General features: G+C 38.1%; 3 pseudogenes; all 3 read right to left on the reverse strand.

Moving 5' to 3' along the window:
- Positions 1-21924: 21924 nt before the first annotated feature.
- Positions 21925-22458, reverse strand: LOC146881683 (secreted RxLR effector protein 161 pseudogene; annotated as a pseudogene).
- A 2331-nt stretch (positions 22459-24789) lies between these two features.
- On the reverse strand, positions 24790-27000 carry LOC146881684 (uncharacterized; annotated as a pseudogene).
- Positions 27001-31660: 4660 nt separating this feature from the next.
- Positions 31661-40472, reverse strand: LOC146881685 (uncharacterized; annotated as a pseudogene).
- Between the last annotated feature and the right edge of the window lie 31617 nt (positions 40473-72089).

A 72089-nucleotide genomic window follows, 5' to 3' on the forward strand; every position in this document is an offset into this window, starting at 1 on the left:
TGAATGATTCTTTTTTTTATGTTTCGTCTGGATGTTATCTAAATGAGGAAAAATTCAGATTAAAATTTAGACCAGGCAGTGAGTCATGAAAAATCTCAAACAGTAGGTGTGCGTGCAGTGAAAACTGGAAAAACACACTGGAGCAGAATTGCTCACGGAAATTGTAAGATGTTCTATGAAAATTCAAGACGAATGAACTTGATTATGATCTAAAATCAAGTATGAATCATAGAAGAACATCTTAAACACTCAAAAGCACAATCCAATCGGTGAAATGGACGAAAAACAGTGAGACCATTGCCTTACACATCCACAAGCATCACTTGAAGTTCATAGCTCATTTTGTGTGATGTAGGACTTGGTTCTCATCAAGCAAGTGCATATTTCATCCATATGAACGAAAATTAAGATGAATTAAAGTGCTAAAACATGACTTAGGACAAAACACAACATAAGGAACTGAAAATTGAAAGATGCACTGATTAAAATGAAGAAAAACAGGAAGGAAGAAAAGAACAAGTGCTGGAAAACGAAAATGGAACCTAAAACAGATTTGCACCAATGAAGCAAGGAGTACTACAAGATGAATCAATGGAGATTCATGTAGCCTCAATGTCAAACGGTGGAGAGCACAAGAACATGAAAAAAACAGCAACAAAAGTGAACAAAACAGTGGAGAAGAGAGACAAAACGGAAATTGAAAACAAGAGACAAGTATGGACCAAGAACCTTACCCAAACCAAGAGGATGGATGCACCAAAGGCTTGGATGGCTCTAGATACCAATTGATGGACGTCCTTGGTGTAGGAGAGGAAGGGGATCCATGGAAGACACAAAAAAGAAGATGAAATGCAGCGGAAATGAAGATAAGAGCAAGAAGAGCTCTAGGCAATGGAGGTTTTTGGTGAAGATGAAAAGTAGAAGTGGAGCTATGGTATGGAAGGTGGCTAGAGGAGATGAAGGAGAAGGTTAGCCATGTGTGCTCTCAAAATAATAGAAGAGTGGAGTGATCTCAACACAAACATTCTATTAGAAATTTCAAGAGTTAAAATGTACAAATAGTCTACTTTTGGCTTTTATATGTGAGCCTAAAAGCTAGACTAATTCTTGGCCCTTAGATCAAGCTTGGAGGAGAAGCTTTAATCATCACCCTCGGATGGTGGCTTGGAGAAGGAGGCATCTTCCTAGTCTTTGGATGAAGACTTGGAAAAGAAGACACTCTCTTAGCCCTTGGATGAAGGAGGCACATGGGTGGAGTGTGGACTTGGCTCCATGGGATGCATGATAATATCAAGAATATCAAGAATTTCTCTGAATATGAATAATAGGTATACCAATAACTGCAAATAAAAAACTTCTCACTTTCTCAAGAATTAGTTTACTTATTCTAAGAATTTATTTATTTTTAATTCAATCTCTTTATAAACGATTCAAAACCTCTCAATTTGCTATACTTACTTCTTATCTTCCACGGTCACCTAATGTGCATTTAATTATTGAATTAGCAATCTATATTTTCTATGACTGGAATTTGAATTTTAGATAACTGAATTCGAATTTGAAGCTTACTATTTTTACATTTTTTTTATGTACAATAGATTAGTAAATGGAAACGTTTATACATATCATAATTTGGTCTTTAGATATGCAATATTTTTATTGAATTTCTAATTTAAATTGAAATTTCTGAATTTAAATTATTTAAAAAAACATTTAAGTTCTTATATTTAGAATTATTAAAAAAAATCATATATTTGATTTTAAATAAAATATTCATATATTTCACGCTATCTGTCTTAATTATTATTAACATAATTCCTATTACTATTATCATAACTATAATTCTATCAAATAATTATATTTCATTTTAAATTTTTTTGAAGTATTAATGTTATTATTACTATTGATATTGTTATTATAATTACAACCTACTATTATATTATATTTTAATTTATTTCTTTAATTATTTTTCAATCATTAATTATAATATTGTAATTATTACTATTATTAATTTAATCATTAATTATATTGTATTCAAAAATTTTCTTTAATTATTATTTAATCAATTATAATATATTTTAATTAATTAATTAATTAATATTATTATTATCATTAATGTTAAAAATATTAATTTTGTTTAATATTATTATTTAAATTAATAATTATATTTAAATCAATTATTATTTTTTATTATTATTTTTTACTTATGAATTTTACATTTGGATTTACTCTAAATTAAAATATTTTATTATACGTTATTATTTTATTAACAGAATTTGTTGTAATATTAAATTAATTTTTAATTATGATAATGTGATGTTATTTTAATCACAAAGAAGTTATAAAATACTATTTTCAAATATAATATATAAATATTTATTAATAATTATAAACAATAATTTTTAATGGTGAACATTCATAAATACGTGCTTGTTATTAAATTTTAAATATTTCAAAAATATAATTTTTTTTTCATAAAATATAAAATATCTTAATTTGTTATATATTTATAAAATGGTAATCAATGTTTTTATTTCAATTGTAATCATTAATTTTTATTTAAATTATATTTAAAATATTATTTGCAATGTGTTTTATTTTAAATTATAACTTTTTATTTGATTTTCATTTCAAAATATTATTTGAAAATATTTTTAAATATTATTTTTAATATTAATATTAATATCAAATGACATATAATCCTATATTTTATTAATTTCTTCTTAGAAATTCACTCCTTTTTACTTTTGCTTATGTTAGTGTATTATTTAATTTGTTAATTTGACATGCTATTTTTTTTAATCTGTTTAATTAAATAAAACCAAACGGCTTTTACAAAGTTTTTACTCACTCATACGCAAATTTATCTCTTAGAAGAATTTCCCTTTAGATTTTTCAAAGCATATGTACAATGATAAAGTAAAAATATTGCTTTTCATGGATCATTTAGCTTAATAAAATGTTTGATTGTTAATAAATTGCCAAGAATATAATATATATATATATATATATATAATACAAAATAAATACATATAGTTTATAATATAACATATATTTTTAAGAAAGATTTAGAAATATTAAAGTTTATGAACTTGTCAATAAATATATAATAAAGGACTTGATTACATACTTTTATTAATAAATTTACTCTTCATTAAATGAATGCACGTTGTCCATGCATTGAATTTGATACAAACATTAAATGAATATTGTATCTTCCAACACACATTCTCCAACCTCTGCCAATCATAAATACTTGGGTTAAATATGTTTTTAGTCCCTCAAGTTTCAGTGAATTTTGGAATTAGTTCCTCATCAAAACTTTTGACCAATTTGGTCGTTCATCTGTAGAAATGCGTGAATTTAGTCCTTTTTACCAAATTTTATGAAGTTTATTTGACATTTTAAACGCATGTTGTGATAATATTTGAGTTAACATTGAAGTAAAAATGTTTCAAACGGTGTAAATAATTCAAATACTATCATGAAATGCACTTAAAACATCAGATAAACTTAACAAAATTTGGTTAAAAGAACTAAATTCACGCATTTTTAAAGATGAAGGACTAAATTAGTCAAAAGTTTTGATAAGGGACTAATTCCAAATTTCGCTAAAACTTGAGGGACCAAAAACATATTTAACCTTAAATATTTTGTACGAACATTTTTGCAATGTCTTAGGCACAACTTTACATCTTTCAACAAATGTTTTTGGAGTCCCTCACTATTCTCACACACCTACCTTTTTCATCCTTCCAAAAAATTGTATATGTGTTATGTGTAGATTCTATATAACCATATCAACACTATCGTACCACCAACTCATGTCCTTTTTTCCTCAACCTCTTTGGAAAAACAAATTTAAAAGAGGTATGAATGAAAAAGTAAAAGTCATTTTGAATTACCAAAACATCTTATGACATACAAGACATTAGAAAATCATAATTGATGATGATGAAATGTACACAAAGTTATAACTCGCAACTTTTTAAAAAATAATATTTTTAATTATATAAATCACACACACACTTTAAATAATATATAACTCAGTATATTATTTGAAGTAATTTTATATAACATATTTTATTAAAAAGAATATATAAATAAAAATAAATAAATTTTTATCATAAAAATAATTAAGATATTATTATTGAATTTTATAAAATAAAATATTTATATTAAATTTAATTATAGTTGTATAATTTTTAAAATTATATATGTTATATGGATATAAATAATTATATACAATACAATTTGTTAAAAATATATATAGATAATTTAAATATATTTTGATCATAAAACAAATTAAAAAATTATTATTTATTTTTATAAAATATAATATTTATTTTAAATTTAAATACAATTAAAATTTAAAATTAATTAATTAAATATATTACAATTTTTAAAACCCGTGCGTTTCACGAGTAAAAATACTAGTATGATCAAAATTTCTCAAGTGCAAAAATAATGACAAGAAGTTCTTTCTTCATTGTGGTATAGTTCGCTTGAGCAACATCTAATATCCTGGAGGCATAGTAGATCACTCGAGGTTTCTTATCGATCTCTTGTGCTAGGACAACTCCCATGGCATAATTTGATGCATCACATATCTTAAATGGGTTGTCCAATCTGGCGCCTGAATGATAGGAATGGTGGTTAGGGTCTTCTTGAGGCAATCAAAAGCCTCTTTTGCATCCTTCATCAAAGATGAAATCAACATCCTTTTACAGCAATTTGGACAATAAAAGGGCCTTCTTGCTAAAATCATGGATAAAGTGCTTGTAAAACCCTACATGGCCAAGAAAAGAACGAACCTCTCACACAAAATAGGGGTAAGACAAATGTGAAATAAGAGAAATCTTAGTAGGGTTAACTTCTATGCCCTTACTTGAGATTATGTGCCCAAAAACTATACCATGTTCTACCATGAAATGACATTTCTCAAAATTGAGAACAAGGCTAGATTTGATGCACCTATTTAGAACTCTATCAAGATTGTTTAAACATGCATCATTGGAGGATCCATACACAGTAAAATCAACCATAAACACCTCTCTTCAGTTTTCAAGAAAATCACTGAAAATGCTAAACATGTACTGTTGGATTGTGCCAATGGCATTGTATAGGCCAAAAGACATCCTCCTATAGGCACAAGTGCCAAAGGGGCAAATGAATGTAGTGTTTTCCTGATCCTCAAGAGTAATATGTATTTAGAAATAACCAGAAAAACCATCAAGAAAACAATAATCAGATTTACCTACCAAGCGCTCAAGCATCTAGTCAATAAGTGGCAAAGGGAAATGGTCTTTCCTAGTAGCTTGATTGAGCCTTCTATAATCGATGAAAACTCTCCAGTTGTTTTACAACCTAGTTGGGATCAACTCGTCCCTCTCATTTTTAACAATTGTGAAGTTTGTCTTCTTAGGAACCACATGGATGAGACTGGCCCACTGACTATGTAAAATGGGGTAGATGATCCTAACTTTTAAAAGCTTGGTCAGCTCCTTCTTCACAACCTCCAAAATGATAGGGTTCAATTGCCTCTATGGTTGTCTCACTAGTTTTTCTCCATCCTCCATTAAAATCATGTGCATGCATGTCGATGGGCTAATTCCAGGAATGTCAGCCAATGTTCATCCAATGGCTTTCTTTTGCTTCTTGAGCACTTCCAACAACCTCTGCTCTTTCTCAGTAGTGAGAGAGGTAGATATGATCAAAAGTTATCTTTGCTCATCCTCTAAATAAACATACTTGAGGTTGTCTGGTAGAGGTTTTAACTCTGGAGTGTTTGATGCTTGCTGAATATCAAGAACCAAAGGGGAAGGGCAAATGGGTTCCATTACTTGTACCTTAACATAACAATCAGATTCATATGTACTTTATGCAATATGGTTAGTGCATTCTGACCATTTAATCATTGGTTGTGGTGTGATTGGTTGAGAACCATGTGAAAATCCCTCTTCTATATCAAGAATATAAAAATCAGCAGGGAAATTCAATTCACCAACACGAACCAAAACATCATCAACCAAACCTACGGAGTGGACAACACTTCTATTTGCCAATTGAATCACCACACCCATAGGTTGTAAGGCTCCAAGAGAAAGAGATTTAAAAATAGACAAAGGCATTACATTTATTGAACCACCAAGATCAAGCATTGAATTTTCAAATTTATTGTTACCTATGAAGCAAGGTACATAAAATGTACCTAGGTCCTTGCACTTCTCAAGAATCTAAGGAATAAATTTACCTATTAATGGTGACACATTTCTCCCCATGTTGATCTTCTTATTTCCCTTTAGCCTACTCTTGTGTGTGCACAACTCCTTCAAGAACTTTGCATATCTGGGAATCATTTTAATCGCATCCAATAGAGGTATGTTTGCCTATACCTTCCTGAATGTTTCTAGGATATCCCTGTCAACCTCTTCCATCTTTTTGCTTGGAATGACTTTTGGAGGGAAAGGAAGAGGGATGAAAGGCGCAGTAGTATAAGTGAAATGCGTAGAAGGCACACTAGATGTGGAAGGACTGACTACATGAGCATCACGCTTTCTTTGAAGTGTGGCAGGGTCAACTTCCATTTCAGGTGTAGGCTGAGGAGTGGGAACTTCAATCTTCTCCCTAAATCTCAATGTGATAACACTCACATTTCTTGGATTCTCCACTATCTGTGATGGCAACTTGTCAGAATTCTTAGCTTGACCTTGGTTTAGCTGAGTGGTCGTCTACCCCATTTGATTTGTCAAACTCTAAATTGAAGCTCTATTCTCCTGCTAGAATTGCATATTTTGAAGGGTCATCATCCTCACTAACTCCTCTAATGAAGTAGAAGAGGAAGGTGTAGCAGGAGTTGCAATGGCAATAGGAACAAGTGGAACTGGGATAGCTTGTACAGGTGCAACTCTTTGTTGTTGGTAAGGAGGTGGTTGTACATTTTGAACCTGTTGGTTTTGCTACTATTGGCGGTTGCTTGTAAGTCCAAAGGAAAGTAATACTCTTACCGGGTTTTGGTGAACATAAAGGGTTGTTGCTTGTTTTTCCCACGAGACGTTGGGGTGCAAGAAATGCAATTGGTTGGTTATGAGGGAATGGTATATTATATGGTGAGAATTAGGAGTATTAGATGTGTTTGGAATAGTGAATGATTATTTATTATATTATGTATTGTACTTTTATTCTATTAAGCTAACCCTATCTACTTGTCTTCGGTGATGATCGTGTAATGCGTTACACGGGAGCATATGATGTTATAAGTGTTGCTAGTGAAACATAGTTTCGGAGAAGGGCTAGCTTGGGGAAAAACCTTTATGATGTTTTCTTATTTTATAGATTTTAAACATTTTGTAAACCTTTATCTTACCAGACTCGGAATTTGTAATCGACGATTATAGTTTGTGGATTTTGGTTTATTGCGGTATAATAAATGTTTTAAATTTTCTCGCGTTTTGGGAAAAGGAAATTTCATAAATGCGATTTTATACTTATTTCCGAGATGTTAAATTTTGTTTGTGTTGTTCTTGTTTTGCTTGGTTGTGCCTTTTAGTTTTTTCCAAGAGTGCAAAAGAGAATGTGTGGGTGATTTTGATGAGTCATTATTTTTCCTTATTTCATTGCCCTTCTGTACCCATTTTGATGCTTTTTTAGTGCTTAATTTTCTTCTATTAGTACATTTTCCTTAATTGGGCTTCATTGGATCATTTTTCCAAATTTTAAGTTATTTTACATTAATTGGTCTAATCTTTGTTTCTAATTATTTTTAGGTATTTTGTGGAGCAAATTTTGGAGCTTGGACACTAATTTTAATATGAAGAGAGGGTTGCCACATCATTAACACGTCTGCGCCTTAGCCTGTCCACGTTGTTGGCCACCATTTTTAGCCCATAGTGGCATTTTTGTAATTCTGCTAACTAGAATGACATTTTTGTAAATACTTTGGTCTGTGGTGATGTGACCACATTTTGATTAGGTCTTCTTCTTCATGGGCAGCCACTATCGTCTCCCATACACTCCAGTCTTATGTTTCTAAGCTTTGGTTGGTGACCATGGTAGTGCCTTCTTCATTTTTTACGTTTTAGCACTCATTTTTAGCGTTTTTATGCACCATTGACAAAACCCAATGTGGGTTTTACATTTCAACTCATTTGCTAGCGTGGGTATTTCGTTTTGTGGATTGTATTGACTTGGAACAACATCTATGAATGGGGTTTTCGGTTTTTATATCACAACAACCATTTTTGTTCCATTAAAGGTTTAGAATTCACATTTGCTCTTGAATTTGTGTTTCAATATGACCTAAGTTAGGGTTTGATGTTCTATTTTGGTCATTTTCGTTTTGAAGTGTTTAATTGCTCAATTTCCATGTCTTGTTAAATTCATCTATTGACTCCTTGATGAAAAATACAATGAAGCTTTGAGGTTGTGTTGATTTTGTTAATTCTGCCATCTCTTTATTTTAAATTTCATGGAATGTATGTGGTTCATCTGTTTATGCCTAATTTACAAATTAAATGCATTTGTTTGGTTTGTGTTATGTTCATGCTTAATGTATGTAGCTTGGCTGTCACGAGTTTATGGATGTATGCATTACTTAATTGCATAATGAAAATAGATTATAACTCTCGCTTAGTTCGTTATTGTCTAGTGGATTGAGAGTAGGCAAAGGTGTTAATTTGGTGGCCTATGGTAAGTGGAATTGTGTTTGAATCAAGGAAATCAGTACGTTTTTAATCACTGCTGCATTTCATTTAATCTGTTGATTAGCATTTGAATCTGCCACGCCCCTTTTGTATTGAATTGCATCTAGAAAACAAACTTTGAAAGAAAGGTTTGGTCACTGAGAGACGATTATGGGTTAACACCTGAGTATTACATTTACATATTTTATTTGGTCGTCCAAGTCAATAATCCAAATGTGATTAGGTTGAGGAATCATAAGGTTTGAGGGAATATTGTCAATATTGGATTGAATGGAGGAAGTAGCACCAACTTGATTGGTGTGAGCAACAAGAGCGCTATTGGTAGTGTTCTTGAACAATTCTGCTAGAATTTGATATTGTTGTGGAGTGAGGCGTATACTATCATTGTCATTCAAACCAATGGCAGTAAGGGTATCATCTTGAATTAAGACATTGTTTATGTGATGTTGCCACTACTGGGGAATTTGTAGCCTAGAGGGTAGCCATGTTTCTTGAAACAAATCTCAATAGTGTGGCATGTCTTGTTACAAAAAGTGCATAATTTGCGAGGAGTTGAAGTTTTATGTGATCTATTATCTTAACTAGGAAATCCATGCTTGCGGTAATAGACGACTTTAGTGTGGCCAAATTTATGGTAGAAGGTACAAAATAGTAGGAGAGGATGCAACAAGAACATGAGAAGAACTGGTGATGGAGGAAGGAGGAAGGTTAGTCGAAGATGATGTACGAGTGTCACAATTGGGAAGAGGGGAATGACCCGAGGCAAGGTGTCGTTCCTGCTGGAGAACAGAAGAGAAAATTTTGGTGATAGTAGGCATGGGATCTAATAGGAGAATGTGAGACTTAATGTTGGTAAACTGATCATTGAGGCCACGAAGGAACTGCATGGATTGATCTTCGAGTTATTTTTAGTCAAGATAAGGGAAAGGTTACAAGAACACTTCGTTGGGCATGTGGAAATAGGATCAGGCCTAAAATTTTCTAATTCGTCCCACAAGGTTCTGAGTTTGGTGAAGTAATCAGATACATAAAGATCACCTTGATGAAGAGTGGTGGCTTCCATTTAGAGATTTGATATATGCGAACGGTCACCTTGAGAGTAACGAGCTTTCAAGTCAGACGAGATGGAAGAAGCTTGGTCCATCCATAAGATGCTTTAGTGAATAGAAATAGAAACATAATGGACGAGCCAACATACAACAATGTTATTGTAGCGATGCCAAGATGCAAAAGTGGAATCAGAGGTGGCAGGTTGGACAACAGTTCCAAGAACAAATTCAATCTTGTTCTTCGCGCTTAGAGCGGCGAGCATGGTGCAGCTCCAAGAGTGGTAATTACATGCGTTGAGAATAGGAGAAACCAAGGCAATTGTTGGATTCTCATTGGGGTGCAGGTACAAAAAACTTGGTGGTGATGTTTCTTGCATGTCTTTAGAAGAATCTGCCATGGGAAAAAAAGGGCCAACAAAAGGAAAAGATTGAAGCAACAAATAAGGTGAAAGAACAAGAAAGAAACACAACCATAAATGCTAGGAAGAAAAGGATCTGCTGACTCTAGATACCATAACAAACTTTGTGCCAAAGAGTAAAAGAGGATAGAAAACTGTATATTATTTGAAAGAAAGATGAATACAATGAAATGTATTACCAAATAGAAACTAGAAGAGAAAAACATGTGTCACAAGGAAAGGGGAAGAGAACAATATGAGAGGCGGAAGTTCCAAGAGCTGTAACTGCATAAAAGAAGTGCTCTGTAAAAGAAGAGAAAGTCTCAAAGACAATATATCAAACACGTGGAAGCAGCTTTGAGCAATATGTAGAAGAATACTTTATCATGCTATGTTCCACCTCAAGGACAAGTTTCTAACGCTCATGGAGAACGATGACGAGTTGTTCAGGCTCACTAGGAGCTATTGTAATGACAAGTTGACAAAGAACATGTCGTTGAAATAAGAGAAGAGGATGAAGAGGAAGATAGCTCGAGATACGAAGGAGACGAGGAGCAAATTCCAATGTCATTGTTGGTCACACACAAGTGGTGGTGTAGGAGGAGCTGGAGATCGGCAGTGGCGGCCTTGGCTTCGACAACAATGGTGAAAGGTAATGGGGATCCGTTGATGAAATTGTTGTATGGACCAACAAGAAACCAGAACTAACCTAGTCCATATTTTTCAAAATGCGAACTAATGGCCACAACTTTGTGCTTTATTTTTTGGTTTTTTGGGCCCATAAGATCGGGTGAGCGACTCTAAGATGAAATAAAAGATGGTGGTCATGGAGATTGAGAACGTGGAAGGTAATGGAGCTACAAGAGGAAGGGAATGGTGTTGGAGAATGGTCTGGGTATTTTCTAGAGATGAAAAATGGTAGGGTTGATTATTAGGCAATTTAATAAATTGATCTGGTTAATTATATCTATGACTAAAAGTGTGTAATTATATCATGAAAATATTAATTGTCCCATGATATTCTAATTTGATGACGAGAACAAATTAGGAATATTACCTTTAGAAAAGTAATCGTCAGAGGTTACATAAAGAGGTTATGGTCCTCATCTGAGAGCGGGTTGATTATCATTCCGTTCTTTTCTCTTTCTCCCGATCAGAAGAAAAAATCAAGAGGAAACAAAGGGGTGTTCTATAGGTGGAAGACCAGAAACCTAAATTCATCTAACGTTCCCAAGTACGCTTTCGCTTTCGGTCCTTTGGGATTGTAGGAACTGTATATTTAATTTATGGATTTATTATATTTATGTTTTCATAAACTAACAATTGATATCAGAGCACTGTTTGTTTATGGTTAAGGCCATTAATGGCAGGAATCCTAATTTCATTTAATCCCCAATTATGAGAAATTAAACCCCTATTAAGCATTAAGCTTGAATCTTGTCTACGGTAATCTCTCATTTCGCTTTTAATGGCGAGTTTAGAACCCTAATTTTACATTTGGGAGTAAAACCCCAATTACTTCGTCCCACAATCTGGTGTCTGCGGATGGCTCCTTCAACCTTCGACTCCAGGCACTACTTCTCTTTCGATGGTGGAGGCACGATTCAGTCTGAAGTTCCCAGGTGCGTTTGCTGCTGTAACGACGATAGGGGTGGTTGGTCCTGTTTTTCTTTAGGTGGCTTCATCTTCCAAAGCTTGTGCCACCATGGGTCACCTTCCAAAGCTTAAAAACATAAAAAAATGGAGGTTGGAGAGAATGAAAAAGAAGAAGCAGCGGTTGTGCATGTTGAATGACCTAAAAACTCGTGGTCCCATCACCCCTTGCCACTAGTATTTACAAAAATGCCAGTCTTGGGCCTCTAATGTTGGTCCATTCACTCAAATGATGTGAAAATGATGTGGCGACTCTCTTCAACTAAATATCAATGTCCAAGATCCAAATTGCTTCACCCAGATACCTAAAAATAATTAAAAACGAAAATTAGGCCAAATAATGTGAAATTAGTCCAAATTCGGAATAATGGCCCAATAAAGCCCAACAGATGAAAACACACAAAAGATGAACAATTAAGCATTGAACAACTGTCAAATGGGTACACAAAGGCTAGTGGAATGGAGGAAAATAATGACTCATCAGCTGGTTTCGCATCGCGGTGGCTCGTTGTGGTCAGCCTGGTTTCGGTCGCAGTGGCTCGTAGTGGTTTGTCGTCGTATGTGGGAGTGCCTCGCGATGGCTTCGTCGACGGTTTTCGTCACCAACAGCGTCATTGTTGTGGCGACTTCGCTTTGTGTACTTCAAAGGTCATTGTTTGCGCAGGCATTGGCAGTTTTTCTTCAAGGATGCTCCAAGGTATTGCATTTTGTAGTTTGAACAGGTGAGTTCTATGGCGCAATGGTGGGTCTGCTCGCGTCTGTGATGGTGGAATGTTGTCCTGGTTTTTTTGGCAGTGGCGAAGCCGTTGAGGATGTGCACTACTCACGGTGGGGTTTCGCGTCAACGCCAATGGTGGTGGTTCGTCGATGGCAGCTCAGGTGCGCGATGCATAGCTCGCATCTCAAACAGTTTTTCGCATCGCAGTGGCTGGTGCTTCCTCGTCGTAGGTGGCTATGTGGTGGGTGTTGTCGCAGTGATGAGGATTTCACGTCAGCAAGTGCCCTCGTCGACGATCTAATTCGCAGTAGTTCTGCAACGTGTGGTTTCGCCGCAGTAGAGGTGATTCGTGACGTCGATCTAATCTGTGGTTCTGGTTATGGGTTATCACGGATAGAGGTGCAGTGATGGTTCGCAGAGGTGGATCTGCAAACTGCGACATTAGTCACGATGGGGCGTTCGCAGAGGAGATCCATTCGTGGCAGCGACAACGACCCAATGTGGTTGTGTGCGTGAGGAAGATGGGTTTCTAGTTCTGATCTGTTTCATGGATCATTTCGATATGCTTTTGGAGGAGATAGTTCATGAAAAAAGTTAAATGTTTGTGTTTATCTATATCCATGCGAGTATTGATTGACGGAAGATTAATATTTTACCGGATTACATACACACTTGTGATGGTAAATATGTGATAATTATAAGGTTTTGCTTTGTCGATGATAAATCAATCTGTTCCTGCGGAAACAAATAAGAGATGTTAAGGACACAAATATCACCTTACCTCAATTCTCAAATTCTCGAGTTGGCTCCTCCTCGGCTTGTATATGCCACTGGTCAATGTACCCGGTTTGGACCCTTGAGGGGTTACACGCGAAGGGGGCTCCGACGATCAAGTCAGCGAAAAGATTCTCAATCAAATCTCTTGATTAAGGGATTAATGAAAGCGTACCTTTAATAGCTAGGGTCCACGTGTATTTATAGAGTTATTAATTATGTCTGCCCCTCTTGTGGGTCAGGTTGTTGGTTGGTTCCCAGATGGGCTTGGGCCTGGCCCAGGCCCTCAGTTAATGTTTATTGGTACCAGGGGTCTTGTTGTAATATTCTAAGTCTGGAGTGGTCAATAAATGTCATCTTGTTTTCTGAAGTAGGTGACCTAGGTCGTTGTGTGCTTTTGCTTGTTCGGTTACTCACTTGATAATTTCACTTGCGGGGTTATGTGTAGGTGGGCTTGGCTGTACGGTTTTATCAGTCCACCTAGGTGCAGTACACAATCCAAAAATGGGTTTGTTGTTGGACATGTTTTATTATCAATGTTTGATCATTACAACAAGATACCCCTAGTAGTTAATATTACTATCCAAAGACTTGATATTGGTGGTGCATCAAGTATCTTGAGATAGGTTAGACCATTATTTGAATATATTTATAATTATTTTTTTATGATGTGAGCTTAATATTTTTATTTCTCTTATTCTAAATACAACAATCGCTTCTATATCTTCTATTTTGAATTCGTTTAAGAACTAGAAAAGGAACATGGAAATTGTTCTCAAGTGCATAATTCTAAAGCACAGTCTTGTTATTGTCTACTTAGAGGTTAATTTAGCTTCAGTACCCACAAACACGTGGTGGTTAGATTCTGGTGCAACTTCAAACGTTAGTGTTTCAATGAAAGGTTGCATCAACTATCGAAAGCCAATTGATTCCGAAAGATAGATATATGTTGGAGATGGCAAATCGGTGGAGGTGCAAGTTATAGGGCATTTTAGGTTATTGTTATGCACCGGGTTTCATTTGGATTTGAAAGACACCTTTGTTGTGCCGTCATTTAGATGCAATCTAGTTTTAGTTTCCTATTTGGACAAATTAGGTTATTTGTGTTCATTTGGAAACAATGAATTTAGACTTTCTTTAAATTCAAATATTGTTGGAACCGGCTCACTTTTGGCTAATGATAATCTGTATATGCTTGATATGGTTACTTCCTACAGTGAATCCTTCAATACGGAATCGTGTGGTACTAAGCGCAAAATTGACGATACAGTTTCAGGAGCATTGTGGCACAGGCGTCTAGGTCACATTTCTAAAAATAGAATTAGATAACTTGTATCAAATGGGATCTTGGATTCCATTGACTTCACAAACTCCGATGCTTGTGTTAAATGTGTTAAAGAAAAACAGACCAAGACTTCAAGATTAGGTGCATATAGAGTTGTAGACGTCTTAAATTGATGCATACGGACATTTGTGACCCATTCCCTACACCTTCTTGGAATGGTCAACAATATTTTATATCATTCATAGACGATTTCTCTAAATATTCATATCTATATCTCATACATGAGAAATCTCAATCTCTGGACGTGTTCAAATCTTTTAAGGCTGAAGTTCAGAATCAACTCAACAAAAGGATTAAGAATGTCAGATCTGATCGTGGTGGTGAATACTATGGTAGATATGACGAATCCGGTGAACAACGTCTAGGGCCTTTTGCCAAGTACCTAGAGGAATGTGGAATTGTCCCATAGAACACAATGCTAGGTTCACCTAGCATGAATGGTGTGGCTGAAAGACGAAATCAGACTCTTCAGGATATGGTAAGGAGTATGATTTGTCATTCCACCTTGCTAGAATCACTCTGGGAGAGGCTTTAAAGACTGCAACTTACATTTTAAATAAAGTGTCAACCAAGGCAATTGCCACAACACCTCATGAGCTTTGGATTGGGCGAAAACCTTGTCTAAAACACTTTCGTGTATGGGGATGTCCAGCTGAAGCAAGGCCTTTAATGCCCAATGAAAAGAAATTGGATTCCCAAACAGTGAGCAATTACTTTATTGGTTATTTTGAAAGACCCAAGGGCTATAAATTCTATGATCCCAAATTAAAGACAATTTTTGAGACAAGAACTGCCACGTTCTTTGAGGATATTGAATTTGCGGGGAGAATAAGGTTAGAGACTTCGTCTTTGAGGAAGAATCAGTGACAATTCCATATCTGATTCATACAGTTACTTTTGATGAACCAAATCGGAACTTCAAGAACAAACTCAAGATCCTCAAGAACTTGTGCTTCATGAGGCAACACCTTTACGAAGATCCATGAAAGAAAGGAAAAGTGCTATTTCAAATGATTATATAGTATTTCTTCAAGAAAATGGGGATCCTAATAATTGTGTGATGGAAAATGATCTAGTCACCGTCCGTCAAGCCATGCAAGATCCTAATTCAGAAAAATGGATTCAAGCAATGAATGAGGATTATAAATCCATGCAAAACAATAAGGTTTGGGAACTTGTCCCATTACCAGAAGGTGTGAAACCCATTGGTTGTAAATGGTTATTCAAGACCAAGAGGAATTCCAAAGGTAATGTGGAGAGGTATAATGCTCGTCTTATGGAAAAAGGCTATACTCTTTTAGGACAATCATGGCTCTTGTTGCACATTATGATTTGGAGCTCCATCAAATGGATGTCAAAACGGCGTTTCTCAATGGCAACATTGATGAGACTATTTATATGGTACAACCAGAAAACTTTATGTATGGTGACCCAAAGGCTATGGTTTGTAAATTGACAAAATCCATATATGGGCTAAAACAAGCATCTCATCAATGGTACTACAAATTTCATCTCGTGTGTATCATAAATTCAGTGGGAGCAAGTATATTTTCCTGGTCTTATATGTTGATGACATATTGCTTGCCACCAACAATATAGACATGTTGCATGAAACCAAAAATTTATGTCTAAAAATTTTGAAATGAAAGATCTGGGTGACGCCTCCTTTGTATTAGGAATTCAGATACATCAAGACCGATCTTGAGGTATTCTAAGATTATCATAGAGGAGTTATGTCGAAAAAGTGGTTAAAAGGGTTGTCATGCAGGATTGTAAATCACATGACACTCTAGGTTCTAAGGAGACAAGTTTAGTCTCAATCAATGCCCAAAAAGAAATTTGGAAATTCAGGAAATGCAGAAGATTCCATATGCATCAGCTGTAGGGAGTTTGATGTATGCCCAAGTATGTACACGTCCGGATATTGCATACATAGTTGGAGTATTAGGCAAGTATTTAAGCAATTCAGGAATGAATCATTGGAAAGCAGTAAAAAGAGTAATGAGGTATTTACAAAGAACAAAAGAATATATGCTCACATACAGGAGGTCAGATTAATTGGAGATCATTGGGTATTCTGACTCAGATTTTGCAGGATGTCAAGATAGCTTAAGATCCACTTTAGGTTACATTTTCATGTTAGCTGGTGGTGCAGTTTCTTGGCGCAGTGCCAAGCAAAGTATTACGACTTCATCCACTATGGCTGCAAAATTTGTAGTGTGCTATGAGGCATCAAATCAAGGAATATGGTTGAGGAACTTTGTCATAGGGTTATGCATTGTAAAAGGAATTGAAAGACCACTTAAGTTATACTGTGACAATAAGTCAGTTGTATTATTTTTGAACAACAATAGGAGCTCGAGCAAGTCAAAGCACATTGACATCAAGTTCTTGGTTGTTAAAGAAAGTGTAAAGGAGTAGACAGATTTCCATAGAACACTTAGGGACAATCTGTTGTTTAGTGAGAGTTAGTCACTTTTCCGGTTTATGTTCTATGTTTAATTTTATGTATGCATACATTGTCCTTTGGACACTTTTGGTTTAATAAATTTATGGTTTATTATTCAGAAATTGCACTCTGTATGTTAAGGTTATTATATTGATCTCATTAAGATAAAGTTAGGACAAGTTGAAAAATAGACGTGTGCAGGTCATTTTCACGTAATTTTTCATGCTACACTTTTCATGGTGAGTCCATGTCATTTGGTTCTGTCAGCATTAGTAATCATTGTCAGGTTTAGTTGCGATTAATGTAATTAAAACTGTTTTGGTTCTATATGCGGATGTAATCAATGGATAGGATGTTTTGGATATACTCAAGGTTTATATAACGACAATTTTGAGCACATAAAGTCTGACACATTTATAACGATTTATAAGGATATATATTTGTGACTAGTGGGAGATCGTTAGCAATTTGGGTCATGCATACATACATATATATATATATATATATATATATATATATATATATATATATATATATATATATATATATATATATATATATATATATATATATATATATATATATATATATATATAAAATAAAATGTGTTTGGGTCGTTATATTTTATTAGCCAATTTAAGAAATTGATTTGATTAATTATATCTATGACTAAGAGTGTATAATTATTTCATGAAAATATTAACTGTGTAGATACCCATGATATTCTAATTTGATGACGGGGACAAATTAGGAATATTACCTTTAGAAAAGTAACTGTTAGAGGTTACATAAAGGGGTTATGGTCCCTATCTGAGAGCAAGTTGATTATCATTCCGTTCTTTTCTCTTTCTCCTTATCAGAAGAGAAAATTAAGAGAAAACTAAAGGGTGCTCTACGAGTGGAAGACCAAAAACCTGATTTCATCTACTGTTCCCAGGTAAGCTTCCGCTTTCAGTCCTTTAGGATATTGGGAACTGTATATTTAATTTGTTGGTTCATTGTATTTATGTTTTCATAAAATAACATGAAGGCTGAAAGTTGTAGTGTGTAGTGTGGTGCGGGGATGATGGTGATTCAGTTCTATGAGTGATGAAGAGCCTAGAAATGTGAGTCCCTTGCCATGCCATGTGTGCGCCTCTTCCATATAGCATATGGACATAGTATTGCTATGATAGTGGAAAATAAATGAAGAAGTTGGAGAGTGTATTTATTCTGAACCGTTGACTATTCATTTATGTGGTATGCATGTGAGAAGACATATTCTTATGTGTTGTGATTTTGAAAAAACTCTATTCTCTTTGTTTCTTAGATTACTTTTTTCAAGCTCCTATTTTCGGCATGGAATTTTCTTCTTGTGTATTGGTGTACCTTAGTATTTTCATTAGCATATCTTCTTTGAGGAACTATTGAATCTAGTTATAAAGACTAGAAATTGGTTAAATAATAACTTTAATACATTTTTTTGCTACTGTAATTGATGGGGAAGAATTCAGTTATTATTTTGCTATTGTCATCATTGATATATGTTGGTATGTATCTTTTTCTAATTGTTTCGAACGGAAGGGACAATTGCCAAGGGTGCGACACTATTACATTCTAATCATTTTGCTTTTTAATCTGTCCTTTCTGGTCTAGATGGTTATTCTTCCTTTCCTTTGATGTATGGGGAAAATCACATCTTCTGCAACCTAATCTGTACCCCAAGAAGGTTCCAATTATAATGAGGTTTTAATGCAGTAGAGCTTGCTTTTCGATGATATTTTGACCGTACGTTTATGATTTTGTACTTCTTGTTTAGTTGGGGATATTGGCTTCATTTTTTGTAATAGTTTTTGGATTCAAGAGGACTTGTTTTAAATATTAATACTTAAGATCATTATCTAATGTGTTAGCTTGTGGTAGTTTAGAGGAAAACAAAGAAGTAAAACAATCTATGCAGAATGTATTTCTATTATTGAATGTGTATTGAAAGGCTAATTATACAAAAGAGAGGGAGACTCTATTTATAGAGTCTGTACAAACAGAATTAAAGAAACTAAGGCTAACAACTTGAATTAGTTACAACACTCCCCTCTAATTCAAGTACATGTTTGTTCAACTATACCAGTCTAAATCTTCAGATCCTTAAACTTGTCTCTCTTCAAAGCCTTAGTAAGAATGCCTGCAACTTGTAGATTTGTAGGACAATGCATCAATTTCTGCCTTCCAAGATTTACTTGATCACGTAGGAAATGGAATCTAGCTTTAATATGCTTGCTCTTGCCATGGACACAAGATTATTCACTAGATTTAAAGCTAATTTGTTGTCAATAAACAAATTGATAGGTCTTTCTGTAAGACCCGTGAAAATTAAATAATTAAATAAATAGTTAATTAATAAATGCGGGTAGTAGGAGCCTTTAAGGCATTAATTATTGATTTATATGACGTGGAAAAGTACTAGCTCAAATGGTTAAGAGTACTTGGTTTGTGTGAGAGGACTTGGGTTCAAGTCCTATATATTCCAATTATGTGTTATTTAATTTATTATTATTTTTTTTATAATATGCTTGATCATGTTGAGTGATAATATAATCATAGAATTAAATTAAATATCACGAAACATGAATTTGTTAAATGGTTGTGTATTGAATTGGCATTGACATGGTTACGGGTTTGAACCTTGGTAATTCTAAATTAAACTTCCTTTTTGCTAAAATTAGTTTTGGCATGAAGGTGAAGGGGTGGAGAAAACCCTAGAACAATGAGCAGCCAAGGGAGGTTGGGAAAACAGTCCATAAGTGACTTTGAATGACAATTAAAATCAATCTTAATATCATTTTCGTTTTCTCTTCATTATTGTTAATTAAGACACCATTAAAAGGCAAATTGTGTAAGAATAGAGGGGTTTGGAGGCTGGATTTTTGAGAGCATTGTAAGGTGCACGAAATTAAGAAAAAATAATGATTAGTAAGTGAATTAGAGGAGCTGAATTGAGGTGGTGCTAAAGAGACCATTGGTGATCAAAGGGGGAGCTCTAACATTTGCGTTTTAAGCAAGGAAACCAGGTTAGGGGAGTTTTACGCATTAAGTTTATGTTTAATTTTGATTGGTATGATAATTGGATTACCTTACAAGTTAACCTTATTGTAAATGTGATTGGCATGCTAAATAGGGTAATTTCATGTGTTGACTATTTTAAATCTGATTGGCATGCTTAGTATGGTATGATTACTTGATTACGTATGATTTGTATATTCTATTTTTAGAGTTTGTGATTCTGGGAAATTTCCAAAATTAGTCTGGTTGGTGGTGAACTGCCGCCAGACTATCTTTTCCTTGTTAGGCCATTTAGGGTTCCCGCAGAGGAACCACCTGCCAAATATAACGTAAAATAGACAAATTGACCACGATTGACCAATTCTTGCTAGAGTTGACTGGTTGACTAGTCTTAACTTTCTGACAGTCCATTGAGAGACTGCCACATGTCAGGGAAGTCTCTCTTCATTAGGGTTTGACTGCCATGAGTGGCTGCACGAAGGTTACGATGGTTGACGCAGTGGCAGCGGAAACACTATAGCGGCTGGGTCTGCGACTATTGCGGAAAGATGCGTTTTCCGGTGTGAGTGCGATGAGCATGGCTGTTTGGCGTCGAGCATGGCTGCATGTTGTGCGGTGTTGCGTGACGTGAGACGCGTGTTGCAACAGTGTTGCGTGGCTGTCGCAGGTTCCGCAAGTGGTGCGACAATGGCGGACTTCTGACAGCGTTGGTGTCAAAGATGTCAATCGAGAAGATGGCTGGCGTGGAGGAGACAGGTTGACGGAGGTGCGGTGACGACCAACGTAGGGGCAGTGGCTGCATGGGCTGCGGTTAGCTCCAGAAATGTTTTTTTAAAGTTAAATTACAGAAGGGGGTGTAAACCTGAAAACAGGGGGTGCAGTTAGCTCCAAAAATGGTTTTTTTGAAATAGATATTCCAATTGAAAAAAAGGGTGTAAACATGAGAATTTGGGGTGCATTTAGTACCTGAACTATTTCTCCCCAGAATTCCTATTTTGGGACTTAATATATGAATTAAAATATTCATTATTTACACCTTTGAGGACCTAAATTAAATTACAGTTGCATTATTAAACTCAAGAATATACAATAATAAATTTGGTGCAACTAATATCAAATTTGTAAGCGCAAAAATAATATTAAATTCCCCAAAAGTTAATTATTGAATGTGAGCCAAGGTTCGACTCATCATACCTTCCAGGCGGTTTGGAAGCGGCAGTGCCTGGCGGTATGTGTCGCCCGCCAGACGATTTTACTTCAGCAGTAGTGGTGTGATTGTGTGATATATATATATATATATATATATATATATATATATATATATATATATATATATATATATATATAACTGTGCAATATTTATATATATGTGTAATTTGTTAGCTCACCCTATTTGCTTGTGTTTGGCGATGATCATGTACGCGGTACACAGGAGCAGATGTTATTGCAGGTGGATTTGGTGAGGCCTAGAGACGGAGCGGGGCTAGTTTTGGGAGAAGATTTTATCAGAACTTTTATGAAGTTTTTATGCTTTCAAATAATTTGTACTTTATGAAATTATGGACTTTTGGATAATTACAATCTTATTTATACTTATGAATTTTGGTTTATTGTGAAAGTAATAAAGTTTTTAATTTTCCCACGTTTTGGGAATATCAGTTATAATAAATGATTTTTTATTATTTACTTCATTATTTTATTATTTAAATCCGTAATATCTGGTTGGGATGTTACACTTTCAACTTCAACTGTTAATTCTGAAAAAATCGAACTTAACCATACAGCCTGACATGCTACTTATGCATCAGCAATATACTCAACCTCACAACTGGATAATGCCACAACAGATTGCTTCTTTGAACACCAAGAGATTGGTGCTCCCAAAAATTTGAAAATATACCCGCTGGTGCTCTTCCTATCTTCACTATCTCCACACCAATTTGAATCTGTCCAGCCACACAACTCTTCCTGATTTTGAATCCCTTTGGGAAATAGAATGCCATGACCAACTGTCCTCTTTATATATCTTAACACCCTTTTTACAACTAGTAAATGAACCTTACGTGGTTGATTCATAAACCCGCTGATCCATCCTACAATAAACGAGATATCAGGCTTGCTATTATAGAGATATCTTAATGAGCCCACTATTTGTTTGTATAAAGTGTTGTCTACTTCTTCTAATTCAACATTGCATTCACCATTCATGACGCTCATTTCTGCTAGAGTAGCTGTAGGATTGTTGTGTATCATATTAAATTTCTTCAAGATTTCAATGGAATCTTTGTGTTGGTGCAAAATCATTCCTCTACTGTCTTCAATAAACTCCATTTCCAAAAATTATTTTAATCTTCCAAGATCTATCATCTTGAATTTTGGCATCAAAGTTTGCTTGAAACCTTTTATTTCAACACTATTGTTCCCAATGATCAGCAAGTCATCTACATAGATGCACATTATCACCATGCTCCCACCATTTGTATGTTTTACATACACACCATGTTCCACTAAGCACTTACTGAATTGTTGTTTGTACATGAATGAATTCATCACCTTATTCCAAGCTCTAGGAGCCTGCTTCAAGCCATACAAGGCTCTTTTGAGTTTATATACCTTGCCTAGACTATCTTGCAACTAAAATTGTAATGGTTGTGACAAACACCTCTTCTTCTAGAGGGCCATTTAAAAAGGCAGATTTCACATATAGTTGTAATAAGGGCCAACCTCTTCCATTAGCTAGTGCTAGAACCAATCTGATGGTTTTAGTTCTTGCCACTATAGCAAACACCTCTAAATAATCCATTCCTTGTTTATGCAGAAAACCCTTGCAACCAATCTAGCTTTTCTTTTTGAGATAGATCCATTAGGATTCTGCTTGATGTTGAAGACCCACGTGACGTCAATTGGCTTTTTTCCATGTGGTAATTCAGTCAAGACCTAAGTCTTATTCCCTTCAATTGCTTCCAACTCTTCTATCATTGTTACCCTCCACATCTCCTAATTTAATGCCTCTGCATAATCAATTGGCTCAGCCTCTTCTAGCAATGCGAAGTGAACTAGATCACCTTCATCTGTTACATCACTATCTGGGAATAGTTCAAAATCCAGCAGAGACTGTGGCAAGTTTCTTTGTTGTGGCTGCCCTCTCTATTGTTGGACTAATGCCTCCTGAGTAGGTTGAATAGATGCCTCCTAACATTCCATCACTATTTTGTTCATCAATTTTATCATCTTCTAGTATCATTTGAATCTTTGAATCTATCAAACTACTGTAGTTTGATGTCTAGTCCTAAGATTCAACTTCCTTCAGAATTACATCCCTATTGATACATATCTCTGCTTTAATAGGATCATATAACCTATATGCCCCTGTTGAGTGATATCCCACAAGAATCATACACTCACTCTTATCTTGTAGCTTTCTCTCTACAAGAAAAAATGGTATTATCTACCACATAAATCTGTAGATAATGTTCAAAATCCGTAGGTAAAAGAGATTTACCTACGGATTACCTACAGCTGAAAATCCGTAAGTAATATAGGCGTAGCAAAGGCTTACCTACGGAATCTCAGATCTGTAGGTAATTACCTAGGGATATATCAGCAAGTAATTTCCTGTGTAATTAACTACCGATATATCCGTAGGTAGTTAACTACCGATATATCCGTAGGTAGTTACCCTTTTTTAAAAACATTCGTTTTGGTTTTTCTATACTACAATTTATCCTGGATATGTTTTCTTATACAGTTCAAAATAATATTGTATCAACACATTATGTGTAGAGAAATTATAGTACTTATATTTAGGAGTAACAAATACACACAAGAGTAACAAATAACCCAAAAATAACACGCATACAATATTCCTAATATGGCCTAATGTTTTCCAAATTTCAAAAACACAATGTTTTATCTAAGTTAAAACTATCATAATCCAAACCTTACAGAAACATCCAAGCATACTAATATAAGGGTTCCTAATATAACATAATTTCCCTAAGACTAATAATCAGTATAAGGATGAGGTGGATTAACTTGGCCTTCATCATCTTGTTGCAGTTGTGGATTTTCCTCCTGCTCTTGATTTTGTTGTTGCTGAATGTTTAGTGGTTGAAGAATATTTTGTGCAGCAACCGTTACTAGAGGTGACAGATACTGCATGAGTGTACCAAGTAAATTTTGGAAGGTTTGGAATTGTGTTTGCATTTGGTTTTGAAATTGAGTACTCAATTCACGAATTTTCTCTAACATTCGATCCTCGATAGTTGCTAGTCGTTATCGAAGATCATTAATCTCTTTCAAAGGAACTTGCTGACTAGAACATGCTTGTGTTTGTTTTAAGTAACTCTGAACATAATCATCTCGAGAGTCCACTTGTCCAACTCCATATACTCGTCTCTTGTACCTTCCACCTGCTGCCTCTAACCAACACCTATTCCACAGTCTCTCCTCTTCAACAGGGTCTTGGGGGTGCATTGTGAGACACCGACAAAACCAGTCTCTAATAATGCTGCAGAAAATCTACTTTGAAAATCTTCATGTTAAAACAAGACATGTATTAAAATATTAAAGAAATAATTTAGGTGTATCCTTTTAATAAACTTAGAAAAAACTAACATGTGTCTGTCTAGATCTTTCGTCAACGAAATCGCCATTACTCATTCATATGTGCGTTTGTTGAAGGATTTCATCAACATGAACTTCACGACCAAGCATTTATGTCTACAAATAGAACAAATTATAAAGTAAGCAATTGGTGATATATCATAAATAAATATAGAAGTATATTAAATATTTCGTACCAAACGAATAGCGTGGTCATGCACGCTAATAGACCCCCCTGTGTGTAATGTTCCCCATTTTTCTGATGCACGATTTTTTCTTAGCTGTATCACATTTTTCCCGATATATAGGCATGTTCCACTTTTCTAGTAGACTGTTCCAAACAGAAGTTCCAATCCAATCAGGCTTGTTACCTTCTTTTCTAACTTCTTTAACCATCTTTGGGAGTCTGTGAGATGCTCTAGAGTGAAAATTTTTCATAATTTTGTCCTTATCCTCATCCTTCCATGACACAGTTCTCTATGAAGCATAATGAATACGTTAAACATGAGAATGAGCAGAAAAAATAAAACAAGATGACTATGAGACTATGACATGTTGTCTACATGGAGGAATGATGAGACTATGAGACTATTGTCATGCCTGCAACAGTTTTAATAAGATGTTATTGGAATTGATGAAAACAAATGTTACTTACATACACATAAGAACCACTAGGGAAACAATCCAAACTAAAATTCTCTAAGTATACCTATCTTATTGCAAGTATATTTTAGGTTAAAGGGTTAGAAGAAAAGGATATATATACAAGCAGCTTAAGAATAATTCATATGATTGCTTAGAACAATAACAAAGAAAGTTTCTATTTAACTGATCAAAGTCAAGAGCCTAAAGAGTGTCGCAATGCAGCCACAAACAATCACATAAATAGTTTAGTAATTTGCCAAAATTATAATGAGATATAAAATTGGAAACTAAGATCTTTAATTTTGAGGTAATAAAAAATAGTTGTTACCCATAGCCAAATAGTTGTCAAACATAGTCTTTAAATTTTTGTTTTGAAATTAAAAGAAGTATGACAAGAAGAGATTTAGGGTTATAGGATTATGCCAAAATGTGATGCACACATAACTACCACTTTGAGTCCTTTGTTTGATCACTGACAACAAATAATTATTTACACATTTGATATTATAATAAACTCTGAATGGGTCATGTCTCAATAAATAAATGTATGCCATGAAGTACATTGATCTCATATTCAAACATTGCAGGTGTCCCATCCAAAACCACAAAGACCATCAAATATACAGATTAAAGTGGTACCAAGAACCAATATTTCCACCACATCACTTCAAAAACAACAAGGACAAAAGAAGAAAAGAAAAATCAATGAAAGCCATGTAACTATTGGATATGTTAACCACATCACACGTGAAATCCTGACACAAAAGTATATACTTAGATTGCTTAGCCATATACTTTCACGTGTAATCACAACAAATAACCAAAAAAATGAAATGGGATTCACATATGATCTCATATTCACGCATTAGAAAATGAAAACAAGTCAAAGTAGAGGACTCCTCCTACATGCAAAATGCAACACCAAAAGTTGAAACCCATTACAACATTGCAACATCAAAAGCTGAAACACATGACACCAAAATCTAAAACACACGTTCAGTTGAATATAAAGTTCAGTCACTCAAACACTTTGCATGTTGTAGTTATGAATAATGTTTAATCTTACCAAAACTGGTTCTGAAATTTCTACCTCAAGCTAATCGTAAAACTACTTATAATTGTGGAAATGTGTCAAAAAATCATAAATAAGTTACAATAGGTTGCAAAGTAATAAATGCATAAATTCTGTAAACTAACTTTAATGAACACCTTAAATCGTTGGAAGAAAATAACTCTCTCTCTCTTAGGGATTGCTCCCCATGTTAACCATGGCTCATCAAATTGTTGCTAAATGGTTGTGATGGCCTTTGATGCAACTTTTGATGGATAAAACCTACATACCAAAAGAAATTCAAATAAGTCAAGTGATTAGAATCCAGTAAATTCAGCTACTAAAAATAAATTCTATACACAATAATTATATTCTTACCCTCCTCCCACAAGACGTATCATAGGACGCTTACCAACCTCATCTTGCACATCAATATCATTAACTGCTGAATTTGAATGTGTCCCTGGGTTGTATGTTAAAGGTGTCGGTGCAACATCTGCTATAGGAGTTGATGGATTAGAACCAACAATAGGGGAAGGGGATGATGTGAATTGATCAACTAGTGGTACCATAGATGGGCCAACATGGGCTGCTGGTCCACTCGATCCAACAATAGGGGGAGGTATTGGTGTCGATTGTAAGACCCGAGGAATTTAAATAATTAATTAAATAATTATTTAATAAATGCGGGTAGTAGGATCCTTTAAGGCCTTTAATGCGGATAGCTATGATGTGGAAAAGTACTAGCTCAAATGGTTGAGAGTACTTAAATGTGTGAGAGGACTTAAGTTCAAGTCCTATGTATGTCGTTTGTGTGTTATTTAATTATTATTATTTTAATAATATGCTAGAGCATGTTGAGTGATAATATAATCATAAAATTATATTAATCATCATGAAACATGAATTGGTTAAATGGTGGAACATTGATTTGGCTTTGGCATGGTGATGGGTTCAAACCTTGGTGAACCTAAATTAAACTTTATTTTTTTGCCAAAATGTTCTTTGGCATGAAGGTGAAAGGGCAAGGAAACCCAAGCAGCCAACGGGGGGCTGGAAAACCATCATAAGACAACAAATTGAATGGCATTAACCTTAGTTTAATTGTAATTTCGTTTTGCATCATTAATCCCATATTAAGACACCAATTATTGGCCAATTAAGGGGAAAAGAGAGAGGTTTTGTGGCTGGTTTTGTTGGATGGGTAGAGGAATACGAAAATTAGAGTAATGTGAGTGTATTGAGTAAGACATTGAAGCTAAATTGAGGAGAACTAAGGAAGACTATTGGAAGTAAGGGAGAACCAAGGGCTACTCAAGTTTTAAGCAAAGGAAACCAGGTTAGGAGAGCTGAACTCGTAATTTATGTTGTTTTGTTAATGGTATGATGTATGATGTGCAATTACATGCTTCCTGTTGAATTAATTCGCAAATTCTGCGTTTCTGGAAAATTTCCAGAAACTGCCTAGCGGACGATGATCTGCCGCCAGGCGACTCATCCTATTTTGCTTGTTTTCTGGGTTCCCGAGAGCAACCGCCTGGCGGTGAGCTTTGTGCCGCCAAGCGACGCGTGACAGATTAACCCAGTTTCCTCATTTTGCTTGAACTGCCTGGCGGTGATGAAGACCCACCAGGCGATGCGAACCAATTTTGGTTCGATTTTGATGTTCTGGATGTTTTTAGATGACTCTAATCGGAGGGAAAGCAAATTTTAATGGTTAAGGGGTGATTGGATGTCAAACATCATTGAAATTCATTTAATTAATGGCTAAATTGGATGAAAAAGTAGGAATATTATCTTAGGGTTGATGAATTGGGAATTTCTATAGTGGCAGCAATCTAAGGGGAAAATGTGAATGAATTCGTCAATGGGAAGTGTTGGGGATGAACCATAATCCCAATATCTGGGTTCTTATCCTATGGAGTCAGAAATTGATGGAAATCAGAGTTGTTGTGAAGGGGGTAAGGTTCGCAGGTGCAGGAAAAGCGCTGCTTTTTGTACTTTTCGCGCAACAGGAACCGGCGGACGGTAGTTTAGTCCCGCCAGGCGCCACCTCCTCACTTTTGGGCACTAGGCGCCACCTTGTTTTTCTTGTTTGCGCAGTTTTCGTAAAACTACATTTTCCGGTTCCTTAATCGTCCGATTTAGGTGAAATTTTGACAAGTGGTCCATAACATGTGGTTCTTCATTTTTAACGGTGGGGATTAGATTTGGTGTTCAGTAGCTAGAGATATACATTTCTTAATATTGATGATTTTGGAGTCTGAAAAATACAGGAACAAGCTCCGGATAAGTTCAAGTAACTTTTAAAGAAGCATGATTAGGTTATGTGGTAAGTCTCTATCAATTTGAATGTTCCTTTGGGTTAGTCACATATGGAGAATTGGTTTGGTGAAGACATGGGTGTCAATATTAAAGTGCATCGATGCATAAGATCATGTGCTTAAAATTGTTAGAGTGCTGCTACTTATATTTTGTTTGAGCATGCTTGGGATGGTCTATATGACTAGGGGATGAATGCACATGTGAGGTGCTATAAGGCCTGGAACATTATAGATGGAAATGCCTTTCATTAGGGGTACTCTAGAATGAGAGCAAATGAGAGCAACTTATGTGAAATTTGCTTGAACCTGAACTAAAATTAGTACTGCGTAAGTATTGGTGTAGCGCCTGACGGTGGTGATCGACTCGCCAAGCGACAACGTAGAAACAGGGGGTTCTGGGTCTCGGTGGCGCCTGGCGGTAAGGAGGGGTGCGCCAGGCGGAGTCTATAGTTTAGCAAATACTAAGGCACGTGGCGCATGGTGGCACAGGAAGTTCCGTCAGGCGATAGTTTCAACGATAGTGAACACTAAGGCGCTTAACGCTTGGTGGTACGTGTCCCCCGCCAAGCAATCTGGAAGCGGCAGCACCTAGCGGTACGTGTCCCCCGCCAGGCGATTTTACTGCAGCAGTATTGGTGTTCTTGATTCTATGGGCATGATCTACAAGGCTTATGGTGATGCTTCAAAGGTGGGATTGCTGGTGTTCCTTGAGTTGTGGCTCGGAACATATCCCTTGAGTTGTGGCTCGGGATAGGGGTTAAAGCACATGGTATTCCTTGAGTTGTGACTCAAAATAACATCTCTTGAGTTGTGGCTCGGGTTGGCGAGTGTTGCCGGTGTGAGTGTGCTGGTTGTAACCAGTACGGATGGGTCCAGATAGATTGTCCTCCTCAGTAATTGACTGACGAGTTTGGTAGTCTTGGGACGTTGCAAACTATGTTCGTATTTGGGAACTCCACCTGGCATTACGGTGTATGATCCGTAACATGGTTTCCCGCACGTGCTCTATCGGTTGTGGTCGGTAGGTATGGCAGCAAGTCACCTAGAAGTAATCACCAGAAGATGTAGAACACAAATAACCTGGTTGTGGCCAGGTGGTATGAATTAAAGGAAGGGAAATCCTTTAGAATGTTTGTGTTTTTTATATTGATATATTGTATATGGGTATATATAATTGTATATGTTTTGTCTGTTAAGCTCACCCTATCTGCTTGTGTTTGGCGATGATCATATGCGCGATATACGTGAGCAGATGGTGTTGCAGGTAGATCTGGTGAGGCATAGAGCCGAAGCGGAGCTAGTCTTGGGCAATTTTCTCAGAGTTTTTACATTATCTTTATGATTTCAAATCAGTTGTAATTATTAATATTACTAGACTATTTTTTTATGGTAATAGTAATTGTATTCAAGGATTTTGGCATCTTTATTTATTTAATAAAGTTGAAATTTCCCGCGTTTTTGGAAATAGATTTATAATTAATGAGTTTTATTTTTTTCTTATTTTATTTTATTATTTAAACCTGTAATATCCTGATGGGATGTTACATCAACCCAGCAACATTCATTGCTGGTGGGGTGGATGCACTGATGGGGGCATTAGGAGTTGTAGTAGGTGTAGTAGGTTGAGTGGATGATGAAGGTAGATTGTTTATACGAGATAACAATTTTATCACATACGGTTTTTTCCCTTTCCCTTTTCCTTTATTGGCATGAGGTGATGGGGGACGAGGACGACCAGAACCTCCCGATGACATCTACAAGTACAAATTTAATTTTACCACTTATATGTTAAAGTAAGCAACACAAACAATAAAGTAAACAATTATACATAATAAAAAGTACATTCAAAATTAATCATGTGGGACAAAGTCTTTACAACAAATGAGTCAAAAATACATCTACTTAACATGCCTACATCTATTCAGAGCTAGAGATGTCAAATTCATCTTCATAATCATCTTCACTTTCTCATTCTCCTTCTTCATTGCCTTCTTCCCATTCATTTGTTTCTTCATTCATATGACCTTCAACTGTTGATACATTGATGATGTCCACTTCTTCAGGATCCACTTGTAAATCTTGTAACCCGACAAGTTGTTCAACTTCAATGATGTCATTAACATGTGAAATTTCCTCCACTTGGTATGGCACTTCGACTTCTACATCATCAGAATCTATATGACCTCTAGGCTTCGTTTTTATTGCAACACACTAACCATGTCTGTCTGTGCGTGATGATGGATATGGTACATAATACACTTGTCGTACATTATGTGCAATGATTAAAGGATCAAATAACATATATCTTTTATCCATTCGACTATCCACAACACCATATTTTGAATCCACTCTTGTACCCCTTCTTGATGGATCAAACCAATCACAATAAAATAATACAATTTTCTTTTCAGAGGTTGAAGAATTGTACTCCACCTCATACATGTGTTGAATCACACCATAGAAATCATCTTCACCTCCTTCTGTAAGCCCTTTCACATGAACCCCATTATTTATTGTTCTCTTTCCCTGACTCCATGCATGAGTATGGAATTTGTACCCATTCACAAAGAAGGTGTGCCATTCTTTTACACACCTTAAAGGACCAAGTGATAAATCTCTAAGATGTTGGTTCCTCACACTTAAAGGATCATTATGAACCTACAAATATAAATGGTGTGAATTTATTAAAGGAATGATTAAATAAGGCATTTAGAAGTAATTTGAAGAATTTGATGATGCATACTTGTTCCCTAAACCACAATGGGAAATTTGCATGTATATGAGCTGAAGCATTTGACTCGGTTATTTGATTAGATTGTAAGGAGCTGTCCACAATAATGAAGGTATTGGGTCAATAACAATTTAATAATATCCTTAAAATATTTTGAAAAATAATCTTATGTTGGTCTTACTCAAGGTATGGTTTGACTTCATTGTAGTTGATCAATACATGAACATGAGCCGACTTCAATTCTTCATCAGTAAACCAATGAGTCAATTCCCTCCCCGAGCGACGACCAGGTTGGTCAAAGATGGATAACGTTGACAGATCCCTTTCACTTTCAATGTCAACCTCATTCCTAGTACTTTGTGGACTTAACATATATTTGTTAAAATAGTGGGAAAAAAAATGAGTTATCTCACAGTGCAAATATGAAGCACAAATAGATCCTTCAACTCTAGCTTTATTCTTAACTGGTCATTTGGCATATCCCATGAATTTATAGTTATGAAAGAAAGATGTTAGGATTGAATATTATAAATGAAAAATCTAAAGACTAAGATCTCATGTTGTTACCTTTCGAATGGGTACATCCACCTATATTGAACTGGTCCACCTAGTCTTGCTTCATATGCTAGATGGACAGGCAGATGTTCCATAGAATCAAAGAAAGCTGGGGGAAATATTCTATCCAACTTGCAAAGAATTATAGAAATGTTTTGTTCTATCCTAGTAAGCTCTTCCTCCTCCAATGTCGTACAACACAAGTTTTTAAAAAACCGACTTACCTTAGTAAGAGGATTTATAACATGGTTTGGCAAAGAACTGAATGCTATAGGAAGTAAACATTCCATAAAAATATGACAATCATGGCTTTTCATCCCAATCACTCTACATTTGTTAATATCAACACATCTTGACAAGTTGGAAGAATATCCGTCAAGCATCCTAAGATCTTTTAGCCACTGACACACATGTTTTACTTGGTCTAATGAAAGTATGTAATTTGCTTTTGGCTTGAAAATCTTTCCATTAGGATGTGACTTTAGCTCCAAGTCTATTCGCTTACAATACAAATTTAAGTCCATTCGAGCCTTCTCATTGTCTTTTGTCTTCCTACTCACATTCATCACAGTGTTAAACATGTAACGTCCCATTTAATTTAATACGTGAAATTAAAGGAAACGTCACGTGATGAAAGCATAACAACGTAGTCCTGGGGTCCTTAACATTACCCCTACAAAACTAGGCACACCACGATGCCGGTAACGGAAAGTTGAATACGAATACATCGTAGAAAGAAGCGTAGAAATACGGAAAGAAATACATGGGCCGTGGCCCTAAATAAACACGAGGAAAACTCCAGCCCAGATGGCTAAGCTATTGGATCACCGCTCCTTTGCTGACCACGAGGACCTCGCCCATCTGCTCCCATCAACCAAGTTGATGATCATCGCAAAGAAAAACAGCCACATACAACACAGACATACAACAAAACGGGTAAGCTAGAGCTAACAACATGCATCATGCAGTCAAACATATTTTCATCATCTCATATCCACATAGCAGCCAAACATGTTATGACTCTTCATCCAATACACTACGACTCGACTCGACTCATCCGGATACGTATAACTTGGTCGGATTCAGCGGATGCTTGCACTTGTGTGGGTACCCCTGCTCGAACCTGAGCTGCTCGATCCTGAGCCATGTATTACCAGTGTTACAATGAAACAAATCTCTCCCACCACAAGGTTAGCCCTTAGTGAGTTTCAGGCCTCCTGCTACTCCCACCACAAGAGTCAGTCCGCTCTAAGTGAGACTAACTGACTCCTCGGAGCGTCAGGATGCAACCTTACCTTGAATCCTTACCTAGTTATACAGATGGGGCACCACCATGAACACCCACTAACAGGGGCCATGGAATTACGTCCCGACCACTGAAGCGCAACCCCGGAGGTCTCACCTAGAGACCCCAAGGAATTACACGCTGACACGGACCAACATTCATAAATCATAATTAAGAGAAAATTAAATTACGTTCTTCGATTTCATATCAACCCTTGAATTTAAGTCCTCATATGTGTCACCTCTCAATTCCATACCCCTGATCAATTACCACCCCAATGTGTCTAGGGTCTCATCTCATGACAACACCATATTTCATTTAATTTCAAACCACCATTCATTTCACATGCTAAGTCTCATACCAACTCATTCATCCACAATTCATGATTCATGCCAAACATGTATTTCATACTCCATTATATACGTATCTATCATCACACCATCATTCCCCATCAAAACAGATCACACGGGGACATCCAAAAGTCCAATCCATAACACAGCCTCGCCCAGCATCTCGCCCAGGCTGAGAGGTCTCGCTCAGGCGAGATGTCTCGCTCAGGCGAGCCTCCCCTCGCCTAGGCGAGAGCACCAAAAACAAGGGTGGGGGCATCACGGGATCTCGCTTAAGCGAGATCCCTCTCGCCTGGGCGAGTGGCCTGCTCGCTCAAAAGGTGAGCGAGTCGCCTGGGCGAGATTTCGTGCAGAGATCTCCCTGTTTCATCTCGCCTAGGCGAGATTGACTCGCTTGGGCGAGATTTACAGGTCTCGCCACTGTTCATCACTGAAACAGCCATGTTTGCCGGCCAAAACACACATGCAAAGCACTCTTGTACATCCAAATGACAGATCCAACCGTACAAACAACAAATAACTCATAAACAGTTCAAAAAAGGACTCGAAACTAGAACCCTAGCTTCCCGTACCTGGAATAAGTTAGCAAAGCGCTCCGACACTCCCTCGACACCGAACACACGAGCACAACAGCTCAAGGGACGAACGAAGGACTGGAGTAGGAGAAGACTTCGAACTGGCTCAACAACGGTGGGGGCGGAACCCTAGCAGAAGAGTGTGGCGGCTGCAGCTCTAAGCAAGGGCAGGGTGTCCTTCTCTGAAAGTGTAGGGTACCCTAGGTTTAGGGCAGACCTAAGGCTTATATACACTGGGCCAACCCTTAGGCCCACTTAGGAGCAGCCCACTAACCTTTAGGGCTGGAACAAAAGAAAATGGGGCCTTACATTCTCCCCAACAAGAAAAATTTTCGTCCTCGAAAATTCATCGATGAGATAGGAAGGAGCTATGTTCTCCTTATCTCCTCTGGGAACCACTACCCAAACACGACATATCCAACGACTCCCACACCTATAACCATTGGAAACTTTGCCTCTGTGCTAAGCGATATGTGTCCAACTATGTAGATTAAATTAGTCACTACTCTCGAAGAACTCCAAATCCTCCAACCTTAAAATCCGAATGCTCCTCCATGCATGCCCCACAAACTTGTATCTAACATACTGACTCACTTTCTATGTGTTCTCCGCTAACTCTTGTAGGTTTTTATCAACTTCTCAGATGACATTAAGTCTCCAACCAAGGCACGCTCGTTATCACTTCACATCACCTTGTTCACTCCTTTATGCATCACCCCACTGACTTGATCACTCTCGAGTGTTGGCCTACTGCCACACCCTCAACACTTTTGACCACTTTTTGTATATTGAGACTCCTACATCTTCTTCTCATTTAAACCTTCAACTGCTTTCTTCACCAGATCGCGTCGGCATCCTACCTTCATCTTTAATCCCCCCTAACTTATAGGCAACATTCCACAAAACCTCAGAACCATAACTTCCATTGACTTCAAATTTCTAGTCTGGTTCGTACCACGCAACTCCACGATACACCTCAAACTAAGATATTCCGATTTGGTTTTTTTTTTTTTTTTTTTTTTTTTTTTTTTTTTTTAACCTTGTTGAGAGGTTCACTAGTGCTAATAAGGTGACGAGACTACTGAAATCCCTCACACATTCTCTTCCCAACCCAAACACTTATGGTTCTCAACCAACTCTCACTCTTACTTCATCAAATCAAGGATCTTCAATTCCCTTCTCTGGCTAAACACCTACTCTCACTTCCTCACTTCCAAGTTGGCACCCTAACTTGAAATCATAACTCAAACCATCCCCTACTTCTCTTGCACAACGTTCTTTGAGCAACTTCATAATTCCAACTTTAACTGGTAACTGAACATCCTTAACCGGTACTCATATGAACGACACATTTGTTGTTCATAAGTAAGATAGTTCTTTCCACACACCTTCTACCCCTCATAAGTATCACTTGCCATCATCTCGCTGCGCTACTCTGATCACCACAAAAGCCATTCATTTGTTTACTCGAAATGATACCCCTTTCATGTCTGTCGTGACAAGGAATCAATCATCACCGAGAAACCTTCTTTCAAACTTCTATGCAACTTGTAAAATCCTTTGGACTCACCTTTTTATAGTCTTAGCATCTCATTTTCGCAACATTGCATCCACCCTTCCTAACTATGCGTCCTGTTAGGCACTTCATCCTTTGTCAATACCATTTCTTGCACATTTTAAAGACTTTGTTCGCACTTGGATACTCGCCGTTAAACCTTGTCGACACAGCTAACATGTTTGAGATTGCCTTACCTTCATCATGTTTTCCACTCTATACAACCATAGGTCCGAAAAGCCAATCCTCCCTTATCTAACGTCTTTCCTTGAACAATCTATTCTACCACTACCTTTCCTCTGATGTTCACCAAATTTGTTGTCATCCTTGTGGTCATACTTAGTATAAGCCACTACTTCTCCGACATCTCCTCCACCTCCGTATTTATTTCAGACTCGCTGTAGAAACCATTCCATTTGGGACTATTGTCTCAAGTTTTCCTCTTCAGGCACCAATGCAAAGGGAAACTTTATCACACCACGGTCAAAACTCTGGTACTTGCCCCACAACACGTCTATAACTCCCTTTTCCACTGAGATCCTCTTCGTCCATCATCCACTTTCCCTCGTCAGATGTCTTTGATTCACGTGAAGGCTTGTCCCCACTATTTAGCTTGGTCCATACCTCACACGCCACCATTGAATCATCTCTTTTTAATCCAAGCACCCCACCTCGTGGGTTGTCCAGCTCATCAGGATGAGATTGAGAAAACAACTGATTTACCCTTGAGACTACGTCCCAACATCGCATAATTCAGATCAGATTTAAATTTAAATACTTTGATCATCCCGAAGGCACCATATCCTCGAGCGGGTCTCCACTTGGTCGCAATTTTAGCAAAACCATCGTCTCCACCTAAGTCCTCTCTTAAAGACAACCATGACTCCTTTACCATACCGACGACATCAAAGAGTACACGACCTCAAGAAGATTGGTCCTTAGTCCAAACATCTCTCCGTAAGGTGCATCTCTGTATGAGATTCTTTCGTGCTAACCTCTTTAGCATCAATTATCGTAGACATCGTGTCAACCACTCAAAACTTCTCTTTTCATTTCCCTTGTCATTGTGTTATGACATCAGTTGGGTTGTCCTTCCATACGAGAATAATCCTTTAAAGGCTTGCCCTTTCTTCTAGTACGTGAAACCTTTCACTTTATACCCAAGGTCAGATGTCCTACTCATGGGAACTACTTTCCCCTTGAAGCATCCCACTCACAAATTTGGAAATACCCCTCACTACCTGCTGACTATTAATCCTGGTATGAACCCCTTATGCCACTTCCTCCCTATCCCTCAATTGTTCCTTCCCTTACTTTGGAACGTCATCTTTCCTGGCTGACCAGTAACCCTCATCCATCCCAGCCTCTCATTAGAGGTTTGCCATCTTTTGCACTTCCCAGTCTCCTCCTCTCTTACCCTTCTTGTCGCTAAGCAATTCCTCCACTTTTAGCAACCTCAGATTTGCCAATTGTTCCTCTTACACCACTCCAAGAAGCATTAGATGTGACCATATGACTATATTCAATGATACTCCATCCAACACCGTATGCATTTTCATAACTCGGAACCTCACTATCGTCGGGGTGTAGAATCGGCTTGATTTCCTCAAACGATGTGGCACTTGCATGCACTGATACCCCTTAGTATTATTACCCTTTTGATTCAACTCCCTTTAGAAAGCTTGTAGTATCTATTTTTCGGAGAGTCCCTCCTTAAAGCTCCCTCTGACCAATCGTTATTTTGGGAACTCTAGCATATTCTCCAGTTTATTAGTCCAAGACATTAAATCTCAATTCCCTCATTTCCGTAAACACTAGACACAAAGCACAGAGGCGCGACAAGACAAACTAGATCATACCAAGCAACAATCTATCACTTACAGACAACGAACCCCTTTTTGTCTGTTGCCCCTATTTCCCGAACCATCAGAATTAAGAAAGGAAAACAACCTTTAATCTAGTCATGAGTGTGCACCCTCATTACTCTATCAAGGCGTTTTCTGTTCCTAAACTTTTGGTTTCACTGACAAACTCGACTAGACATGACTACTTACGCCTACAAGGAACGACAAACCCACAACCTCAGGTCATCCTAAGGACGAACTGCTCTGATACCATAAATGTAACGTCCCATTTAATTTAATACGTGAAATTAAAGGAAACGTCACGTGATGAAAGCATAACAACGTAGTCCTGGGGTCCTTAACATTACCCCTACAAAACTAGGCACACCACGATGCCGGTAACGGAAAGTTGAATACGAATACATCGTAGAAAGAAGCGTAGAAATACGGAAAGAAATACATGGGCCGTGGCCCTAAATAAACACGAGGAAAACTCCAGCCCAGATGGCTAAGCTATTGGATCACCGCTCCTTTGCTGACCACGAGGACCTCGCCCATCTGCTCCCATCAACCAAGTTGATGATCATCGCAAAGAAAAACAGCCACATACAACACAGACATACAACAAAACGGGTAAGCTAGAGCTAACAACATGCATCATGCAGTCAAACATATTTTCATCATCTCATATCCACATAGCAGCCAAACATGTTATGACTCTTCATCCAATACACTACGACTCGACTCGACTCATCCGGATACGTATAACTTGGTCGGATTCAGCGGATGCTTGCACTTGTGTGGGTACCCCTGCTCGAACCTGAGCTGCTCGATCCTGAGCCATGTATTACCAGTGTTACAATGAAACAAATCTCTCCCACCACAAGGTTAGCCCTTAGTGAGTTTCAGGCCTCCTGCTACTCCCACCACAAGAGTCAGTCCGCTCTAAGTGAGACTAACTGACTCCTCGGAGCGTCAGGATGCAACCTTACCTTGAATCCTTACCTAGTTATACAGATGGGGCACCACCATGAACACCCACTAACAGGGGCCATGGAATTACGTCCCGACCACTGAAGCGCAACCCCGGAGGTCTCACCTAGAGACCCCAAGGAATTACACGCTGACACGGACCAACATTCATAAATCATAATTAAGAGAAAATTAAATTACGTTCTTCGATTTCATATCAACCCTTGAATTTAAGTCCTCATATGTGTCACCTCTCAATTCCATACCCCTGATCAATTACCACCCCAATGTGTCTAGGGTCTCATCTCATGACAACACCATATTTCATTTAATTTCAAACCACCATTCATTTCACATGCTAAGTCTCATACCAACTCATTCATCCACAATTCATGATTCATGCCAAACATGTATTTCATACTCCATTATATACGTATCTATCATCACACCATCATTCCCCATCAAAACAGATCACACGGGGACATCCAAAAGTCCAATCCATAACACAGCCTCGCCCAGCATCTCGCCCAGGCTGAGAGGTCTCGCTCAGGCGAGATGTCTCGCTCAGGCGAGCCTCCCCTCGCCTAGGCGAGAGCACCAAAAACAAGGGTGGGGGCATCACGGGATCTCGCTTAAGCGAGATCCCTCTCGCCTGGGCGAGTGGCCTGCTCGCTCAAAAGGTGAGCGAGTCGCCTGGGCGAGATTTCGTGCAGAGATCTCCCTGTTTCATCTCGCCTAGGCGAGATTGACTCGCTTGGGCGAGATTTACAGGTCTCGCCACTGTTCATCACTGAAACAGCCATGTTTGCCGGCCAAAACACACATGCAAAGCACTCTTGTACATCCAAATGACAGATCCAACCGTACAAACAACAAATAACTCATAAACAGTTCAAAAAAGGACTCGAAACTAGAACCCTAGCTTCCCGTACCTGGAATAAGTTAGCAAAGCGCTCCGACACTCCCTCGACACCGAACACACGAGCACAACAGCTCAAGGGACGAACGAAGGACTGGAGTAGGAGAAGACTTCGAACTGGCTCAACAACGGTGGGGGCGGAACCCTAGCAGAAGAGTGTGGCGGCTGCAGCTCTAAGCAAGGGCAGGGTGTCCTTCTCTGAAAGTGTAGGGTACCCTAGGTTTAGGGCAGACCTAAGGCTTATATACACTGGGCCAACCCTTAGGCCCACTTAGGAGCAGCCCACTAACCTTTAGGGCTGGAACAAAAGAAAATGGGGCCTTACAAAACATGTTGTCGAAGAAATTTTTTTCAATATGCATAACATCAAGATTATGCCTTAACAAATTATCTTTCCAATTTGGGAGATCCCAAAATATGCTTCTTTTCGTCCAATTATGCCACACCCCATAGCCATGTATTCTTCCAACATCGGTTTCAGTTAATTTAGGATAATTCTTCACTCTATTCCAAACTTCTGTAGGTGTCAAATTAGGTGGTGGAATATCCCTTTCAACTTCCCCCTTCTTGAAGGCATTTTTGTTTCTCCTAAATGCATGATCATTCGGTAAGAACCTACGGTGGGATCCAAACCAAGAATTCTTCCCACCATGATATAATCTAAAAGCCTTTGTATGTTCCATACAATGTGGGCATGCCAATTTACCATGAGTTCCCCAACCAGACTACATACCATAAACAGGAAAATCTTTAATTGTCCACACTAACATGGCTCTCATCATAAAGTTTTGTTTCCTTGAAATATCATATGTTAAGACATCAATCCACAACTTCTTCAAGTCACTATCAAAGGCTCTAAAAAAACATCAATACCAACCTTTGGATTGAATGGCCCTGGTATGAGACAAGTTAAAAACATGTAAGGTTTGGACATGCACATTTCTGGAGGAAGATTGTATGGGGTCACTATTATTGGCCAACATGAATAAAGTATATTTGATGCTTGCACATATCGATTAAAACCATCAGAGAATAAACCTAGTTGCACATTGCATGCCTCAATGGAATAGTCGGGATATAGTCTATCAAAGTGCTTCCATGCCTCACCATCACATGGATGGCGCAAAACACCATTTGTGCTTGTATTCTCATAGTGCCATGTCATTTCTCATGCAGTTTGTGTTGAGGCATACATTCTTTGTAACCTTGAAATAATTGGCAAATAGAACATTGCCTTTATAGGAACTTGCTTTTTGTTACTTTCTCCCGTGTTTTGGTGTTGATATCTTGGCTATGACAAAATTTGCATTCAAGCAATGCACTATCATTCTTGCCATACTCATTATCATATAAGAGCATGCATCCATCCACACAACAATCAATCCTCTTAGCATCTAATCCCAACTTTGATAGTAACCTTTTAGCATCATAGTAACTTTTAGGCAAACCCGTTTTGATAGGTGTTACATCCAAAAGCATTTTAGAAATAAAGTCTTAGTATTGGTCAGGAATATTCCAATTAGACTTGCAAGTGCCTTAAGCTTGGAGCTACTGTGTTGGTTTTGGGAGAAATATTGGGTTTTTAACGTGGTGTCACAACCGAATTGAGTGTTCACAATTGGGGATTTTCAATCCTGGGGAAGCAACCTACAAAAACAAATTGTAATTGGGGGAGCTGAGATTCTATTTAATATAAACACAATCACAGTAATAGACACGAGATAAAGATTCAATTAACATACCTCTACAATACAATGATGAACACAATGTCCTTCATCCTTTTACATCCACTTCTCAACATAATTTCACTTAAATGAAGCAAAGAGAAATGTTTAACACCTGGAACCAACTTTAAAATGCAATAATTGATCACTATTTTCACTAGGTTTCACTCGCGATGAAGAACTCAACTTTGTCTTCGATTGAAATCCAATTTCAACCACGACTTTAGGCTAGGGCATGCGGTTCCTTTCAACAAATCAAAGATAAATGTTCAACATAAGAAATAGACTTTAAAACACAATAATCAATCACCTTTCGCACCAAGTTCAGTCGCGATAGATGAGCTATGGTCCTGTTCTTCGATTGAGTTTGCACTAGTGCAAAATTGCATTTTTACCTCGCCTTATAGGCCTCGGTTGGCAAGGAACGGAAGCATATAATGGCGCGATGGCACTTTTTCAATTCCAGGCAACTTTTATGCCTCGGTTCAAGAAACACCCGAAGCAAAAAGGGGTTATAGGCTTCGGTTAAAAAAAACTGGTGCCAAAAGGTGCTTATATGCTTCGATTGAACAGACCCGAAGCCAAAAATGTGGCTAGAAATTTCAAAAATGCCACTAGCCATTACGTCTTTGGCCTCGAGTGGCACTGAACTGGGGCCAAATAGGGCTATATACCTCAGTTATTAATTGAACCGAGCCCATATAGTTTAATTAGGGCACAAAAACGCGAACCCCTCTACTTCTTCCTCACGCGTCGCTGTATCTTCTCCATCTCTCTCTGCGTCTTGCTAGTCACCGGACCTGATCGAACCTGAGGAACCAAATCGCGAGCCCCAATCGCGAATCCAGATCGTCGCCGCTGAGACGAAGAAATCGTTCTCGCCATTCGTCGCAGTGGATGTGCTGGTTCAGGCCAGTTGCAAGCATGGTAGCTGCGCGAATCTGTGGTGGCCGGAGAGTTTAGTCTGCATACAGGTTGCTTCGTGATGGTGGCGGCTTGCTCGAGCATGGTGTTGCTGCTGCCATGAGTGGTGCGTGAGGAAACAGATAACAGGTGCTGGTTTGTCGAACCTGAAGTACTTCTTAGAGGCGAGCACAGTAGGAGAACGCATAATGGAAGTGATAAGAAGGGTTCCGAAGATCGGTTCAGACAACCTGGGTGGGGAGATTCTAGAGGAGGTTCGTGGCGAAGTTGAGTTTGAGAATGTGAGCTTCGTGAGCCCCAATCGCGGATCCAGATCGTCGCCGTTGAGACGAAGAAATCCTTCTCGTCGTTCATCGTAGTGGATGCGCTGGTTCAGGCGAGTTGCAAGCATGGTGGCTGCGCGAATTTGTGGTGGCCGGAGAGTTTGGTCCGCGTGCAGGTTGCTTCGTGATGGTGGCGGCTTGCTCAAGCATGGTGATGTTGCTGCCATGAGTGGTGCCACAAAAAATTTAATTAAAAAAAATATTTTTTACCATATGGCTTCGGTTCTCGTGGACCCGAAGCAGAAAAGGAACCCTATGGCTCCGGTTCATTTAGAACTGAGCCATAAAAGGGACTCTATGGCTTCGGGTAACAACCGAGGCCCCTCACCCCAATATGTCTCGGTTCCAGACCCGAGGCAAAATGAGGAAAATAACCGGGGCAAAAAGCCCTTACTGCACTGGTGTCGATTGAGTTCCAATTTCAGTAACGATTTCAAGGTAAACGAAAAATCTTTGAAGGCACGTTAGAAATGTTTGACCCCGACCACATTGGTTAGAGTTGCTCGAGCAAGCTGCGGTGTTTAATGGTGAAGACTTCCTATCGAGCTGTGACTTCAACCTACGCGAGAACGGGAACAACAAATCTCCTCCTCAGACCACGTGATTTTCAACTCAAGGGTCACGCAATTTTCAGCTTAACGGGCATGCCATTTTCACCCTAGGGCACATGAAAATATTAGGGGAAACTGATTGCAGAGAGTCTTCATGAGAGTTTACTAAAGAAGTGTTTTTTGTGTACTTAGAAAAAACTTGTTTTAATATTATTTTGTTTTTTAAAATTTTATTTATACTGATCGGTAGATAATATCAATAGGTAAGAGGATGAAATATTTACATGCTGATATGGATATGATTACATACAGATAAAATCCTTCAAAAAAAATTTGCGTCGAAGGACGCTAAATTTACACACGGACAACACCTACGGATATAGGATGCGAAAATAGTAGACTGATACATACGGAAAAATCCGTACAAAAGTAAAAGTTTACCTACTAAAGACTATCGATAAGTAAATCAGTATGTAAATGACAAATTACCTACAAATTATAATCTGTATGTAAATATCAGTAGATAACTAACGACTTTCTTGTAGTGTCTCCTCTTTGCATTTGGCACATGCTTGTAGCATAATGATCCAAAAATTCTTAGATGATTTACTGTAGGTTTTCTACCATACCAGATTTCTTCTGGTACCTTTTCTTTCAACTTCTTTGTGTGGGACTTGTTTAACACATATACAACAGTAGACACTACTTCTCCCCAAAATGAATGGGGCATACATTTTTGTTTTACCATGCTTCGAGGCATATTAAGCACAATTTTGTTTCTTCTTTCTGCCAAGCCATTGTGTTGAGGCGTGTATGGTGTTACAACCTCATATTCTATTCCATTTTCTGCACAGAAACACTTGAATATCTGAGAGTTATACTCTCCTCCCCCATTTGTCCTAAGAATCTTGATGGCCTTCTCACTATATCGTTCAACAATAGCTCTAAATTTGTTAAAAACCTCAAAAACATCAAACTTTGCTTTAATCACGTACACCTACATCATTTTGCTGTATTCATCAACAAAAGACACAAAATATTTGCTTTTACCAAGAAAGGATATTTCAAAAGGACCACAAATGTCAGAATATACTACATTCAACACGGTTTTAGCCCTCATGTGCATATGAGACTTGAATGCATTTCTGGACTATTTTCCAAATAAGCACGCTTCACAAATCTTATTTGGCAAAGTTATTTAAGGTAGACCAATCACAATTTCTTTGTTAGCTAACTGTTTCAAACTCTAGAAGTTTAAGTGACCATACCTCATGTTCTAAACCCAATCTCGTTTATCTGATACAATGGCTGATATACATTGTTTTTCAACCCGCTGCAACCTGGTTTGGAAGGTTCTGTTCTTGGAGAGTGGAGACTTTAACACCAATATTTTTTTGCAGTCATAAACCTTCAACATTTCATTCTCCATAGTGACTGAAAACCCCTTTTCAACTAGTTGTCCTACACTCAAGACGTTGCATTTCATACCAAGAACGTATAGAACATTTTTAATAACAACAACCTTGTCTTCATTTGTTTTCATCACAATATCTCCCATGCCTGCTGTTGAAATGGAGTTATCATTAGCCAACTTCACTTTGCTTTTTTTTTATTGGTATTAAGATTGATTAGCTAGTCCTTGTGGCGAGTCATATGGTTTAAGCAACCAGTATCCAAAAAGTAGTTTTCAGACAACAGATTTTCTTGTCTAGTGACCATAAGCACCACTGGTTCATCAACAGTCTCATCTTGAGCTACATAGGCATCAATTTCTGTTTCTTTCTTTTTCTTCCCTTTTCCATGCCAACAATCAGCCACATAATGCCCCCATTTTTCATAATTATAGCATTGAATCTTCCTCATATCTTGAGTTCGTCTGCCTCCACTTCTACCTCCCCTGCTGTTCTTGCTAGAGAATTATGGTTTTTCATCATTCTTGGATTGTTCTTGGTCAAATGAATCCTTTTCTTTGTCAAATCTTGCAGCTTGCTTTCCTTGTGTCTATCTACCACGTGATGGAACATTCTTTCTTGAAACTGGTGCTTTTAGAGCTTGCTCCTCACCACTCTTGTCAACATTTTTTGTCATCAACTTCAGCTCATGAGCCTCCAGCGACCCCTAGAGCTTTTCTATCGTCACCTTTCCAATATCTTTACACTCCTCTATCGTTGCCATAGTAAAATCATACTTTGGGGATAATGTCCACATAATCTTTTCTACCATATTTTGTTCTGTCACTTCTTCCCCACATGCCTTCATGGGATTTACCAACAAGTACACCTTATTGATGTATTATGTCACAGAATCTTGTTTAGTCATGGATAACAACTGACACTGTCTTCTAAGAGACTGCAACTTCATATATTCAAATAAAAATACAATGCATAACATTCATAAATTTCATACAAAGCGCAAATAACCAATTTAAATAGTGGTGTTGAATGACAATGTTACAAAGAAATGAAGTTTTTTCAAAAACAATTGATAAAAAATAATTCATTCAAAATCAATGTATTAATGTTTTAATCATGTATTTTTATTTTTTTTAATTTAAATTAGAGTATCGCGGGTACGGGTATCCACACGTACGGATATTGTGATACCCGTACTCATATCGTTAACATGTGGGTATAAAAAATATTCGTACCCGTTATCCACAAATATCCATTTACAATATCTATTTCCTATCCGTTGCGGGTTTTATGCACAGATACCCACGGATTTTTTTGACATTACTAAACTAAACGTGACTTATTAGTCACTTCCTTTTAGATGAATTCTTTTATGTTTTAACTAAAATGAAATAATAAAGTAGTATTTTTTTTATCTAAATTAGTAATTTGTAAGTAAAGAAGAAAACTTTGTTAAAATGTCATACTCGGATGCAAAACTGATATTTAATGCATGCATAACTAGAGATGGCAAATAAATCCGTTTCCGTGGGTATTGCTCAAACCCGTCCCTATATTGACTGAGAATCCCCGCATTGACTGGGTATGGGTATGGGTATGGGGAATCCCCGACTTTTTCAATTAGGTATGGGGATGGGTGTGGGGATGTACATATCCCCGCCATAATACTTGTCTCCGTTTAAATTATTAAAACATTCCCAATTAGTTAAGTAACCATATATATATATATATATATATATATATATATATATATATATATATATATATATATATTATTTTTTATTTCTTCTAATTATTTGGTTTGTCATGAAACTCATTCGCATCTTAATTATATTTTTCATCTTATCATAATCTTTATGTAATTATGTTAAAAAGATGGTTGTCAATTAAAAATTTTTATGTCTCACATTTGAATATTTCTTTTATTTTTTAATACTTTTTTTTATTGTATATTTTCCTTTCACATGACAATGTTTAATACTCTCAATTTAAGTATTTAATTGCACAAACCTTTCGTTTACTAGGTAATATAAAAATAAATCCTTTACATATTATTATTATTATTATTAGTTTTTGTTTCATTTGAAGAACTCTTTTATTTCACTAAAACAATTTTTGTTATTTCTCAACTTCTGAGTATATATGTTAATATTTGAAAAGTTTTCTTACATCTCTAAGATAGTTTTTAACTTATCATACCCTTAATTATATATTTGTTTTCCTTTTGTGCGATTTCTTTCAATAGTCTCTCAAATTGTTTGTAAACATTTGTTAATTTTTTAATATTTGTATTTCTTGTTTATTTTCATTATGTAGAATATTATTTCGATGTATTTTATCTAATTATTTTTTATTTTCTAACTCATTATCAATCATACTGTAATTTTTTCACTATAATTGTATAAATAACTTTTATTTACTACAATATAAAAATTTAATGTAATTGTCATGAATATTTTTTTATCACCATCCAACATAATTGAAGTTCAAAAGATACAAGATTTATGTTAAAATTTTATTATTATGATTATTATTTGTTCTTTGTATCATTTTGATCAAGTAATGTATTATAACTTTTATTAGTGTATAAAAAAGAGATTTATTACAATTTAAAAGATTGAAGTAAACAAACATTTAAAATATATTTTAATTTGAATATTTGTTTTTCTTCTATATTTTTTAAAAAATATTTTTAAATTTTTTCAACTATGTTTCATTAATATTTGCAAATTTAACAATTGTTTCGGTTTTCATGAAATTTTATTTAGTATTATAATTTAAAATGTAAACAATTATAATTTATTTTAAAGTATTTGATATCGAAGAACCAACCATCCTTCTAATATTGAATATTTGATATTATTATGATTCCTTTATCATAATTTTTTATTATTATAAAAATTAATGAAAATTAATATCGAAATAGTAAGAAAATGGGTATGGATATGGTACGATATTATACCCGTTACCCGGTGGGAATGGAGATGGGGATAAGACAAAAGTTTGATACCAGTTGAGTTTGGGTATGGAAATGAATTTTTTTTACGAAAATGAATGAGATAACGAAATCCGTGCCCGTCTCGCCCATTGTCATTGTGCATAACTCTTGTTATTTCATCACTGATAACCTCTAGGATATGATGATCTATATTTGAATGATATAATATAAATTCATTCACCACCATTACATACATTTAAGTTAAAATATAATAAAATTTGATGATTAGTTAAAAACTCAAGATAGTTTTAGTGACAGCAGTGGATCGATATAATTTTTTATTTTATAAACTGTTTTAAAACATTGTTAAATAGTGCACATGATTGTTTTTATTAAATAAAATGTTTGGTATTGTAATTATCTCTGTTAGTAAACATTAAGCAATTGAGCAATATAAACCACCTTCTTAAATTGGTGTTTACTAAGTACAGTATATTATATAATATTATAAAAAAAATATTTCCATTTTGATTTATAGAAGTACAAAAGAAATATATTTGACATAATTATGATATTTTATAAAAATAAAAATCATGTTAATTAATTCATTAAATAATGATTATTTTGAACTTAATAAATATGTTTTATAATAGTATAAAAAAACAATTAGTATGTGTTCGTTCATGTTTTTTGGAGTTATAGTTATGATTATTTGTAAAAATAAAAAAATGTGTTAATTAATTCATTATTTGAATATTTCAAAATTAATTAATACATTTTAAATGATAAAATATTACTTTAACATACTATAACAATGTTACATAGAAGAAAAATTATTTTACTGATATATCTAAAACGTTTTTGGTTATTCTGACAAACATACGTTTTTTCGGGATTTATATAACGTCTTTTCGTTACTCATGTACTCATTCTGAGTTAAAACAGTGATATAATACTATAAATACGTGGATAAGTTTGAATTCTAAAATAAAAGAAGTAAGGGAGTTTAAGAAGTATTAATTAAGAGGTAGTGTAACAAAACAAGGCAAATAATGGCTCTAGTGAAGGTTGCTTTGATAGCAGTTGTTTTTGCTTTGATAGCTTGCAATGGTAAGGTGTTTTGGTGTTTTTATTTTTTTATTTTTCATTTGATAAATTATTTTTATAGCATGTGAATAGCACGTGTTTTTGCAGGGTTTGTATTATGTATGGAAGAATGTAATAATAATAATGATTGCAAGGGAAAGATACCTTTGTGTATTTCTCCTGTTTGTGCTGACAAAGTTTGTCATTGTTCGGTGAGCAAACAAGAGAAGCCAGCACAATGTAAAACTACTGCTGATTGTCCATTTTATTGTATTCCACCATGTGAGAAATGATTTTGTGATGTAAGCACCGGTTTATGCAAATGTTTGTGTGACAAACAGTGAGAATTTTATTGGAAGTTCAAAACTATGAGAAATAAATAATAATACGATTGTAGTGTTTGTATCTCAGTTAAATATTTTTTTTTCTTTACAAGTTTAAAATTTAATTATTGGAAAATCAGATCTTTAACTGATCCATGAAGATTGGAATTTAATTGGGGCAAACACCTAATTTTTTACCTTACTCTCCTCCAAAGTTAAATAAAAGAAAAACATTAGTAATTTATAGAAGTTAAACAATAACTAGTATAAATTTATATTATGAGTTCATTTTTAGATTTTTAAATAATGACAAACATTGAAAATAAATCATATACCACCTCGAAAAAGATAAGGATAATACACTCAACAAAGAGCATGAGAAAAACAATAACTTATACAAAACATTTATACATATAAGTTTTGCCCAGGAAATGTTAAGGATATACGTCCTTTCAAAGCTTATGAGTATGCATCATTGTTTACTCATGTATCCAACACATAACACACTATCACATTAGCAACAATTAATATTGTACCACACCTAGCCAAACTCGACCAAATAAGTAAACAATGTGCACATCAAGGTAGCCAAGTATCCAGCCTAGGCCGACTTAGCCTAACTTATACCAGTCTTGACCTAAACTAAACATCTAAAGGGACAACCTACACCAGCATAAGCCATCAAGACAAATAGCCGGCCTAGACCGATTACTCCAGCATATCCGCTAAGTTTAGAACCTAGGCCGACCACTCTAATGAACTCAACATAATGGAAGCGTCCGCGTCCAATAAACCTTAAGGGCCTGGGTTAGGGCCCTGGCCCACTCACAAGCCCTACCTAGAGCCCAAGTCAAGGCCCAGCCCATGGAATGGTCAAACGTCATTAATGCTCTATAAATACACGTGGACCCCATCATTTAAAGGTACGCATTCATTAATCATTGATTTGACTCTCTGAGAACTTTGACTTACTTGAGCTTTGGAGATTCTTCTGTAGGTAACCCCTCTTGGGTTCAAGCTGACATGTGTCGATCAGAGAGAGGCCAACCGAAGAGATAGCGAACTACTTGGTACATGCAGGAACAAACACAAAGGTAAAACTTATCGAGAAAAAAATACCATCATACCATGGTTTTATAATAAATCCTTTGAACAAGTACGAATTAAAGAGATAACCACTGCAATTCGTTATTATGTTATCATGACACGTGCATTGTGTACAAATTATTTAATCTTTCAAGTTCACAATTTTCTTTATAACTTATTGGATAAAGCACTTAATATAACGACCCATACAATACCTTCGCTTAAACACATTTACTTTTGCTCAATGTAGCATCTTAAAAAAAAAAACTCATGAGCATGTGTTTGCTTTTGCTAAATGAGAGTATTAGACAAAAACACTCACTAGAATAATTTGTATTCTATTATGTGATTTTTTTTATTGTTTGTACTAAAGAAAAAATACATAAGAACTCAACATCATTTATGCTAAACTAAAATTTTTTTCCTTTATTTTTTAGTCGTTAATTAATTAAATAAGGTTGTTAAATATAAATGTAAATAGAATATGTAATTGTATATTTAAAAAATTTGTGATTTTAAGTACATGTACGTATTTGAATTCACAAATCTAGCATGAGTTGTAAGCCATTGTTTGATTTGTTGTATTAAATAAAGAACTATGTTTTAAACAAGGTCTCTAGCTTCACTAATAGCTTAAGTCACTAAATGATAAATTAAAGGGGGTTTGTTGTATCATTAGAACACCACATGTTCCTACAGAGAACAAATAAGATGAGTTAGGCACAAGCATCACCTTACCATGTAGTCCGTTATCTCTTCGGTTGGCCTCTTCCCGGTTGGTCCATGACATGCCGCTGGGCCGGGGGTGGCGTCAGGGATGTTATAAAAAAGTGCACTTTTTTTATAACACCCCTCTCACCAAGAGAGCCTGTCAGTTCTGCAGCCCAATACACTCCAACCCCTCACCCCAAGTGTCCCCCAACTTCGCAAGGCAAGTTGTTGTCAGTGGGTATCGAACTCCCAACCTGACCTTTAACACCCTGGTAACGCCAAAGATGCTACCAGTTGTGCTGCAATGTAAGGCCCAATTATTTCTGCCATCTTAATTTTAAAGGTTGCCCAATCTTTTGGGCCTAACTCGGGTTGGCCCAATTCGATTTCTGACCTAAGTTACCCCAAAACCCTAACTTGTAACCACTCTTCGTGAAAACAGATTTTCACTCACCTCTTAGAGCAGCTGCCATCGTCCTCTGCTAGGGTTTGGAGAAGTCACAGTCTAGCAAGCTCAGCCTCATTCTTCCGTTCCGCGTAAGTCTCTCCCAACTCGAGCTCTATGTTCATTTCGTCTCTTCTTTACGTTCTCAGTTAGAGCTTTCTAGTGAGCTTGTATTAAACTTGTCCTACTGGTTTCAGTTCGCGAAGCCGTTCCTTAAGCTACTGTCCTTCACCGCTTGAGTATCGGAACTCTAGCTATCATCTCCTAGGTACGGGAAGCTAGACTATTCATCTGTGGTTGATAAACTGTGTGGTTTGTTCATCTGTTGCGTGCATGTGACAATATTGAATGTATATGGAATTATGTTTGAATGTTTGGTGTCGAAGTGCATTGTTTCTGGGTTTGTAGGTGTCGAACAGTGGAAGGAACCTGTCATTTTCGCCCAGGCGGGCTCATCTCGCCTAAGCAACAATTACAGGTCCTCGCCCAGGAGTTTTCCTCGAATACTCGCCTAGGCGAGTGGATTGTGTTTTGAGCGAAAAACCATCTCGCTTAGGCGAGATGGCTTCGCCTGAGCGAGCCCTCGCGAAAAACTCCCAGGCCCCTTGACGCAGTCTCGCCTAAGCGAGAGCTTGCTGCTTGAGCGAGACTCGGTGTAGGCCGCGCTGCTATTTTTCGTGGTTGGTATTTGTGAACTGTCTGTGGCGTGATTCCACCCTGATTGAAGTATGAGACTCGATAAAAAGCATGGAAATCTGTAGTTACTAAACTGTATGTATGATTTGGTATGAGGTGGGTATAAAACTTTACAAGATGGTTGGTACTAAAGGGACATGGTCGTGGTATTATGATACAAACCTGTATTCGTGCTCCAGTAGGAGTGAGCTGGTATTGATTTTGCCGTGGTATATGAATGAGTAAGATTTATAAAGGTTGATATGAGGTTATATATATGATGAGCATTCCTTTGATGTTGATTATGATGTAGTTCGTGTCAGTGCGTAATTCCTTGGAGTCTCTAGGTGAGACTCTTAAGGGTCGCGCTTTAGTGGTCAGGACGTAATTCCAAGGCCCCTGTTAGTGGGTGTCCATGGTGGTGCCCAATCTGTATAACTGGGTAAGGATTCAAGGTAAGGTTGCATCCTGACACTTTGAGGAGTCAGTTAGTCTCACCTAGAGCGGACCGACTCCTGTGGTGAGAGTAGCAGGAGGCCTGAAATCCATTAAGGGTTAACCTTGTGGTGAAGGAAATTTGATTCATCGTAACACTTGTAACATATAACTCAGGGTTGAGCAGCTCGGGGGTGAGCAGAGGTATCCACCACAAGTGCAAGCATCTGCTGAATCCGACCAAGTCATACGTATCCGGATGAGTCGAGTCGAGTCGTAGTGTATTGATTGAAAGGTCATAACATGCTTGGTTGTTGTATGAATATTGAATGGTGAAAATATATTTGACTGTATGATGAAATATTGTTGGCTCTAACTTACCCTGTTTTTCGTATGATTATCTTGTATGTGGTTCTTCCTTCTCGCGATGATCATCAATTTGATTGATGGGAGCAGATGGGTGAGGTTCCCGCGATCAGCAAGGAAATGGCGACCCCGCTGCATAGTCGTTTGGACTGGACTTCACGTTTCTTTGGCTTTGTTAGGGCTAGGGCCCATGTATTGTTTGACTCTTTAATACTCTATTCCTCCTGTTAGACTTTTATCTTGTTCCCTTGGCATCGTGGTGTGCCTAGAATTGTAGGGGTTGTGTATGAGATCCCAGGACTGTGCTATTGATTTATCTGCGTGTGATGTTTCCTTTAATTTTGATTAATAATTAAATGGGACGTTACATTTATGGTATAAGAGCGGTCATTCCTTAGGTCTGTGGACTTGGATGTCCGCTTAGCTTTCTCTATGTATTCTGAGTGTTCTTACTTAAATTCTTGTCTTTATCAAGCCTAACCAAGTGATTTTCTATGTGCCAGTGGACTATGGCACCTCCTCGTACCTGATATCGCCAGAGCCATAGAGGCGATGGTAGCAGCTATGGCGCAGCAGAGTGTTGCGATGATGCAGCAGCATGAGGCATCCATGCAGCGACAGGCGGCGTCGCTTGAGCAGCAGTAGGCGGTGATGCAGCAAATGGAGGTTGCAAGGGTAGCTTCTAAGGATGCTCATCGGCAGCATATGGAGGCCCTCTGCCAACTAGAGGAGAACAGGGCGACTGCCCCTGTGTTTGGTCTGGAACCACGACCTGCAGTCAGAGAGTGGAGCTTAGAGGACTTTCTGAAGCACCACCCGGCGAAGTTTGATGGGAAGACCAATCCTAACGTCGCAGACCAATGGCTGAAGAACCTGGAGCGCATCTATGACGCCAAGATGTGCCCTACGGAGAACAGGTTGGCGTTCTCAGTATATATGCTCACAGGAGAGGCGGAGCATTGGTGGATCAGCACCAAATCCATCCTGCAGGAGAGGGATGAGCCAGTGATGTGGGAGGCATTCAGGGAGAGATTCCTCTCTGAGTATTTTCCAGACAGCATCCAGTACACCAAGGAGGTGGAGTTCCTCCAGTTGACCTAGGGAGGGAAGACAGTAACAGAGTATGCTGAGAGGTTCAAACACCTCAGCTGTTTTTACACCCTGCCACTCGATAAGGAGTGGTGATGCAGGAAGTTTGAGAATGGGCTTCGCGGTGACATCCGCTTGATGGTGGCTCCCTTGTCCATCAAGGACTTTGTCGCTGTGGTGGAGAAGGCCAGGGTGATGGAGGATCGGTGGACCATCTGGGTCCAAACTCATACATGAGGAGCGGAGGAGACCATATGATAGACCCCACCATCAGCCTTAGGGGTCTAGGAGCATTTCTCCTCAACAGGGCCGAGTTCGGTGTTACACATGTGGAGGACCCCACCCGAGGAGCGCTTGTCCACGTATGGAGGGTTACCGTAGGTGCAACAACTGTGGCAAGGAAGGCCACTTTGGGAAGGACTGTCCTAACCTTGCCAGGGCAGCGACATGCCCTCCAGTTTAGACTCCCCATCAACATCAGTGGAGGGACAGAGGCAACAAGCCTCAGGCAACCGGCAGAGTGTATGCTATGTCAGGAGTTGAGGTATCAGGCTCAGGTAACTTGGTTATGGGTAGTTGCATGATAGCTGGTTCTTCTGTGTATGATTCTGGAGTGACACACTCTTTTGTGTCAAATGCATGTGTGGAACGGTTGGGTCTGCCGGTGCGCAAGTTGTAGTCTGAGCTTGCGGTGTCTACTCCGACGTCGGGTTTGGTCAGGACATCGTCCTTATGTGCTAGGTGCCCAGTGGAAGTAGAGGGACGTAGGTATAGGGTGAACTTAATCTGTCTGCCTCTACAAGAGTTGGAGGTGATCTTAGGGATGGATTAGCTCTCTGTCAATCGCGCTCTAATAGACTGTCGAGAGAAGAAACTACTCTTTCCCAATGCAGAGGAGCCTGAGTTGGTATCTTCTCAGGGTGTTATGAAGGAACTCCATGACGGCGCGCAATGCTTCATAATCTTTGCCCGTATGGAGGTAGGAGAGGGAGAGAGAACATCAGTTATACCGGTAGTGCATGAGTTTGAAGACATATTTCCGGATGAGGTACCAGGGTTGCCTCCCAGTAGAGAGGTGGAGTTCTCTATTAATCTAGCCCCAGGAACATGTTCGGTCTCGATGGCCCCGTATCGCATGGCTTCGGCAAAGTTGGTGGAACTCAAGAAACAGATAGAATAGCTGATGGAGAAACAGTTCATCCGACCCAACACTTCGCCTTAGGGAGCACCAGTATTATTGGTAAAGAAGAAGGACGGGAGTTCACGTCTGTGTGTGGACTACAGGCAACTGAACAAGATGACTATCAAGAACAAGTATCTGCTCCCAAGAATTGATGATTTGATGGATCAGTTGCATGGGTCATCAGTGTTATCGAAGATAGATCTGCGATCGAGTTATCATCAGATCTTGGTGAAGGCCGATGATGTGCAGAAGACGACATTCAGATCCAGGTATGGCCACTACGAGTATGTGGATATGCCTTTTGGCGTGACCAACGCCCCAGCAGTGTTCATGGACTACATGAACAGGATCTTCCGGCCTTTCCTAGATAAGTTTGTCGTAGCCTTCGTAGACGACATCCTTATCTATTCCCGGACTCGGGAGGAACATGTAGAACACCTGAGGTTGGTGCTTGGTGTTTTGAGAGAGAAACAGTTGTATGCTAAGTTGTCTAAGTGTGAGTTCTGGATGGATGAGGTTCAGTTTTTGGGGCATGTGATATCTGCCCAGGGGATTGTTGTGGATCCAGCAAAGGTAGAAGCAGTGGTAAAGTGGGAAAGTCCTAAATCTGCCACGGAGATCAGGAGTTTTGTGGTGTTGGCGGGCTGCTATAGGAGATTCATAGAGGGATTCTCCAAGATACTGGCACCTTTGACCTTGCTTACTCGGAAGGACCAACCTTTCACCTGGACGGATAAGTGTGAGGAGAGTTTCCAGGAACTGAAGAGGAGATTGACCAGTGCACCGATACTAGTGATCCCAGATGTCAGGAAGCCGTTTGAGGTCTACTGTGACGCCTCTCACCTCGAACTTGGATGTGTTTTGATGCAGGAGAAGAAGGTTGTGGCATATGCTTCGAGACAACTTAAGGTACATGAGCGTAACTATCCCACTCATGATCTGGAGTTGGCGGCTATAGTTTTTGCCTTGAAGATCTGGAGGCACTATCTTTATGGTGCTCAGTTCCGAGTGTTCAGCGATCATAAGAGCCTCAAGTACTTGTTTGACCAAAAGGAACTGAACATGAGGCAGATGAGATGGATGGAATTCCTAAAGGATTATGACTTCGAGCTCCTATATCATCCAGGGAAGGCAAATATGGTGGCAGATGCCCTAAGTAGGAAGGCGGTACACACGGCACACCTCATGATAAAAGAGGTAGAACTACTAGAGAAGTTCAGAGACATGAGGATACAGGTGGAGTTGGGGCTCGAGTCCATTAGGTGTAGTACCCTTACTATATCTAGTGACTTCTTGGACTTGATCAGAGAGAGGCAGTTGTTGGATGCCAGTCTGAACAGAGTCAGAGAAGAGCTTGGGTCAGATGAGGCTAAGGATTTTGCTTTGGGTGATGATGGTATACTGAGGTTTCAGGGCAAAATCTGTGTACCTAATGATGCAAAGGTGAGGAAGTTGATCCTTGAGGAAGGGCACAAAAGTCGTCTTAGCTTGCATCCTGCCATGACTAAGATGTACCAGGACCTCAAGGAGACCTTCTGGTGGCAGGGAATGAAGAGGGATGTTGCCCAGTTCGTATCAGTTTGTTTGACATGTCAGAAGGCAAAGGTGGAGCATCAGAGACCCGATGGGATCCTACAGCCTTTGGAGATACCAGTATGGAAATGGGACAGCATCTCCATGGACTTTGTGACCCACCTACCACGGACCTTTAGAGGACATGACACCATCTGGGTGATAGTGGATCGGTTGACCAAGAGTGCACACTTCTTGGCGATGAACTTGAGGATGTCCATGGCCAAGTTGGCCCAGCTGTACGTTAAGGAGATTGTGAGGTTGCATGGAGTACCTTCGAGCATAGTTTCCGACAGGGATCCACGTTTTACGTCTCGATTCTGGCAAACCTTGCAGGAGGCTTTGGGGACCAAGTTGACTATGAGCTCAGCGTACCATCCCCAGACTGATGGTCAATCAGAAAGGACCATTCAGTCACTTGAGGACTTACTACGGACGTGTATATTAGATCACCTGGGAGCTTGGGATGAGGTATTGCCTTTGACAGAGTTCACCTACAACAACAGTTTTCATGAGAGCATTGGCATGGCGCCATACGAGGCTCTTTATGGCAGGAGATGTAGGACCCCTCTTTGCTGGTATCAAGATGGAGAGGCGGTATTGGTTGTGATGAAGGCATGACCACTTCCTTAGAAGCTCCCTCAAGAAGGATCACTAGAAGCATGTCTAGAGGGGAGTCTTCTATTCCATCACCTTTATCTTTGTTTTGCATCACTTTAGTTTGAATTCCCTAAGTTGGTTTCTAGTTGATTTATTTTGGTTGACTTGTTGACTTTGATCCAAAGTTGACCTTTGGCCAAGATTAGATTAACTTAAACCAACATGCTAATCCTTGTTTGTCTTGTTTTGTAGGTAATTAAGAGAAAGTAGAGCATGGCTAGGTGGCACTTGGTGATTGGAGCACTTGGATGAAGTGGAAGAGAGAGGAAAGCAAAAAAGCATAAAGCAAAAGCAAAAGTAGACATGTACCTTGTCTCCTTTTGCCTTTGTGGTTTATGCCTTAGAAGGTCACTTGGTCTCCTTCCTCTTTTGGCCTAGAATCCTCATGGGAATGCCTCCACCAATCATCTCCCTTCACTTGGCCAAGACTCACTCTCACATTAGGTTAAGGGTTTTCTAATTAATCGTTTTTCATGTTTTTGTATTTGCTAAAGGACCCCTATGAACTCCTATTTAAAGGGTGCTCCTTGTCTTGTAAAAGGGTTGACCATTTTGTTATAAACTTTGTGCATTCAACCACCAATTTTCGTGAGCTCTCCTTCCTAGAAGTGAACTCACATTTGCCTTATCTTGCTTGCAAGTGGTGGCACCATCACTCATCTCTAGGGCTTGGTTGGCTTAGATCCCCCCCTATGAGTGGCGTGCTTCTTCCATTCTTCATCTTCTATGCTTTCCATTTTTATTGTTTCTTCTTTCATTTTGCTCTTTAGTGTTGTTATTGCCGTGTGTATTTAAGCTTGAATCCAACTCTCTTCTTCCTTTCATGAGCTTGAGAAATGAACCTTCACATCTAGATAGCATGCTATCTTAATGTCCAGTGGGAATTTTCAAAAAAGCTTTCTTAAACAACTTCACCATATTCATAAATCTAAAAGGAAACAAGATAATCCTTCATCAGGTTGGACCAGAGTTGTTAGAGCAGACCACCGAGAAAGTGAGGATGGTGAGGAACAGAATGTAGGCTTCTCAGAGTAGGCAGAAGGCCTATGCAGACCGTAGGAGGAGGCCCTTGGAGTTCGCAGCGGGCGATCATGTGTTCTTGAGGGTGACCCGAACCACCTGTGTGGGAAGGGTTCTCCGCTCAAGGAAACTTTCTCCTAAATTCCTTGGTTCGTATCAGATCACAAGGAGGATTGGACCGGTGGCTTATGAGATAGCTTTACCTCCACAGTTGGCGAACCTTCATCCGCTGTTTCATGTGTCACAACTGAGAAAGTATGTATTCGATCCGGCCCACGTTTTGGAAGCTGAGGATATACAGATCAGGGAAGACCTCACTGTGGAAGTACCACCCATCGCTCTTGAGGATAGCTAGGTTGAGGAACGTCGAGGAAAGACGGTTAGTATGGTTAAAGTCATCTGGGATCGGAGCACGGGTGACTCGACTTGGGAGTTAGAGGAGGACATGAGGAAATCACATCCACATCTGTTTACCTGGTGAGTCTTTATTTTCGAGGTCGAAAATTTTTGTTGTTGGAGGGAATGTAAGGCCCAATTATTTCTGCCAACTTAATTTTAAAGGCTGCCCAATCTTTTGGGCCTAACTAGGGTTGACCCAATTCGATTTCTGACCTAAGTTACCCCAAAACCCTAACTTGTAACCACTCTTCGTGAAAACAGATTTCCACTCACCTCTTAGAGCAGCTGCCGTCGTCCTCTGCTAGGGTTTGGAGAAGTCACAGTCTAGCAAGCTCAACCTCATTCTTTCGTTCCGCGTAAGTCTCTCCCAACTCGAGCTCTATGTTCGTTTCATCTCTTCTTTACGTTCTCAGTTAGAGCTTTCTAGTGAGCTCGTTTTAAACTTGTCCTACTGGTTTCAGTTCGCGAAGTCGTTCCTTAAGCTACTGTCCTTCACCGCTCGAGTATCGAAACTCTAGCTAACATCTCCCAGGTACGGGAAGCTAGACTATTCATCTGTGGTTGATAAACTGTGTGGTTTGTTCATCTATTGCGTGCATGTGACAATATTGAATGTATATGGAATTATGTTTCAATGTTTGGTGTGGGAGTGCACTGTTTCTGGGTTTGTAAGTGTCGAACAGTGGAAGGAACCTATCATTTTCGCCCAGGCGGGCTCATCTCGCCTAAGCGAGAATTACAAGTCCTCGCCCAGGAGTTTTCCTCGAATACTCGCCTAGGCGAGTGGATTGTGTTTTGAGCGAAAAACCATCTCGCTCAAGCGAGATGGCTTCGCCTGAGCGAGCCCTCGCCGAAAAACTCCCAGGCCCCTTGACGCAGTCTCGCCTAAGCGAGAGCCTGCTGCTTGAGCGAGGGCACTCCCCTCGCCTAAGCGAGGGTCTCTAGCTTGAGCGACACCCGCTGTAGGTCGCGCTGCTGTTTTTCGTGGTTGGTATTTGTGAATTGTCTATGGCGTGATTCCACCCCGATTGAAGTATGAGGCTCGATAAAAAGCATGGAAATCTGTAGTTACTAAACTGTATGTATGATTTGGTATGAGGTGGGTATGAAACTTTACAAGATGGTTGGTACTAAAGGGACATGGTCGTGGTATTATGATACAAACCTGTATTCGTGCTCCAGTAAGAGTGAGCTGGTATTGATTTCGCCGTGGTATATGAATGAGTAAGATTTATAAAGGTTGATCTGAGGATACATGTATGATGAGCATTCCTTTGATGTTGATTATGATGTAGTTCGTGTCAATGCGTAATTCCTTGGAGTCTCTAGGTGAGACTCTTCAGGGTCGCGCTTTAGTGGTCGGGACGTAATTCCAAGGCCCCTGTTAGTGGATGTCCATGGTGGTGCCCCATCTGTATAACTAGGTAAGGATTCAATGTAAGGTTGCATCCTGACACTCTGAGGAGTCAGTTAGTCTCACCTAGAGCAAACTGACTCATGTGGTGAGAGTAGCAGGAGGCATGAAATCCAATTAGGGCTAACCTTGTGGTGAGGGAAATTTGATTCATCATAACACCTATAACACATAGCTCAAGGTTGAGCAGCTCGGGGGTGAGCAGAGGTATCCACCACAAGTGCAAGCATCCGCTGAATCTGACCAAGTCATACGTATCTGGATAAGTTGACTCGAGTCGTAGTGTATTGATTGAAAGGTCATAACATGCTTGGTTGTTGTATGAATATTGAATGGTGAAAATATATTTGACTGTATGATGAAATATTGTTGGCTCTAGCTTACCCTGTTTGTCGTATGGTTGTCTTGTATGTGGTTCTTCCTTCTCGCGATGATCATCAATTTGATTGATGGGAGCAGATGGGCGAGGTTCCCGCGATTAGCAAGGAAATGGCGACCCCGCTGCATAGTCATTTGGACTAGACTTCACGTTTCTTTAGCTTTGTTAGGGCTAGGGCCCATGTATTGTTTGACTCTTTAATACTTTATTCCTCCTGTTAGACTTTTATCTTGTTCCCTTGGCATAGTGGTGTGCCTAGAATTGTAGGGGTTGTGTATGAGACCCCAGGACTGCGCTATTGATTTATCCGCGTGTGATGTTTCCTTTAATTTTGATTAATAATTAAATGGGACGTTACAAAACACATTTACTTTTTCTCAGTGTAGCATCTTAAAAAAAATCTCATGAGCGTGTGTTTGCTTTTGCTAAATGAGAGTATTAGACAAAAACACTCACTAGAATAATTTGTATTCTATTATGTGATTTTTTTATTGTTTGTACTAAAGAAAAAAAACATAAGAACTCAACATCATTTATGCTAAACTAAAATTTTTTTCCTTTATTTTTTAGTCGTTAATTAATTAAATAAGGTTGTTAAATATAAATGTAAATAGAATATGTAATTGTATATTTAAAAAATTTGTGATTTTAAGTACATGTACGTATTTGAAGTCACAAATCTAGCATGACTTGTAAGCCATTGTTTGATTTGTTGTATTAAATAAAGAACTATGTTTTAAACAAGGTCTCTAGCTTCACTAATAGCTTAAGTCACTAAATGATAAATTAAAGGGAGTTTGTTGTATCATTAGAACACCACATGTTCCTGCAGAGAACAAATAAGATGAGTTAGGCATAAGACTCACCTTACCATGTAGTCTGTTATCTCCTCGATTGGCCTATTCCCGGTTGGTACATGTCAGCTTGAACCCAGGATGGGTTACCTGCAGAAGAATCTCCGAAGCTCAAGTAAGTCAAAGCTCTCAGAAGGTCAAATCTGTGATTAATGAATGCGTACCTTCAATAACTTGGGTCCACGTGTATTTATAGAGCATTAATTACGTCTGGTTATGCCATGGGCCGAGCCTTGGCTTGGGCTCTAGTTTGGGCTGTAAGTGGGTCTGGGCTCTAGCCCAGGCCCTTAGGACTTGTTGAATGCTGGGGGGTTTTCATTGTAATGGGTTTATTGGAGTGGTCGGCCTAGGCTTTAATCTTACTGGATCTGTTGGCGTAGTCGGCCTAGGCCAGCTACTTATCTGCGGCTTATGTTGGTCATATGAGGTGTAAGTTGTTCCTTTAGATGTTTAGGTTAGAACTTGGTAAAACTTAGGCTAACTCGGCCTAGGCTGAATACTTGACTGCCTTGGTATATGTATTGTTTACTTGTTTGGTCGAGTTTGGCTGGGTGTGGTACACTAGTCCCCCAGCCTTGTCCGATATGAGTTGTCGGTCAAGGGTGATATGTGTTGGTATGATAGCGGAACCGGCTAGGTGTGATACACCAGTCCCCTAGCCTTTAAGTGTGATGAACAGTGTTAAGGCTAAAAAGTGGTAATCGTCTGAAGGTAGGTGAAGGGGTGTTAGGGGTCAAATCAGGAAGTTTTGGCGCCGTCGTTTTTAAGAGTCATGTCTTTCGTAATGATGGTGTCGATTGGTATGGGTTGTTGTTTTAGCGGGAAGGGGTTTTCGTCGTTTAGGATCTTGGCCTATAAATACAGGTTTCAAAATGAGTGAGGGGTTACTTGGTTCATTTGTGAGAGTTTTGAATTCAGAGGTCTTGTGTGCATCATACTGTCCGACAAGTTTCCAATTTCAGCCGACATCTTCCCGTAAACACGAAAACAGGTATATCTAGTAGCGATAGTATATCGTTGTCTACATCTAGTAGTAGTGAGAGTACGAAGTCGGAGAGAAGTAGGGGTAGGCGATTTGACGAAGAGGGTACAAGTTCTGGAGGCATGGTAAGTGGAATTCCAATGGAGACGGTGAGGGAGGTTCGAGAAGATCCCCCTCAGGAGTTGGCAGAAAGTAACTGGCCGGCTAAAGGCGGTTATGGGTGGGCGGCTGCCGACGTCCGCAACCAATCATCTTTGTTCCGGTGGTCCCACCTATTGAACTCCTAGTTAAATTGCACGCCTGTCATCTCCAAGGGTGTAAGTTGGGACATCGTTTCCCTGGAGCGAGTTAGCGCTATCGACCGAGTATGTCATGGGCAGGAGGGTGCTACAAAGAAGTTTTTCTACATGTACATGTGTCATTTTTCTCAACTTCACGTGCGGCTACCGTTAGACAGTTTTACCATGGGCATACTGCACGCACTGAATGTGGCACCTACGCAGCTGCATCCGAATAGTTGGGCCTACTTGCAAGGTTTTCGCATCTTGTGCCAATCTTTGTACTTGGAGCCATCTCCTTATGCTTTTTTGTACTTCTACGACACCAGACCCCGTCGGCCGACTACTTGGCTGTCTTTGATAAGTCGTCCCAGTATCGGCAGACTGGATGCATTTTCCCAGTCTTTCAAGAATTTCAAGGACGGGTATTTCAAGGTTGTTGTTAAAGAAGAAGGCAAAGCTCATTTTTTGAACGCAGATGGGAGTACAAAATTCCCATTTAGTTGGACAGGCAACCCTTCTCGGTATAAGGACATGGGGATGGATGAGTTGTCGGCAGGTGATAAGGAGGTGGTGGAGATCTTGTTGAAGTTTATTGATAAGTTGCCCACTAAGGGCCTAGTTAGAGTTTATAATTCGGTGCATCCGATAATAGATATCGAAGGTATCTGTTTATTACTTAAACTGTGTTAATGATTCTAAGTTGTTTTAATCCGAGTTGTAATATATTATTGCAGGGCACATGGCGCAATCTGGAAAGAAAAACTTGGCACTTTTCCAATCGCTAAGGAAGGAGATGGCCGCTAAGGCCAAGGCAGCTGGGAAGACTGATGTTCCCAACCTGGAGGAGTCTGTGGTGGAAGTGCATGTGCACGACGGGACGAAGAGGAAGGCTGAGTTGCTGCCTCGACACGGCAAGGGAAAAGACGTGAAGAGGGCGAGGGCGGTCTTGATCGGGACGAGGTCGACCAGCAGTGTAGGGTCGGCCAATGGGGATAAAGGGCCGGAGTCTGGTTTAATTGAATTGCCAGAAATATCCGTGAGGAAGGACATCACGATCAACCTCCCGGATACTATTATAAATTCCATTGATGATATGGAGGCGGACCATATTGTGAGGACTATGGTTGAGTTCGGGAGCAAAGCCTTAATACTGAGCCATTGTGTGGGGTCTTTGTACCGGAGGGAGGTGAAGGAGGGAGGCCGGGAGAAGGTGGAGGAGTTACAGGGAAAAGTTGACAAGTTGGATGAGGAGAAGGCTGCGCTGGAGAAGGCAAAGGAGAGTTGGGAAGTAGAGAGAAAGAGGTTGGCAACATGGAGGGTGCGTTGTTTGGATTCTGAGGAGAAGTTGAATAAGAGAATAGGGGAATTGGAGGAAGATTATGACGAATTGAAGGAGAAGTATGACGGAGCTGTCGGTAAAATTGACGATCTCAAGAATAACATTATACAAGAACACATTAACGGTTTTGAAAAAGGTGTTTGTCAAGCAGCATTTTTTCATGGGGAGGTCGATGTTACGGACCTGAAGTTTGATGTCAACAAGGATGTTATTGATGGGAGGCTTGTGAATGAAGATGAAGATGGTGAGGAGGCGGAGGAGAGGGTGGAGGAGAAGGCGGCTGAAGAGGTGAATGAGGCGGTTGATGCCAGAGAAGTGGCTCCTGGTGCAGCAGAATAGGACCTTAATTTTTATTGATTTGAAAATATTTGAGTCTATATCTGTAATAGCTTATACATTATGTTACGTTGGTATACTTTGCATTTATGTTTTAATGCGATTAATGTTTTGTATGTTATTGTGTATGTCGAGTTTTGATGATATGTGGTGTATGTGTGACGCGATGGATTGTATGTTAGGGGTGTTCGACCCAATTAAGCAAAAGATTAGGGTGTTCGACCCAGGCGGCTTACTTGGGGTAAGGGTGGGGAACTTAAACGAATTAAGCAAAAGATAAGGTTGTTCGACCCAGGCCGCTTACTTGGGGTAAGGGTGGGGAACTTAAACAAATTAACCAAAGATAAGGGTGTTCGACCCAGGCCGCTTACTTCGGGTAAGGGTGGGGAACTTAAACGAATTAAGTAAAAGATAAGGGTGTTCGACCCAGGCCGCTTACTTGGGGTAAGGGTGGGGAACTTAAACGAATTAAGCAAAAGATAAGGGTGTTCGACCTAGGCTGCTTACTTGGGGAAGGGTGGGGAACTTAAACGAATTAAGCAAAAGATAAGGGTGTTCGACCCAGGCCGCCTACTTGGGGTAAGGGTGGGGAACTTAAACGAATTAAGTAAAAGATAAGGGTGTTTGACCCAGGCCGCTTACTTGGGATAAAGGTGGGGAACTTAAACGAATTAAGCAAAAGATAAGGGTGTTCGACCCATGCCGCTACTTAGGGTAAGGGTGGGGAACTTAAACGAATTAAGCAAAAGATAAGGGTGGGGAACTTAAACGAATTAAGCTAAAGATAAGGGTGTTCGACCCAGGCCGCTTACTAGGGGCAAGGGTGGGGAACTTAAACGAATTAAGCAAAAGATAAGGGTGTTCGACCCAGGCCGCTTACTTGGGGTAAGGGTGGGGAACTTAAACGAATTAAGTAGAGAACAAATAAGATGAGTTAGGCACAAGCATCATCTTACTATGTAGTCTGTTATGTCCTCGGTTGGCCTATTCCCGGTTGGTACATGTCAGCTTGAACTCATGAGGGGTTACCTGCAGAAGAGTCTCCGAAGCTCAAGTAAGTCAAAGCTCTCATAAGGTCAAATCTGTGATTAATGAATGCGTACCTTTAATAACTGGGGTCCACGTGTATTTATAGAGCATTAATTACGTCTGGTTATGCCATGGCCCGGGCCTTAGCTTGAGCTCTAGTTTGGGCTGTAAGTGGGCCTGGGCCCTAGCCCAGGCCCTTAGGACTTGTTGAATGTTGGGGGGTTTTCATTGTACTGGGTTTATTGGAGTGGTCGGCCTAGGCTTTAATCTTACTGGATCTGTTGGCGTAGTCGGCGTAGGCCAGCTACTTATCTGCGGGTTATGTTGGTCATATGAGGTGCAGGTTGTTCCAGGTTGTTCCTTTAGAAGTTTAGGTTAGAACTTGGTAAAACTTAGGCTAACTCGGCCTAGGCTGAATACTTGACTGCCTTGGTATATGTATTGTTTACTTGTGTTGTCGAGTTTGGCTGGGTCTGGTACACTAGTCCGCCAGCCTTGTCCGATATGAGTTGTCGGTCAAGGGTGATATGTGTTGGTATGATAGCGGAACCGGCTAGGTGTGATACACCACCTATGACTTTAAAATATGAATATCTTCAAAAATTACATTGACCCATATGTAGTCAAGATTTGTGAATAGTTGCAATCCTAAAATTAGCCAAATTTGATATTTTGTAGGGTGTATTTGGATTGGATAATAGATTTGAACGAGTAAAAATAAGTGGATTTGAGAATAAAGGGGATGAGAGTGAGAAATGAAAGAAAATAAGAAAAATATTTATGAAAATTGGTAAATGATGTGATTAGTTTAATTTATATAATAAATTTAAAATTTTTATTATAAATTAATTTAATTAAATGATAAAATATTATTTAAGAATTATAATTTATTTTTTTTACTATTTTAAATTATTATTATTCTTATTTATTATTTATATTATTTTATTCTTTATCTTTAAAATTATAAATATATTATTAACGTTTTACTTCCTTGCAAATCTTCTCATCTCAGAAGAGAAAGTCGGACACAATTTTTTTTTCACATTTTATTAATTTTTTATTTATCATTTTTCGAGCTTTCTCTTTCATGTTTTCGTCTTTGACTATCTACACCTGAATCCAAATACATGGTTAATGAATATTCGATATAAATTTTCTTGAAGAAATAAGTAAATATTCTGAATATCCTTTTTGATTTAAAGATTCCCGTGTAATTTATATGATTATGTATTGGATTGATATTTGGATTGTTAATTAAAATGTTTTCTTTTATATAATTTTTCTTATGTTGAAAATTTATTTCAACAACATACTTTTCAATATCTTATGTGTTGTGATAATCTCTCATGAATATACTGTGTACATGAATAGATGCAAATACAAGTTCTGCACTAATATATGTGTTTTGTTATGTTAATGGTCTTTTCAAGCTAAATGATTTGTAGAATCATTCCGTTGGGCTTATAATAAAGATAATAGTTTTATGTGGATATTACATTATCGCACTCAATTAATTAACTACTTAATTAATATCAAAAGTAATAATTAAGAACTTTTATAAAGTAACAGTTTTTAATTATGTTACATTATTTTAAGTATGTTACATAAACATTTAAAACCACTTTAAAACTTCCCTTATAAGAATCGTGTTTTTATGATTTAAAAAATTAATTTGATACTTCAAATTTTTCGAATTTAAAATATTAAATGGATTATATAATTACAGTCTCAAGATCTTAAATAATATTCAAGATTTAAATTTATAACTACATCATATTAGCATACTTTAGTATTTTTTTTCTTAAAAGGCATCCTTTAATTTTGGGATCTTAAACGCTAAAAACGAAGTATTAATATCAAGATTATGATTAGGATTGTACTATATCTAGGCAAGCTTAGATAACCATTCGGCCTAAACTGCCTATACATAGTCCTATGACAAAAATAATAAACAGATAGTCAACTAAACGAGATTACATACATAGCGACCTAGGTCGCCTACTATAAAGAATATAGTGTCGTACAGAGCTGATAATTCCAAACTTAGGCTTCTCACAGATACCTAGAACTTGGGCTTAGCCCAAGCCCAAAGAAAATCTGAATATTGGCCCAAAATGGTTAAACAGGGGCCCAACCCACAAGGAGGGGCAGACGCAATTAATGACTCTATAAATACATGTGGACCCCAACAATTAAGAGGTAGCTTTCATTAATTCCTTAATATGAGATTTGACTTTGAGAGTCTTTTGTTGACTTGATCGTCAGAGCCCTTCTCGTAGGTAACCCCTCAAGGGTCCAAACCGCCTACGTTCGGAGACGACATGTACAAGTCAAGAAGAAGCCAATTCGAGAGGTCAAGAATTGGGGTAAGATATTACTTGTGTTTCCTGACATCCCTTATTTATTTCCGCAGGAACAAGGATCATCAGGGTTCATATAATCATATATCGTGGGATTATAATACGGATCGTAGATTTTATTAAGGGTAAAAATTAATTTAATTTTATCCTTTGAATTTTAAATAACATGTATGAAGATAATTAATATATTAAAATATGAGAATACGAAAAGATTTGAAATAAAATAATAGAGAACATAAATCAAAAGAAGCAATTTGTTATTCGTCTTCATAAATAGCATTAATATACTTTTTTTTATTCAAGAAATAATAAATTGTAATGTTTTTATGTTTAGAAATTATAAATACTAATGTTATAATTAATAAATACTAAACATTAGTATGCTTTGGGTCTATACAAAAATGTGGCCGCAAGATTGGAAAATTATAACTGAATTAAATTTTAATTTGAAAGTGTTGTGTGACTGATAACACTTATTGATGAAGGATTGACCCCAACCAAGGATAGAGGCACATGCTTAAGAAGACTAAGCATGTTTAGAAGGGAAGTTCATTAATCCTTCATCCCTTTCATTTGTGTTTTTTATTTTTGATTCCCAAAGTTGACTTAGTTGAATCAACTTTAGTTGACCTGTTGACCTTTGACTAGGTTTGACTTGTTGACTATAGTTGACTTGACTTAAGCCAACATGATAATCTATGTTTATTTGCTTTGTAGGTTAATTAGGAGTAAGAAAGCAATGCTAGGTGGCGCATGGTGATTGGGGAGCATAAATGATGTGGAGGAGAGAGTAAAGCAAAGACATAAAGCATAAAGTAAAAGGCATGAAGCAAGTGTACCTATGTACCTTTGGTCTCTTTTGTTTTTAGCACACTTAGGCTACTTTTTGGAGACATATCAGACACATTCTTTGTCTCCTTTTGTGCTGGAACGAAATTAGCCTTGCACACACCATAGTTAGTTCTTTTGTCTCTCATTTTTTGTAACCTTATTTGACCTAGTTTCTATAAGCTAGGGTTAGCTTTTTGTAGAGACATCCTTAGGTATCTTTTATTTGCTTAGAGGCCCCTAAACTCTTCTATATAAGGGGTGCTCCAAGACATGTAAAAGGGTTGAACATTTTGAAGGAAAAACACTCTTATGTCTCAACCATTTGTGAGAGTTTCCTCCCTTTGGAATGAATACTTTTAAGCCTTATCTTGCATAGCAAGTGGCGGCACACATCCACTCATCTTCAAGGTTACCATGGCTTCTAGCCTAGCCTTGTAGTGGCGTGCTTCTCACATTTTTTACCATTTCTTTCCTTTCCATTTTATGTTTTCTTCTTCCTTTAATTATTCTTGGTTTTCTATGGTTTATGTGCTTTCCATTTCCTTTTTGTTTTGAATCAATCCATCATCTTCTTCTCTTGAGCTTTGTGAAAGGAACCTTCACATCTAGATAGCATGCTATCTTAATGTCTAGTGGGGATTTCACTTAGCTTTCTTAATCAACTCACACCATATTCAATAATCTTAAAAAGGAACAAGATAATCCTTCATCACTTATACAATATATACAATGTAAAATTTTAATTATTCACCAAAGGATATGAATATGTAGTACAACAGAAAATTAAAAAAATTTGACAATTTACATAATTTTACGATTTTGTTCGACGATCAGAACGGATCGATCTTATTGTATTATAATTATGCGTGAGATGATAAAGGATTGACCCCAACCAAGGATGAAGGCACATGCTTAAGAAGACTAAGCATGTTTAGAAAGGAAGTTCACTAATCCTTCATCCCTTTTCATTTGTGTTTATTATTTTTGATTCCCAAAGTTGACTTAGTTTAATCAACTTTAGTTGACTTGTTGACCTTTGACTAGGTTTGACTTATTGACTATAGTTGACTTGACTTAAGCCAACATGCTAATCTATGTTTATTTGCTTTGTAGGTTAATTAGGAGTAAGAAAGCAATGCTAGGTGGCGCATGGTGATTGGGGAGCATAAATGATGTGGAAGAGAGAGTAAAGCAAAGGCATAAAGCATAAAGTAAAAGGCATGAAGCAAGTGTACCTATGTACCTTTCGTCTCCTTTGTTTTTAGCACTCTTTGGCCACTTTTTGGAGACATATGAGACACATTCTTTGTCTCCTTTTGTGCTAGAACGAAATTAGCCTTGCACACACCATAGCTAGCTCTTTTGTCTCTCATTTTTTGTAACCTTATTTGACCTAGTTTCTAGAAGCTAGGGTTAGGTTTTTGTAGAGACATCCTTAGGTATCTTTTATTTGCTTAGAGGCCCATAAACTCTTCTATATAAGGGGTGCTCCTAAACATGTAAAAGGGTTGAACATTTTGAAGTAAAAACACTCTTGTGTCTTAACCATTTGTGAGAGTTTCCTCCCTTGGGAGTGAATACTTTTAAGCCTTATCTTGCATAGCAAGTGGCGGCACACATCCACTCATCTTCAAGGTTGCCATGGCTTCTAGCCTAGCCTTGTAGTGGCGTGCTTCTCACATTTTTTACCATTTCTTTCCTTTCCATTTTATGTTTTCTTCTTCCTTTAATTGTTCTTGGTTTTCTATGGTTTATGTGCTTTGCATTTCCTTTTTGTTTTGAATCAATCCATCATCTTCTTCTCTTGAGCTTTGTGAAAGGAACCTTCACATCTAGATAGCTTGCTATCTTAATGTCTAGTGGGGATTTCGCTTAGCTTTCTTAATCAACTCACACCATATTCAATAACCTTAAAAAGGAACAAGATAATCCTTCATCATGAGATCTGACTCGTAAATACTATATAAAATCATAGGATTTTACGATTTTACGATTTAAATCTCGATTTTGACTACCTTGACTACAAGAAAAATTTGTTTTAACATAGGCTTATTTTTACATTACCCAAGGCTAAAACTTCGACTAAACTATTTACCAGGATCTCGATTTCCATCGTTAAACAATCCCTGAGAGAAATGTGTTATGTAACATCCCAGTCGAATATTACGAATTTAAATGATAAAAATAAAGAAAATGAATAATACCGCATTTATTATAACTTCATTTCCCATAACATAGAAAAATTTAAAACAGTTATTACATAGGAAAAGATCCAAAATCCACAATTTATAAAACTCGAATACAAAATCAAAGTCTAGTAACATAAAAGTTTACAAAATTATTCCAAACTTGTAAATAATAAAACTCTGATAAAGCTTTTCCCAGCTAGCCCCTCTTTGATGCTAAGCCTCACTAGAACCACATGCAACATCATTTGCTCCCATGTAACGGATTACACGATCATCGCCAAAACCATGGAGATAGGGTGAGCTAACAGAAACATATAATAATTCAGTTATATATAAGCATACACTCATCAAAGGAACTTTATCCTATCATACAAAGCCACATGGCCATTATCATGTTATCCATGATCAACGTCTTTAGTTGAATACCTCAAGATGCTCTTGTTGCCACACCTACAAGCCACAACTTGTAGAACACGTGCGGGAAACCTACTATGGACCACACTCCGCAATGCTAAGTGTAGTTCCAATTACGAACATAGTTTGTAATGCACAAAGACTACTAAACTCGTTGATTATATACCAAAGAGGGCAATCTTTCTGGACCGATCCATACGAGCAACAACTCGCACACTCACACTAGCAACACTCCCCAATCCGAGTCATAACTCAAGGATTTCTCGTGTTCATCCGCCATCCTGAGCCACAACTCAAGAGATGTCATTCTGAGCCACAACTTAAGGAATGCCATGTGTTTCGCCCCTATTCCGAGCCACAACTCAAGGAATATGTTCTGAGTCATAACTCAAGGAACACTCTAGCAAGTCAATGTTTAAGGTATCACCAAAGCCTTATAGACCATGCACATCCAAAGTAACCAAGTATGATGTCTCTGCATTATCGCCTGGCGCTGCTCCAAAGCCGTTAGGCAAAAGTCTATGTAGTCCACCTGGCGGAAACCACAAACCGTTAGGCGCCATGTGCCCCTAGAGCTCTCTAGAATATGATGTATCTCCTGGTAAAGCCTTCTCTACATAATTATGCAAAATTTGGTCACATATGCTTGGCTGTCATCAAACTTGTTGCCTTCATAGGTGAGTTGGGGGTCTATAAATCCATATAGATCATTCAGCCCCATAGTTTCAGTGACACCAGACAGATACCTAAACATAAAATTGATTTGATATAAGTAAATAGATAAATATATCATATAACTATATATAATAATTGAAAGCCTTACATAATCCATAACTGAATAATGGTAATATTCAGTTTCTCTAATCCCCGTGCAAGCTCCAAGACATCTTGGGAATACAAGTAAAGTGGGATGTCAAGATCTTTCCCAAAAATGTTAGCATCCCAAGGAACCTGCATTGGGTTATCAGCTATGATTTCCGCAAGTTGGAGCAATGCACCAAGAGGATCGTCTAAAGAGAGAAGAATCTTCTTTGATTGAGGTTTTTCCTATATTGATGCAATTTCAGTTAAAATGGAATATAATTTAAGTTTGAACATAATAAACATGTAAACTTAAAAATGTAGTATATTTGTGGGTTTAAGAGTCTGTACCAGGGAGTCAGTAACAACCAAATCTCTAGGCCAGGCGAGAAAACACTAGAATGCCTGTGCCACAATATA

The sequence above is a fragment of the Vigna unguiculata genome, chromosome 11, assembly GCF_037176805.1.
Source record: "Vigna unguiculata cultivar grain cowpea cultivar isolate G323 ecotype 2 chromosome 11, ASM3717680v1, whole genome shotgun sequence".
NCBI classification, from domain to species: Eukaryota; Viridiplantae; Streptophyta; class Magnoliopsida; order Fabales; family Fabaceae; genus Vigna; species Vigna unguiculata.